Source organism: Grus americana, chromosome 1, assembly GCF_028858705.1.
Source record: "Grus americana isolate bGruAme1 chromosome 1, bGruAme1.mat, whole genome shotgun sequence".
NCBI lineage: Eukaryota > Metazoa > Chordata > Aves > Gruiformes > Gruidae > Grus > Grus americana.
This window is the reverse complement of record NC_072852.1, coordinates 89,931,235-89,992,182: the sequence shown is the minus strand read 5'-3', so window position 1 is coordinate 89,992,182 and position 60,948 is coordinate 89,931,235. Positions and strand designations below refer to the sequence as shown.

General features: G+C 46.4%; 1 protein-coding gene across 5 annotated transcripts; it reads left to right on the top strand.

Moving 5' to 3' along the window:
- The first annotated feature begins 6,930 nt into the window (after positions 1-6,930).
- Positions 6,931-35,968, top strand: MAB21L3 (mab-21 like 3). Of its 5 annotated transcripts, XM_054812738.1 has the most exons (9): positions 6,931-7,206; positions 11,582-11,669; positions 16,325-17,753; positions 22,913-23,053; positions 25,151-25,222; positions 27,801-28,092; positions 30,913-31,094; positions 31,880-32,074; positions 34,780-35,968. In XM_054812738.1, exons 3-9 carry the CDS (start codon positions 17,706-17,708, stop codon positions 35,011-35,013), a joined length of 1,164 nt encoding a protein of 387 aa, XP_054668713.1. In that variant the 5' UTR covers positions 6,931-7,206; positions 11,582-11,669; positions 16,325-17,705; the 3' UTR covers positions 35,014-35,968. The 5 variants fall into 5 exon arrangements, 4 of the variants coding, with proteins under 4 accessions (XP_054668713.1, XP_054668715.1, XP_054668714.1 ...); XR_008575411.1 differs by lacking the exons at positions 6,931-7,206; positions 11,582-11,669; positions 25,151-25,222; positions 34,780-35,968 and adding exons at positions 32,388-32,493; positions 33,353-33,370 and having other exon boundaries at positions 15,914-17,753; XM_054812740.1 differs by lacking the exons at positions 6,931-7,206; positions 11,582-11,669; positions 25,151-25,222 and adding an exon at positions 32,415-32,493 and having other exon boundaries at positions 15,914-17,753; positions 34,780-34,945.
- Positions 35,969-60,948: the final 24,980 nt, after the last annotated feature.

Sequence of the window (60,948 nt, the reverse complement as noted above, 5' to 3'; positions counted from 1 at the left end):
TATTAAATGCACAGTCTGAGACTGTGCAATAATGTCTAGAGTTTAAATCCCTATTACAACTAAAATTCATTGCAAGTTAGCCCTATCATGGCTGCTTGTTTGCCAGTAAATAGGCAGGTGCCTAAAGGTTTGTGCAGGAAGAGCTGGCTGCCCCCGGAAGAATGGTTTAAAAGAAATAATCTGCTTTCTCTAGTGTGTATGCAGAATGAAGTGGGACCATGGGGTGTCAGGGTACTCTCATATACAGCAGGTTTATAGAATGGAATACGTTTAAATAAGTACTTGCCCACCCTCATTTAGAAAATGTTTGTAGAGGAAACAGGTCTTTAGCATGCATGTTGCTGCTTCCCACCGACACATCTGAGGTGCTCATATTATACCTACTTTATCAGGAGGCAGGCAAAAAGTACAGCAGTAAGAAAACCTTTGCCAATATTGAAAGTTACCTCTCATGGAACATCTTTAAGTAAATATATCTGGCATATCTGTGTTCAAACAAAATGTTTTTAATGATGGAAACTTGATTGGGAGACAGCCGTTTCTGATGTTAGTTTGTAAGAAAAAAAAATCAGTGTTGTGAACTAATGAGAATTGTTATAGAGCAGACAACTGCTGGGTGATTTGTGATAAAAGAATTTATTGTGGTACTGTGATTTCAACTATGTCTCTAAAAGACTAGTTTTGGGGAGTGACAAGGATCAAAAATTCTAACCCAAATTTTATTTTGTTCTTGTTAAAATTTGAGTAAGTCATGTAGAAATTTGAAGTATATTTTTCATATGGATACTTTTATTGCACTACCTTTCCTTACCGAATCTAATAATACTTTGATTTTTTTTAAGCTACCTCTTTATGTTGAGCTTTTTTGTCAATTTTGTATTTAATTAATTTTTAGTAAACTACAAAATATTTCCTTTATTTATGTGGGAACACATGACTTAAAGACCACAAGTCCTCCTTCTGTTTAAAGTTTTTCTTAAAGGTCTTTTAAATTAAATTGAAAGACTTAAGCTTTTGAAGGAGCAGAATAATTACACACTTAGAACATACATTCTCCTGTGTGTACTGTTTGCTTTTAGAAGGGCCAGAAAGGCCTTAATTTTATACTAAACTCAGTTGAGGACATGACTTTTCAGGGGCAATAAAAAGTTTTGAGTTGGGGAATTTTTTAATAAATTTAATTTATTACCAATTAAAGAGCTTTTAGTTACTGCTTTTGGTATTGGAAGGAAAAACAAAACAAAACAAAAACCCAAAACACCAAAACTTAAGGAAAACACTGCTGGTTTTGTCCAGACACCACTTTTCCCTCTCTCCCCCCATGCCATTCCCCACCCCGCAGTGGTCTCCAATTCCTTGGCTGCATGTTATGCTCAGTCCCTTCAGCAAGACAACAGGCAGCACAGGAGATTGGGATCAGTCTGTTGTGCTTGTTTCTTCTGTTCTCATGTGGGTTTCTTCACCAGCCACAGTCCCTTAAGAGTTGTTGTTCCTTCTGAGTCTACTCTCAGCCTCTGCTCAGGCTATGATTTTCCTTTGGCGTTTCTCCTGCTCAGCTGTCTCTCCTCTCCGCTCCTCTTGCGCTGGCATGCTCTTATCTTTTTTTTTTTCCCCCTCCTACTGCTATAGCACTGTAATCTCTCTTTCTTGGCATTTACTGCCCGTTCTTAAACATGCTTTTGCAGAAGTGCCAGAAACTCCTCTGACAGTGTTGGAGTGTAGTAGGTCAGTGCCCACTGTGCCCAAGAGGCAATGGACACTAACTGAAACACCAGAGGATCTATCCAAACATAGGGAAGCACTCTTTTACTGTGAGGGTCACTGAGTAGCAGCACAGGTTGCCTGGAGAGGTTGTGGAGTCTCCATGTGTGGAGATATTCAACAGCTATCTGACATAGTCCTAGGCAGCCTGCTTTAGTAGGTGGCACCTCAGCCATTCTGTGATTTCTGTACTGGCTGGGACCAGCACAGGGCAGTCCCTGGCCTCTTCCCACACAAGATACCCTGCAGCCCCCTCACTACCGAAACGCTGACAGTTATGCTCAATACATGACCGTACAGGGTTTTCTTGCAAATCAAGTCCTTAACAGTTTGGGCTGACAGATTTTGAGATTGGTAGTTGGTACTGTATTCCCTTTCTGTGTTACTGTTGTCTTAGGTCAAGTAAGTGAAACTCATAAGGATATAATCAGACATATATAGCCAAGTGCTGTGTCTGGTTATGTTTGCATCCCTGCTAATTTTAGAAGACAGAACTTAGGTCTCCACTTGACCAGAGGAGCAGCCAAAGGGGTAAATGACTTTCTGCTCAACCCTTTGTCATCATGAAAACAAATCTTTGTATAGTCTCTGTATCCTGTAGAGTTGGGATTGTTTCCTCATGCCGGTTTAATTTGAACCAACAATCAAAAGTCCTTGCCAGTTGAGAGTTGAGTAACATGAAAGTGGGAATAAGGGGGAACAGATTCACTACTTCAAACAAAAATCAAATTGTATATAGTTGGTGTGTGTATTTTTAAATATTTAAAATTTGGATTACTTGACTACTGAGTGTTATGAGCCTTTCCACATTAAAATGAGGACCGATACATTTCAGAAGTACTTTCTCTCCTTTAAGTGTATTAGTGTGCTGTCACTGACTTGGAGTTGTACTGCTGAAAAGTCTGGGTTTAGAATACTTGATCTGGGTTTAGAATACTTGATCTGAGAAGTCACAGCTGAAGACAACATAAGCTTTTCCACAATAGACCTTTTATGGCAGTATATTCATATGTTCTGTGAACAGCTGTTGGATCCATCTTTTTAAGATGTTCTTTGCCATAGGTGAAGGGCCATAACAAATGTTGAAATATTTGGAATAATTGCACTTACCTATTCTGTTTTTTTTAATGTATTTCCTATGCATACTGCCTTACCTGTATGCACTGTACTTCACTGGAGGTATGAAAGGTAAATATCAGGTTCTTAATTTATAAAATGAGTTTTTAAAATAATTCTGTAATACTACACATTTTCCAGTGGTATCTATCTTCTAAGATAGAGAGGGCGATGGTGGTAAGCCCAGGTGAATTTAGCCAAAAGTTAATACTGGTGGTCTTTACATTCTCACTTAATTTCTGAATGATTTTGATAATTTGAAATACATTTTTTCTTTTAAGATTTTTGTAGAAGTTAACCTACCTTGGTAAGCCAACTTCTAAGTGATTTGTCACAGCTCTGATACTGCCTGACTCATACAGTTCATATAATGTCTTTGTAACTTATTTTGTGCCTTTTCTTCCCCTGACACAAAATCTCTCAATAAAAACAAGCTCTTTTGCAACACTGCAAAACCTGTTTTATTGTACTGATTTTTACTTGCCTGACCCTTTTGTTTTGTTTTCTGGAGGGGGCTGAAGCTCTCATAATAGAATAGATATTTATAACAGACTCTACAGAAGAAAATTGACAAGGTGGAAAGCAGGTCACTTTGGAACGGCAGTGCTACAAAGCGCCTGGGAAACTGGAACTGTCAGTACTAATCAATATATTCCACCATATCTATCACAAATCATTTCTAACAAAAACCGGCACCAGTGGAATGTGAGAATCAATTTACTACTGGCTTCAGTTGTGCTGATTGATGCTGAGAGACTGGAAACACTTTGGGGGGTTTAGCATAGCAAAATGTCTGTGGTGGTGTTACTAACATTTTTACTGGGGGAGTGCCCATGAACACTAGTTGGCACTTAACACCCCTTCTTTAAAGTGCTGTGCAAATGCACAAAAACATAGTGTCTGTTCTCAGGGCTTCTGCCTAAACTCTTCACAGGGAGTGGCAGAATTTGAATATTTGTCTTCATTACCTGGAAATGAGGTGATAAATAGCTTGACTGCATTTCCTGTCCCCTGTCCATTGACAAAAGAAAATATTGTCTGAATCTAAAAAAAAAAAGTGACTGGGGGAAATAAGGATCAGTGCTCTGTTTTAAATTGCTGGGTACCAGGGCTTTCATATCTCTGTATCTGCTTCCAAAAAAAAAAAAATTCTCCTTGAATAGCTAGTCCCTTGCACAGATGCCAAAGCACTTTAAAATACAAATAGATGAAGTGTACAAACTAAAGACAACAGGTGGTCTGCATGATAGATAATATTCCAGACCTTGTGTTATATTGCATTTTACTCATCCTCAACATGGAGCTAAGAACAATAATCCAGCCAGGCTGTACTTCCTGGGCACGGACCACTGCAAAACTCTTCCTTTGCTCTTGTATTGCTTACTGCAAAAGAAAAATGCAACCATCTTAAGTATCTTTTCTGACTAATTTGTCATATGCTTTCTAGAGTCTCTCAAAGCTTTAAACAAGGTTTTTTGAAATCTTTTGAACTCCCAAGTGTTTTCATCATCAACCTTTCTACAATTAGTAATTAGAATATATGAAGCATACACTAGCATCCAAAATCACCTGTATTGTTCATCCCTTGTTCTAAAGTGACCAGACAAAGGCTGGTTTTTGTTCTTGTTTTTTTCCAATTCTTGTGAGCCTTACTCTTATTTCTGGTATTTGAGGTACTTAGGGTTTTACTTTGTTTTAACTTTTGCTGCTGTTTCACTGTGGAGGTGATGATTGAAGGCCCAGTTTTTCAGATGTGTCTAGTTCCACCGATAGCTATTCAAATTTGTTGTTCCTTCCTCTCTACTATGTTTCAAGTACATACTGCAGGGAACTACTGGCCTAAAAGACTTGGTTGTCATCTACATGAGGATAAGGAGTGCTTCTGTGAGCAGGCACTGGGTATGGCAGTATGATTTGCCATATCCAAAGGCTGATTTATATTGATACACCTTTCTTTTGAAACAGCATTAACTTGGGCTGCTCTTAAATACAGCCTTGCTTGCCTATGCTTTGGGAACTGGCTGTATCTTGCTGTATCTGGAGCCTGTTTGGCTACCAAACCATTGCATTGTACTCTTTGTTGAGCCGAAATAAGGAAACGCAGGGTGAGAGACCAAGAATGGAGGAAGGGGCCACAAATTACATATGGGAAGGACTGTGGTTCACATGGCTGTGAGATGATTATTATTTATTATTGTCAGTGTAGCTCTAACCTTTGCTTTGTTGTGATGTTTCTGCTGTCAGTAATTTTTCACACTGACAAGAGGAAGACACCTCTGGAAGTCATGAAATGGGAGTGCCATCCCTTGAAAGCAGGAACATTTTAAGAAATGTGCTTGTTCCTTGCCAATAACAGCCAGTACTGGTGTTAAGATGACTGTCGTAAGCATTGCCTACCACCTGCCAAGCAGCTATCAGGCAAAATTACTTGGTTCTTTCAAACCACACCAGGCTCAAATTTAACTAAAATTACCTTCTACTAGACTCATAGACTTTTTCCAAGCAGTGTGCTTCTGAGTGAGACTCAGCTCTACCTTTTGCAGCATTGTCATCTTGCATTTTGTTGTTTGCACAGAGACAAGACAAATACTTGTGGTCAAATTCTCTCTGTCTTGGTGAATAAAGGTCTCTAATCCTGATCTATTACTTAAGAGCACCTTCAATGAATGATCCTTGCTGCAGGGAGGAGGGGCGAAACCTCAAATTCTTATTGATCAAACTTGCTAACAGCAGGTAATATAATGTCATACTTGGAAAAGTGGTTTGTGGATGACTTATTCTTGCCGTTTCTTTTTCTAGTAAAGATGACAAAGATGCAACTGATCGTTTACTTCCCTCTTGGGGAGGGAAGAGGTAATATGCGCTAGAAAAATTGTAGCATTCCTTTGATCTCATTTTCCCTTCCACACTTCTGCTACTGAAACATAGCTAAGATATGATAATCCTGCAATCTGTTCTGCAGCTATAAGCGGGCAATTTTTTCCATTTCTCTGCAATTTGTATAATCCATGCAGTAGTAGCCTGGCAAAATTACAATAGGGAATGCCATGAATAATGAAGGGAAGGCTGAGTGATCCATGCACATAGGATTGTTTGGAAGTTTGCAACTTCAGAAACAATTTAAACTCTAGTTCAGTTTTATTTTGATTCAGCTATGGTTTGAGCCATGGACCAGATCCCAAAGCTGGAGTGCTTTGATGTGGAGGGTGGTGTGTGGGGTTTTTTGGGGGTGTTTGGTGGGTCTTTTTTTTTTTTTTTTGATTGTTGTTAGCTCTTAAGTGCTGCATCTTGCAGTATGAGACTCCTGGTCCCTAACCTGTCTTCCATCGGCTCTGCTTACCAGCTATGCCAGGTAAAGGTGTCACCTTTGCTAACGTCATGATGGAGCTGTCCTGTGGGCGTGTCTGACATAAGCGGAAAGGCAAGCACAAGCAGCATGCAGGTGCTTTGTGCAAGTAAAATGTACAGATAAAGGAAGTTGTTCAGTGTAGGGTAATTCCTCTCGTCCGCTGCTTCTTCCAAGTGCTCCTGTAAAGCTTTGTCACCTCCCAAAGTTATTAGCAGCACTTGGATTTGGTAGGAAACCTCTACCTCATTTCGGAGGGTGGGTGCACCAAAGTAGTAGAGACTACCTCTGCACAAGTCCTAGCAATTGTCTGACAGCTTCTCCCTCTCCCCCACATATGAGGTGCTATCTTCCCAGTGCTGGGCTCAAGTAAATGTAGAAGCTGTTAGAGGAACTATTCTGTCTACAGTTACATCAACAAGCCAAATGCGGGTCACGACAGAGCTCCCTTGTCTGACAGGAGGGCAGCAGGGTTCTACCTTTCAGCATGCCTGTACTGCCCTTTGTGAAGATCTGCCCTGCCAGCTTGAGTCTGCATCACTCCATATTTTTTTTTTTTTTAATGGCGCTGGTTTCCTGCTCTGCAGTCACCCTTGTTTTTCTGTAATAGTGAAAGTGTCTACTTGTACTACACATTCCCCCCCTCTGATTTTTAAACCTGCATCGAGGCACCTCACCAGTTGTGTTACATATACTGACCCATGGATACATATGCAGTGGCTACCAAATACCCGCCCTGTTGTATATTGGTTATTAAATAGCAGTGGGAATCTTGCGCTTGTCTGGACTATATTCTGTTTGGGTCAAGGTCTCTTTCTGGCTTGCTTGATATTCACTTTGAAATGTTTGATTAAAACCTTTTTGAAGGAAGGTGGAGAAAAAACCTCTCAAGGCTCTGCAAGCCCTGCCAAAGCGTACACTACCGACGTGGTGGTTAGGACAGAACCTTTGAGTACTACAGCTGAAATTGGCACTAGTTCTGGGTAAGTCACTTTTTATCACCAAAGTTTGTTGCTTTCTTGAACCCTCCACCCCCACTCCTATCTATAAAATGGAGCCAGTGTGATTTTGCCAGATCAGGCGTTATGTTCAATTAGTGTTTATAATGATGATGCTGGATGGGGTGCGTGTCTGTTGAAGTTGGTGTGAAGATGTCATAGAGAAATTGAGAATTCCTAGGAAATTAATTTTAATGCTTTGATCCTTGCACAGTACATAAGGAAGGTGAACTTTTGGGATGATGTGGCTTTCAGAAAGAGTATACACAAGGGTAGAAGAAAGCAGTGCTTGGGCGCTGGCCTTTTCTCAGGGATATTGGGTTGTTTGAATTGAGGGTCTATTATCTTCTTTAAAATTTGGAATTACAGCTATGGCCATTTGGTCTTTTTCTCTGCTAGTTTTTGGTTTGTTAGAGAGCAGTGAATGGAGTAGAAGCTCACTCAGATGAGGTCTTTGTTGACCCTGATAGCAGGAACTGGACTGAATGACCCTGCACTCCTATGAATGCTGTTCTGCTTCCTTTCCCCTTCTGACCCAAACTCAGCATGGTGGTACACTAGCCTGCCAAGCAATAACTTCTGCATATTCCCAGTGCTTTTATTCCAGGATTGTTTCTCCTCCCCCACTCCTGCTTTCAGTGCCCTGAATCTGCATTTAACTAGTTCTACCCTGTCTCCTATCACTGCCTGGAGCAGATGCAGCACAAATGATTGACCCTCTCCCTTTGGCAATTTGACTTTGACTGCACAAAACAGCCAATAAAATGGAAAGGGCTGGGCAGCTGATTACGGGGATCAGCTTGAAACTATGTAGTTTTATGGTCTAAGATAGAGGAGGAAGTGTTTGCTTGAAGAATGCAATTGCATTCCTCCTTTCTCCTGCTGCCTGCTCTTGATGATGACAAGTTTTTACAAAATTGCTGACCAAAAGAATAGCATATGTATTTGCCAGACACAGCTTGGGCTGGAGACTGTTAGCTCGTTTTCCAGTGACTGAAGCTGGAGTGTTTAGCAACACAGGTCCTGATCTGATCTGTCTAGAAATTCTCTGAAAAGACTTGACTGAAGCCTCTGTTGAGATTTGCTCTCATACAAGGCTGGTTCTCACTATAGTGACTGAATCTCTTGATCTGCTTTGTGGTACATATATCGTACTTCTAATAAAGAGCATCTCTTTCCTTGCTTCTGCTGGTGCTCTCATTCTTGTCTGTATTGTAATTACTCCCTCATGGCCACTGTTTCCCTCAGGCCCTCGCACTATAGAGTCACTTAATGATTGTTTCCTCCCCTCCCTTCTTCCCACCCAAAACATGCAGTTGCCTGGCTCTTTCCCAGTGCTTTTCTCAAGCCACTCCTAAAGGTATACTCACAAATTCTTCCTTTATCCCGTTTGCTTCTTCAGCTTCAGCTTTCCATTCTCTCCTCAATGCCATGTTAGCCTTGGAACACAACACGGTGTCCAAGCTGACATAGCCTGGGGATCACCTGTAGTTGGAAATATGATATGTATTACCTGTGTATATGACATGACAAGAGCTGGGAAGTTTGGTTAGACAACTTTTACAGTATATTGTCCATACTGCTAACCAAGAGTGTACAGAACCACAGCTGCTTTAATGTTGTTCAAGCTCTTGCTGAATTCTTCACTTTGTTTTTTGTGTTTTGTTGTTGGGTTTTTTTTTTTAATCTCACTCCCCTCCCATACAAATATATCTCCCAGCATTCAGAAATAGCTCCCAAGAACCAGGCTCTTTGGGTCTGGAGACCCTTCTCAACTGCTTGCTGAAGCTGACCTGTTTGTTCTGCAATAATTATGTTTTCATCAATAGGAAGCAATAGATCTCAAGGATATGTAGCTGTCATTGGTCTGTGAGATATGAGACCTAGTTTCTTGTTCTGGCTCCAATGAACACTTGTACATTTTTTACTAGTCAGTCACTGGATGAAGCACATAAACAGGGATGCCAGCGTGAATCTTCTCTCTCCCAAGTGAGTTTGTGTTGGAGTGACTATTCTCACTTAGCACTGGTGATTTATTCAATTTGCTTCAAACTGCCATGGACTCAAGCAATAAGTTCTGAATCGGGTCAATTTGGACACAACAGCGAAGTATAAAAATAATACAAGCTAACATTGTTTGTGCTCTGGAGGGCAGCCACGGAAAAATGCCAGCTCCTGGAGATGCTGTGTTCCAGTCTGATTCAGCCGCTCATATAGACAGAGCATCATTGCAAGTGCGCTTCTTGGTTTTGGCTCTTGTAAATCTCGGCTGTGGACTATCTGTCCCAGAGTTATCATGCCTCTAGATTTAAAGTCCTTTTCTTGACAGCTGAAAATAATCAGTCTACCAAGAGCCAAGCAAACCTATGCTGACATCAAAAATGAGGCAGCTTTTTCTCACCTGCCAAGACTTCCAGTGCTAAATGTTTTTCCAGCTACACTGTGCTCTGCCAAACATCATGTTTTCTCCAGATGCTGTTCTTCTAAGCATGTGTTTAAATCAGTGAGAGCTTCTTGGTATTGAGTATTTCCTTTTTGGCATTCAGGCCATTTACCTAGCCATATAAATAAAAGTGCTGGAAGGCTCCTGTTTTTATGAATGTTAGCCACAGATAGTTTTTCAAGGTGGTGGGACATCCTGATTGAAACAATAGATCAGTGGTTGTAGTTTAGTGATGGATAAAACATAGTGATAGAGGAAAAATATCCTTTGCAGATGCTTGGAAATGGTCTAATGAAATATTTTATGTTTAAATCATGATGCACTAAACTTGTACTATTTCAGTGAACTTCCAGAGGACGATACATGGATTTAGAACTCAGAATGCCAGTTTTCCTTGCCCAACATCTCAGTCAACTCTCCTGAGAGCCTCAGAGCTGATGCAGCCAGGGCTCCCAAGCTCTTACCATTATGAACTTGGAAATTTCCAGACTCTCTGAACAGCTCATCACACTGTGTGCCAGTGATCTTGGCAACACTAGAAGTCCTGCTACATGTCTTATGTTTGCTACCAAGTGGCTTGTTTCTTAACAACAGCTGCAACACTGACTGGACTCCTGCAAATTTGCTAGTTGAGGCTGGTCAGTGGTGGGCAGCAGCGTCATAATCTCAGCATTTTTCAGAATTTACTGCATCCTCAGCTAGTAATCCTGGAGTGATCACTTTCTTTGGAAATTCTACACTGCAGCCTGAAAAGATTCAGGTTGTAAATAATTTTGGATTTCAAAACTCTTCCCAGGTTGACAGAAATAATTTCTAGCAAAAGCTATCTGCCTTTATCTGATGTGGCCGGTCTGGCCACGAATGGGAAAAAGATACCAGGCTTGATAAACCACTGGACCTGATCCAATGCTATGCTTAGTTTGGAAAGGATATAAACCTTTAACTTACTTGATATGAAGCGCAGGCCCAAGGCTAATGTGAGAACGTGTGGCAGTGAGAACAAGCAGCACAGGCATTTGGAGCATTTTTGAGCTTGCCAAGTATTGATCGGTGAGGGGTGGGAATGAGTTGGAGAAGCATTTCAATTTTGCATCCATATGTGATTCTGATGCTGTCACAGTGAATTAGCAGCGCTTTCTTTTCCCTGTAGTCCATCCTAGGCCTTTGTCATTGAAGCATCCTCTTTGCCTGTATCTACTTGTTAAAAGACAAAGTGAAAAAAAATCCTGAGTAAATTCACAGAACTTGTGCCCCAAAAAGGCCTGATTATCTTATGCTATTATCCTCTGAATGGATACTCTGAACACTACTGAACCATCACTGCTAAAGACTGTTACAGCATAAATGTTATAGGGGATTCAAGCTACAATTACTCATTTTGTACAGTCACTTAATCCACTAATGGGGAGAAATGGGGCAACAGTTTAAGAAGGCAAGAGAACTGTCAGAGATTATTAAATCTACTGGGATGATTTGTTTTGGTAGTCTCTCTTGACCCAAGTACATGCTTCAGCTAATGCAACAGACTTAATGCCTCTGGTAATTAGAGCAAGAAGTGATGGGTCATCATTAGCAACTGCAAATAAAGGGTTGTATTTCATCTGGAAGGCAGCATCTTCAACTGGGCTTATTTTTTGCCACTGCAGATCATCTGTGAGTCGCAAGTGGTACATTGCACTGACTCATTTGTGTGATTTAGTAGAGCCTTTTTAATACATGCTTACTGTTCCGTATAAGTAGTTTTTCTAAATAGTTGCCAAACAGAAAATGCCACGATATTGGACTTCCCTACACAGTTAATATCGCTGCTCTTATTTGCATGATGTTGGTGATTTTTTTTATTGTTGTACAGTTCACAGTTCAGATGAATTTTGATTGTAGACTTGAAATATATTTGTCATATCTATGAAACTGAAGAGTGAAGAAAGAAAAGCGAGGCAAGCATGGAAAGCATCAGTAGCTGACTGCTTCAGAAGATACAAGAGCCAATCTAACACCATTCAAGGTATATATTCACAGAATACTTTTATGTGGGTTTCCCAGATCTGCAGTCATATGCAGTTCTGGATATTGTGAAAGGCATGAATGAAGATGATATATAATAGATTCAGTAATTTTGGAGATACTAGGAAATCCCTAAATCCTCTTAGAAGAATACTGATAAGCAAATGAAGACAGAGGCACAAAGGAAATTAGCCACAAACTGAACTTGTATTGGGTTTGCATGGCAAGGTTTTGGTAGCGGGGTGGTCACAATGTTGGCTTCTGTGAGAAGCTGCTAGAAGCTCCCCCTGTGTCTGATAGAGCCAATGCCAGCCGGCTCCAAGACGGACCCGCCACTGGCCAAGGCCAAGCCAGTCAGCGCCTCTGTGATAACATATTTAAGAAGGGGAAAAAACAGTTAGAGAGAGCTTTTGCAGCTGGAGAGAGGAGTGAGAAGAAGTAAGAAACTCTGCAGACACCAAGGTCAGTGAAGAAGGAGGGGGAGGAGGTGCTCCAGACACCAGAGCAGAGATCCCCCTGCAGCCTGTGGTGAAGACCATGGTGAAGCAGGCTGTCCCCCTGCAGCCCATGGAGGAGGGATGAGGGGGTGTAGAGATTCCACCTGCAGCCCATGGAGGACCCCATGCTGGAGCAGGTGGAGGCACCTGAAGGAGGCTGTGACCCCGTGGGAAGCCCACGCTGGAGCAAGCTCCTGGCAGGACCTGTGGACCCGTGGAGAGAGGAGCCCACGCCAGGGCAGGTTTGCTGGCAGGACTTGTGACCCCATGGGGGACCCACGCTGGAGCAATCTGCTCCTGAAGGTCTGCACCCCATGGAAGAGACCAGGCTGGAGCAGTTCATTAAGAACTGTAGCCCGTGGGAAGGATTCACGTTGGAGCAGTTTGTGAAGGACAGTCTCCCGTGAGAGGGACTCCATGCTGGAGCAGGGGAACGATGAGAGGAGTCCTCCCGCTGAGGATGAAGAAGCGCCAGAAACACCGTGTGCTGAACTGACCGTAACCCCCATTCCCCGTCCCCCTGTGCCGCTGAGGGGGGAGGAGGTTGAAGCCGGGAGTGAAGTTGAGCCCAGGAAGATGGGAGGGGTGGGAGGAGGTGTTTTAAGATTTGATTTTAGTTCTCATTCCTCTGCTCTGTTTTGTTTAGTAATAAATTAGATGAATTTCCTCTCTAAGTTCAGTCTGTTTTGCTTGTGATGATAATTAGTGAGTGATCTCTCCCTGTCCTTATCTCGACCCGTAAGCTTTTTGTTATACTTTTTCTCCCCTGTCTAGTGAAGGAGGGGAGTGACAGAGCGGCTCTGGTGGGCACCTGGCCCCCAGCCAGGGTCAACCCACCACAGAACTCCATTAGAAGGTGCTATGAGGTGGGCACTGAAATAAAACAAATGAGGGGATGTAAAAGAGGTAAAGCATTTCAGAGGAGCTTATGCAGATCAGCAGGCGGGGAACTATGACTTGAGAAGACCAAGATATCGAGCATGGTTTGAAAATGCTTGAGAACAGCAATGGATGCTCATCAAACAGAATTTGGGGGACTGTCTGTGGTCAGCCAGCTATATCAGAGATCCTGATAACCTCCTGAGGGACACACAAGAGGGAAGGAAGGTTGCAGGGCCCTCAGCAAGAACTGTCTGAGGGTGAGTTGCCCTCTCAGAAATATGCCCAGACCCCAGTGGAGGCTTAAGTGTCTTTCAAAATTCAAGAGAAAAGAAAGGGATTCAGAGGTGTCAGAAAGGTAGCCATTCTCAGTGCGGATGGGAATCTCCTTAGAAACAAGTATACTTGGGGAATTTAATTTGTTAAATTAACAAAGCTCAGAAGCTCTTTACAGGGCTCAGATCCATGATATCTGATGGATTGTGAGCTAACTAGAACTGAAGAAGCCTTTTCTGTTTGCATCTTCATGTCATTGCCTGGCTTCAGTACGGTGCTTTGTATCTCCATGAAGCAGTTGTGTGTTTTTCCCACCCGTTCAGTCCGTGGCTGGCTCAGCTGTCAGGCTGACACTTGGGAGAGCTGGATGGGAACACATGGCCCTGGCCAATACTCTGTGAAGAGACATTTCTGTGTCAGTCCATGGCCTCCCCTGCACAGGGACTGTGAGCTGTGCAGCAGCAAACAAGTCTCTTTCAAGGAACAAAATATGCCTGGTCCTGGAGAAAGGAGGAGCGTCTAAGTGACAAGGAGGGTGTTCTTTCCTTCTGTGCTTCTCAGAGTAAGGAACAAGAAATAGCTTTTCTTCACTCCCTCTTGTTGATGTGCATGGGACATTAAGTTGTTGTAGGTTCAGAGGAAAAGTTTTATTAGGAGATTGTTTATGAGCCTTTGGAGTTTGGGTCTGTCTCAAGTTTTATCCATTTATAATCTTATTTTCCTATACAAGCACTGTCAGGATAGATGCTTCCTGAGAAGGACCAACCTGGAGCATGTGTTTGCTTCCACAGTTTTGGTGGTTAATTGGAGAGAAAAAAAAAAAAAGGGCAAAAAAAAAAAAAAGCAGCAAGCTGGAAATCCTGAGCTTTGAATGGGGTGAGCTGCAAAAGCCATGACTACTGGCTGAACACAGATGAAGGTTTCACTGCAACAAGACCACATCTCAGCACCCTAGAGGAGCCTGGATTCTTCCCACTTTGGGTCTATGTCCTCTTTTATCTCTGCAGATGTTTCTCTGCACTCCCCTTTCTCTGTCCTTCTTCCCTTTTGGTAGAAGTTTTTCCAACAGCAATATTATCTCCTCACACATGGCCATTTGCCTCTACTTTTCTCCCATGTTTTGTGCTATCTGGTTCTCATGAGTCCTCGTGAGGTCTGTTTTCCTCAGTGAGGTCAAGACTGGCTGCTGTCTCCCATGCCACTGTGCTGCTCTTCCCTTTATAGAAGGGCTTATTGCCACTCTGACCTGTACTGTATTTTGCTGTTGGTGGAAGGGCCTTTATCGGTTGCAGTATTTTCTGTCAATCAAACAGTACTCTTCTCATCCTATAAGTGCCATAATAAAATCCACAGGCATTCAGTGTAAGTCGTCCATCTGCTATTATCTCCTGCATCCAGTTCTTGTAACTGCTCTTCTCCTTCTTTCTTTGTTTGGATTCATTGAAGTCCAAGGAAATTATGAAGCAGCAAATTCTTACAGCTGGAGCAAGGAGTTTTCGGAGTTGAGAAAAACCTGTGTTTGTTACATTTGATACTGGATTTCTTGTTGATTTTTCCTCAGCCATCTCCCCTTGTACCTCCTTAACAGTGATGGTAAGGGAAAGTTATTTATTCTCTTCAGATGGCAGGAGCAGGCAGGAAGTGTTGCTCAGATCCTTGGGCTTCAGCCTAAACTTGGGCTTGAACTTAAATATGCTTGAATATAAACCAAAAAGGTAGTCCTTGTCCAAGACTTTATGCTGCCTTCCCTCACTATGAAGAGGGGGAGCTGGGGACATGCAGACCCTCTTGGAGAAGTTATAAACACAAGGCGTGTTGTTATATACAAGAAAAATAACAAAACCCATGATCTTCATCTGCCTGCCAGCACCTGTGACTCTGGACAGCTGTCATGAGGAGACACTTTATAGGTGCAAGAAAGTGAGACCCATACCCCCAGTATCAATACAGGCTGGGTGATGAAGGGAAGCCCTGTGGAGAAGGACTTGGGGATGATGGTGGACAAGAAGCTCAACGTGACCCAGCAATGTACGCTCATAGCCCAGAAAGCCAACCATATCCTGGGCTGCATCAAAAGAAGCGTGACCAGCAGGTCGAGGGAGGTGATCCTGCCCCTCTACTCCGCTCTGGTGAGACCCCACCTGGAGTACTGCGTCCAGCTCTGGGGGCCCCAGTACAGGAGAGACATGGAGCTGTTGGAGCGAGTCCAGAGGAGGCCATGAAGCTGATCAGAGGGCTGTAGCACCTCTCCTATGAGGACAGGCTGAGAGAGTTGGGATTGTTCAGCCTGGAGAAAAGGCGGCTCTGGGGAGATCTAATTGCAGCCTTCCAGTACCTGAAGGGGCCTACAGGAAAGATGGTGAGAGACTGTTTATCAGGGAGTGTAGTGACAGGACAAGGGGTAATGGGTTTAAACTAAAAGAGGGTAGATTTAGACTAGATAGAAGGAAGAAATTTTTTACAATGAGGGTGGTGAGACACTGTTAACATGTTGCCCAGAGAGGTGGTAAATGCCCCATCCCAGGAAACATTCAAGGTCAGATTGGATGGGGCTCTGAGCAACCTGATCTGGTTGAAGATGTCCCTGCTCATTGCAGGGGAGGTTGGACTAGATCACCTTTAAAGGCCCCTTCCAACCCAAACTACTCTATGATTCTATGATCTCCTCTTCCTTCCTAATACACATCTGAGATTCTGGGTATTAAAGTAATGGGTATGGTGGTGTTAAGGATCATTGCGGGGGGTTTGGACTTGTTTGCTGTGCACATCTGAAGTTCTGGGTATTAAAGTAATGCATGGTAGTATTAAGGAAGTTGTCTTCTGTATGTACAGCTAGCTGCCTGAGGGAGCACATGGGTTTTAGGGACATGTTGTTTAGGGACAATAGAATCTGACCATTTAAAAGGCTCATTCTCCTCCCTTGCACACTCTGCTTGGACTTCAGTCCATCCAACCTGCCCCTACAAGTCCTTCCTAACCTATTGTTCCACACACCTTCTTTCAGATCCTGCCTTTTGTCTGGCTTCTCCAGCAGAGCTTACATACACTGCTAGCCCCCAGGTAAGTCCTGAAGTGAGCAAGGATGAGGTATTGTTCCCTAAAAATTGGGGGGAACCATCATCTTTTTCAGTGCCCAACTCCCATGGAAGCTGGTTTGGGAAGTAAATGCCTACATGTCTTTGTGAAGGAGTCCCTGAGTCCCACAGGAAAAAGATGAAGGCAGATGCCTCGGAGGCACAGAGAAAGGTTTGATTTGTAGATTCTGGGAATCAGATGTCCTGCAGGTATTGATACTCCATTAATGTACTTAGTATTTGACTGTTAATAAGGAACATCATGAAAGATAACTAGCAACAACAGTGCCTGCCCTGAGGTAGCACCCAGTGCCTACCCAACTGCTGCCTTTTCCCAGTTGCTGTAGAGGTAATAAATCAATTAAGGGATATCAAAGCTCAGTTTCCAGGAGGAAATAATGATTTTACTCAAAAGTGGAGTGTGCCTTCCTTAATAAGGGACACTTAGCAGCATGGGATCTCATCTCTATACTCCATCAATCCTTTCCATGTGCTGATGTACCTTTTTTTCTAAAAGCCACCAACCCTCACTGGATCGATGAGGCCCAATCAATTATTTTTCCCTCTGAATTATCTATATATGGTTGTTAGCTGAGCTGCTGGCAGAAAACGAGAGACAACTTTCTGTCTGTTTACTGTAAAGAAAGCAAAGCAAACTACAGGAGGGGACAGGCTGCAGTATATTTACTGTCAATACAGCCAGAGAGAGAGAGAGGAGATATGAGGAGAGGGGAGCAGAGGCTGCAACCAAATGAATGATCTGCATGTAAAAATACCCATGCAGTTTGAGACAGAAAGTGGGTGGACTGAAGTCAAGAAGGGATAGCTGAGAGTGTTTAACAAATGGTTCAGTGAAGGGCTAGTGAGGCAGGGAAGTACTTGTGGCATAATAATGCTGTGCACGAGCATACTGAATCTGCAGTGCAATCTAAAAGGCACTTCCACATCTGCCCTGAAACAGAACAGCAGCTGGGATATTTTTGTGTGTGCCTGCATGCAAGACACACCATTTAAAAGTAAAGTAATAAGATGAATAATAATGATTGAAGTTAGAAAATAATAATTGGAGCTAGTTTTCTGAAGCAGCTGGATGTCACCTTTGTAACTCAGGGAGGAAAACAATTTTTAAAAATAGGTGTACCTCCTTGCTTCTTCCTCCTCTTCTTCATCCACAGAGGAATTAGGTAATTTGAGCTTCACAGGGCAGGAAGGCTCTGAGCAGCTCGCTCTGAGTGTCCCTCAGCTTCCAGAGGCAGGTGAACGAGTGAAGAGTGAATTCACACTTTAGACAGCAGTGAAGACCATCTTGCCATGAAACCGTTCACAGATGAAGATGTAGAAATCTACATCCAGAGCAAGGTAAGCCTTTATCTGTCCAGATTTTCTGTCTCCCACACTAGGTGTTGATTCTGAAGGGTGCCAAACTTGACAGTTAGTTGCTTGCCTGCTGTCTTCATTTCTGAGACAAGACTGGGTGAAGTTTCAGGAGAACTGTATTTCTAATGAGATTTCTAGGTTTCTGCTGCAGAATGTTATCAGAGATCTCAGCTGGTAGCCTACTTTTTCAAAGTGCTTGTCCTCTTCTTCAGATGCCCTCAATTTTTGCTCCCGATCTGGAATTCCAGATGTGAGACTAGCTGTAATTGCCAGCATTTAGTCTCAAGAAAGGTCCTTGCCTCTCTCCTTGTCCAGTGGTCTTGGCTTGACAGAAACAGGACCGAAACCACACCATGGGCTGCCTCTAAGAAAGATGCATGTAGGAACTAGAGACACAGGTATTGTTAGAATTCACCCATCAGTTGGTCATGTCAGCTAAGGATACTTCTCTATGTACCAGGATTAAAGTAACATGCCTTATTAGCAAATGCAGGCTGGAACCACATTTTTTATTTTATGAGATATTCCGACACTCAGGTTTTTTTTCCCATTATGAAATTAAGTAAAACAGAATAAAATCATCAATGAAACAATACTGTTTAATAAAAGTAACTCTAAGTGACCCATAAGACTTTTTAAAGCTGACATGTTTCATCACAGTACTTAGCTATTTCCTATTTTATAGTCTGCTTTCCTCAACAAAATGCAAGACACCAAAGTGAAAAACCATTTCAAAATGGAAAACTGTAAAGCTCTCTTTTTCTGTAAAGGATGAAATATTCTAGTACCATGAAAGGACTGGTAAGAAAGATTTGTTTTCTCTATGGAAATATTTTGGTGACAAGTAGGTGTATTTCTGTGAGAACTTTCATTTTTCAGCCATGCAGTGTTGTGCACTGGAAAATCATTCCATCAGAATCAGTTCAGTGAGCTATAATAGTGAACGCTTCTCGGAAAATTTATAAAGCCGAACTACAAAGGAGGGAACAGAAGATGCTCATATGACTGCCGTAAGTACAGGGAACAGAAGAAACTGATAAGTGAGGCTCATAGTTGCCAATATTTTAGGTTCCACTGAAAGTCTGTTTTCTAGCAGCCCTCTAGCTCTGATGGATTCCTAGTTTCTGCCTGCTCCTGAGTCTCCTGTCCAAGTGAGGCTGCCTAACCTTCAGGCAGCCACAGTTCTGCTGGTAAAATGCTGCCTGTTTTTGAAAATAGGCCATCTGGTGCAATGAATCTCTATGATACCAAAGATTTCTTACTTAAACCACTCAGCAAAGGAAAAACTCAAGTGCATAGGGAGTGGATGTGACTGGGTAAATAAGAACAAATCCAAGTGTTCTTAACAGTCTCCAGTAAATCTCAGTCCTGTTTTCTTCCTCCATAATAAAACCTTAATTGACCTTGTTGTTCTGGTTTTGTGCCTTTGTTTTGGCATGATTTCCAAAGTTAAGACCTGGTAAAGGGAATGCTAGTAGGTGGTAGAAGTGGCTGTCCAACAAAAAGCTTATTCTGTCTCTTCTCACAATGTGTTCATGCTGCTGCTAAAGACGTCTTAGATAAATGCCTTCACTCTTCAGAAGTTGCATTCACTCACTCATGTTCCATCTTTCAATTTTTATGCTTTCTCTTCTGTAGGAAGGTTGTATCTTCCAATAGCATGATTAGGGAGCTAATTGTGGTTAGCAACAGTTAGCACCATCTGTCACATGCCCTTTGCTTTTTTATCCCTGCCCCAGTGATGAGGAGTACATGCAGAAACAGATATTTAGTGGTACCTCCCTTAATCGTTTTTTTGAGATCTCTTAAAGATTTCATGGCAACTGCTCGTAGTCCTTTTTAGTCCATTGTATGGTCCATGGTGTTGAAGTGAATCTATTTGTCACCTCTCAGAGCTTGGGGACACATTTCAACATGCTTGAGTGTTTTGTCTGACAATTCAACATTTCCCATAAAGGTGTCCAAAAGGACTTTCAATGAAGTGCTTGTCAGTAGTACTTTCTAAAAGGGATTAGAGTGTTGTTTAGATGCTGAAGAACATGCTATGCAAGCAGGACACAGGAGGTTTAGAATAGAATCACAGAATGGTTTAGGTTGGAAAGGACCTTAAAGCCCATCTAGTTCCAACCCCCCTGCCATGGGCAGGGACACCCTCCACTAGACCAGGTTGCCCAAAGCCTCATCCAGCCTGGCCTTGAGCACTTCCAGGGAGGGGGCATCCACAGCTTCTCTGGGCAATACGTTCCAGTGCCTCACCACCCTCATAGTGAAGAATTTCTTCCATATGCTTTTGCTTTGGTCTTTCATAACAACAACAGACTGTAGCAATTATGTTTGACTGTGGCAATTATCCCTGATCATTCACTTTAGCCCAGCTGTGAATGATCTAACAGTCTTGTTTCATACCTGCAAATAGCCCAACTGGGGTTTTAGTTCTAGCTTCAGGTGGGTTTTCTTTTCCTAATCTAGGTCTTTCAAACCTCCCATATGTTTCTGTATTTTTTTTATTGCCTGCAAACAATGAGATTTAGTAGAATATGGTGAGGAAAAAGCAAAACTTAGAAAAAATTAAAGCAAAATTTGCAACCAAATGAGAGAAAGCATTAGGATGCAAAAAAGGACAGTAAACAGTATTCATATCTAACTGTGTGTAGGTAATTCTAGATGAATAAATAATGAAGAATATGTTCATGAACTTCATTAACAGTGGGTGAATCTCCTCACTTTCGTAAATGTGTAAGGATCTTTGGGAAATATTTAAATATGTCCTTTACTAACATGGTTCCTTCATGTTCCTCCTGTTGAATCTCTTTCGATTTTGACCATCTGTCCTGGTTTTGGCTGAGACAGAGTTAATTTTCTTTCTAGTAGTTGGTATAGTGCTGTGTTTTGGATTTAGTATGAGAATAATGTCGATAACACACTGATGTGTTTAGTTGTTGCTAAGTAGTTGTAGTGTTTACACTAAGTCAAGGACTTTTCAGCTTTTCATGCCCTGCCATGTGCACAAGAAGCTGGGAGAGCACAGCCAGGACAGCTGACTCTGGCCAAAGGGATATTCCCTACCATATAATGTCATGCTCCGTATTTAGTTGGGAAGCTAGCCAGGAGGTGGACTCGCTGCTCGGAAACAGACTGGGCATCAGGGTTTGCTTTTTTCCTTCCACATGTGGTGAGCAATTGCATTTGTGCATCACTTGTTTTTATATATATGTATTATTATTATCATCATCTTCCTTTGTTATCCTATTAAACTGTCTTTATCTCAACCCACAAGGTTGGGGTTTTTTCCCTTCTCCTCCCCGTCCCCTTACAGGGAGGAGGGGTGAGCAAGCAGCTGCATGGTGCTTAGTTACCAGCTGAAGTTAAACCGTGACACCATCCCCTTATGCTCCATTCATTTTTAGTCGGACGTGAAGGTGCAGGTTCATCTTTTATTTTTCTGAGTTATCCATCCTTCACTTCAGTCTTTCCAAGACTCAGACCTTCCATTGAAATAATTTTCAAAAAATAATTATGCACTACTGCTTGGATTGAAGAACTATCCATCAAGTCACACAAACACCTAGTCCCAGTGGGACCAGCTGTGGAAAGATACTTTCTCACCATCTAGGAGTGGACTCACATGTGTACTTCAGGTATGAAGACAGTATGGATACTTTCAACATATGATGTAGGCATCTAAATGCTGTCACATACGCCTGCAACCTGACTAATGTACAGAGTATCTGTAATTCTTGAAATCTCATCAACTCTTGGAATGAACCGTACCCTGGCTCTGAGAATGGCTAGTACATGCAGGGGAATAACTGGGTTTTCTGCATCAAATGGATAAAGAATGAGACTGTAGCTGGTTGATAACAAATTTATCCATGTAATGAACTCTTTCCCTTCCATCCAATGGTATTGGCGTCAATTAATGCTCAGCAGTCCTGAGTGTTGGCCTTCAGTGTTTACCAGCTGGTGCTTACCAGCTCTCTCTCATGGTATGTTGGTTGTAACACTCAGGGAACAATAAGTTTTATTCCCAGTTGTGGTGGGTTGAGCCTGGCTGGGGGCCAGGTGCCCACCAGAGCCGCTCTCTCACTCCCCTCATCCTTAAACAGGGGAGAAAAGGCATAACGAAATGCTTGCAGGTCGAGATAAGGACAGGGAGAGATCACTCACTAATTATCGGCACGAGCAAAACAGAGTAGAGGAATGAGAAAATAAAATCAACTCTTAAAACACTTCCCCCCACCCCTCCCATCTTCCCGGGCTCAACTTCACTCCCGGCTTCAACCTTCCCCCCCTCAGCGGCACAGGGGGACGGGGAATGGGGGTTACGGTCAGTTCATCTCACGGTGTTTCTGCCGCTTCTTCATCCTCAGGGGGAGGACTCCTCTCATCGTTCCCCTGCTCCAGCATGGAGTCCCTCTCACGGGGTGCAGACCTTCAGGAGCAAACTGCTCCAGCGTGGGGTCCCCACGGGGTCACAAGTCCTGCCAGCAAACCTGCCCTGGCGTGGGCTCCCCTCTTCACGGGTCCACCGGTCCGGCCAGGAACTTGCTCCAGCGTGGGCTTCCCACGGGCCGCAGCCTCCTTCAGGTGCCTCCACCTGCTCCAGCGTGGGGTCCTCCACGGGCTGCAGGTGGAATCGCTACACCCCCTCATCCTTCCTCCATGGGCTGCAGGGGGACAGCCTGCTTCACCATGGCCTTCACCATGGGCTGCAGGGGGATCTCTGCTCCGGTGCCTGGAGCTCCTCCTCCCCCTCCATCTGCACTGACCTTGGTGTCTGCAGAGTTTCTTACATCTTCTCACTTCTCTCTCCGGCTGCAAAAGCTCGCTCTCTAAGTGTTTTTCTTCTTCTTAAATATGTTATCACAGAGGCGCTGATTGGCTTGGCCTTGGCCAGCGGCGGGCCCGTCTTGGAGCCGGCTGGCATTGGCTCTGTCAGACACAGGGGGAGCTTCTAGCAGCTTCTCACAGAAGCCACCCCTGTAGCCCCCCCGCTACCAAAACCCTGCCACGCAAACCCAACACACCAGTGCAGCACAAGGGCAAATGTTTCAGGATGCTTTAAGTTGATTGTCTGTTTCCTGCTGGAGACAAAGACCACAGTTACCTGTAATATGAAGTGTCTTTCTTGGAACTGACAGGTGGAACAGCGACATTACCTGGTTTCCAAAGCAGTGGAGGAGGTGCAGAAAATCATCCAGCAACTGACCGCAGAAATCAGCTATAAGGCCACGCGATTCCAGGCTATCTCTAACTCTGGGATTCACAATGAGAATATTAAGGTATGATTAAGAGCTCTAATATCCTCTCTGGCAGCTTGTAGACAATCAGTAAGTGATTTCTGCATTGTGTAAGTGTTTGTATGGACAGGTACCTCACCCAAAACGCCACAGACAATGCGTTGACACTTCACTGTGGAAGTTCTAGTGACAGACTGGGTCATAGGGACTTACTCGTGGTCATCTTACAACTAGAGGAGTGTCAGAGAGGGCTGGGTAAATCAGGCAGAGCCTCTTTTTACTACTTACTGCTTTTACAACGAGCATCTATTGCCAGAGCTGTCAATCTGCAAGCAGAAGTCAAAGCTCTTTGGGAGACAGAAAGAAAAATTTGTACAGCATTAGCATAGGAAGAAAAAAATGCTTATGCCTTCATGAGCTATGACTCATATTTTTCACAGGTGGAAAACATGTCAACTTGCTAAAAAAAAAAAAGAAAAAAAATTCAAAAATCCTTCTTCTGTTATGAACAGTAGAAAGCTCCTTCAGAAAAATATGGTTTTTCTTGGTCATGGACTGGAACTTCTTTTTTACTGGGAAGAAATATGCTTATTAGTGGGAGAAGTTAAATGTCTCCCCATTTTAGACACCAAATACCAAAATAATAATGTCCTGTCCCAGCTGTGACAGAAGAAGACTGGTTATTTCCCGTGACTGCCTAACATAAGAATAACAAGTGTAAGGATATAAGAAACAATCATAGCAACGCCAACTTCAGATGAAAAAGATCATTTTCATCTGACCTAGTTTACATACTCTAGCTACGTCAACCCTTATACTAAAATGCAGCCAGTTTTGGATTAAAACACATCAAACACGTAAAAGCATGAGGCAACTTTTGCAGCTGTCCAGGATTGAAAGGATTAACTCTGTGTGTATCAAGCGGCTGGAAGGGTATGGAGGTGGAGGCAGAATATAATCATCCAGTCTGAAATGTGGCTATTGCTCTGAGGACAAACACATTCAGATTTAGATCTTTTCTGGAATTTTGTGTATCCCAGGGTATGTGGCCTTGCCAGTAGGAATGACCACAGTGACGTATAACGGTGCCACATCCTGGTCCACTGTTCCTTAGTGCCATAGTCTGCCATCCACATCTCGTGCTGGAACAAACCTGCTTGACTAATGAAATCTGACAAGATGAGGGTCAGGGAAAAATTGCTGTTCTGGAGAACAAAGCAGAACAAAACCAAGGCAATCTATTCTGAACAGGCATGTGGTATTACAGTAGGCTGATCTGAACAACCCTTGCTTAAAAGGAATCACCAAAATTTGTTTTCTTAAAAAGTAGCAGATTTGTAATTCATAGTTAACTGAACCCAGTGCTATAAATCTGTGATAGTCACACTAGGAGGGCCTGAGTAACTGTCCTGTAGTATGGGGCAGCAAAGAATGGGTTAATAAGAAATAATTTTGACTTGGACTGTTCTGCTTCCAAAAAATAGAATCACTGCTGGCATAACTCAACATAGAGGAGACATATCAAGGGAAAGCAAATGTATTAACTGTTCTGTTTAATTTTGCAACATTTTTTTTCCTGTCAAATTTACAGGAACTTTTCAGAACTTTCAATGTCTGATTAAGAGGACTTAATTTAACATGGTAAGGAGTCTAGATTTGTTGAGAAGCTATAAGCCTCCTTCCAAATACACAAGGCTGGGTGGGGAATACAGAAGAAAAGTCTTTAGATATTCAATGTTTTTCTGTAACCCAGGGGACAAAAAGTCAAAATCTTTAATAAAAAATTTGAAATAAACCTCAGATGGACAAAATGGAGTATTTTATTTTTAAAACTTTAAAGTGTCGGTTTTAGTTGTGGCCGACCATTTTTGCAGCTGTCACCTGTGCAGGGCTGATGCAAAGGCTGTGGATGCTTCAGTAAGGTGTAATGAGCAGGTTAGCGTGCAGAGTAATTACTGGTACAGCACTGCCCAACGGCATTGCCAAGCGTTTAACTCTGTAATCATGGTGGGGTGGGGGGGGTTTCCTTTAACAAATAGGCTCGAAGGAAGCTTGCAACTTTGCTCTCTGAATGAATGACCTGGCACATGCTTTCTCTCTGTTCTGTGTACTTCTTGTTTTCCTTTCTGCTTCTCTCAGGATCAGCCAGCTTTACTGGCCAAGTGGTCAGCTATGCTTCGGGGGAAGCGCCCATTCCACCCATCCATCCAGGTACAAAGCCTTCCTGCCACCTGGTGCCTGCCGGTCCGCATGCCTGCTTCCTCCTCTCCCACCCTCTTCTCCAGACTTCACCCACCTAGCCAATCCTCCCATGACTATTTCATCCTCTCTGCAAGAGACTTGTTTTTTGGTTGGGTTTGGTTTTGTTTTTTTTTTGTTTTTTTTTTTTTTTGCTCAAAGCATAAATATTTGATTTCTAACCTAACGCTTCTGCCTCCGTGGGATATCCTGGTCAGAATCGCAAGAATGAGCCTGTATTTAATTTGCCCAGCATACTGCAGGCAGGTTTTCAATACAGCAGGATTATCCATAAGTTACACACCCCAGAATGTGAGGGTCTTGTTCAAGCCTGTGACTTGCTGGGGGCCGTGGTCTGCATGTGGCGTGCAAGATCATCGTGTGACAGAGCATAGGTGTGGGACTGTGATTTGTTTAGGCCAAGAGGATGCAATCTGCCCAGCTTTACAGTGCTATCTCCAGCCTTGTGATTTCTGGTGTTTCCAGGTGGAGGGGCCTTGTGACTTGTATTTGAAGGTACTCGCATAACACCTGCAGCTCTTCTCTTTATAATCTGTTGGGTGCCAGTGCCTACGAGTTAGCATCTGGGTGTGGGAAAGAATGGTTGTTTATCTGCAAATGTGTTTGAGGCAGTGAGATGAGCAGTAACTGCATGACAGCCATTGTATTTTTTCCTTATGGAGCCCAGCACTTCGTTCCTGAGCTGCTCACAGGATCTCTCAGCCCCACCAAACCTGACTTGTGCGGGTCACCTTGGTCTGCAATGTCATCCTTCCAATATCCTCCTGCTTTTAGGTGGTTTATATTTGACAAAAGAAGGGCTTTCTGGTGTTTCCTTTGCCATTTCCGTGCTTCTTGCTGGCCATCTTTTCTATTTCAAATCTCTTGCCAGGGATTAGAGAAGACCGGCTGCTCCCTGTGGGAGAGGGAGCTGGGAGATGAGCATGACAACGTGGCAGCACCTGCCCCATGGTCCCCAAGTGAGGCAGACCTAGGGAGGGCAGCTGAGGTCAGCCCAGAGTCTGGATCGTCAGGCAAGTTTGTGCTGATAAGGCAGGTCTGAGGTCAAGCCAGGAGCACTCATCAGTGTCAGGATCAGGCCCAATAACAGTAACCAGGGTCAGATGCAGTCTATTGATTGCTAGCAAGTCCATAGTGGCCAAGTAGATCTGAGGTAGGACAGCAAGGTCTATGGCCAGGTGCAGGCATAGCTGTCACACGGCTGGAGACCAGCACTATGACATAGCCCAGCGGTGAGCTGAAATGGGGGTCCCTGGCCCATGGGCAGAAGGTGTGGGTAGAAGCCCTCAAAGCCTATTAGTGCCCTCAGGACCCTGGCACCTCTGCAATAATATTTTAAATCACCTGAGCTACCAGGAAGGCCACCGGAATGTTTTGGATTATTACAGGAGAGTGACAAGGGTGTTTCATTCACCTCGAGGTAACCACCTTGCAACAGCTGTCACTTCACATCCTGCTGGTGCGGCAGCTTCACCTTATTAATGCCAATGTCAGTTAGGCTTGGTGGCAAGTGGAGTCGAAAAGCTTCTGAGTCAACATGGCAAAAGTCTGAAGGAGTTTGAATGCTCTCTCTCAATACTTGGAGCCACAATCACCACATGCTTCCAAACTAGTGTTTGGAGATATCCGGCTATGCCCTGGGCCAGCAGGAGGTTTCACGGTATTTGTGTCACTTTTTTCACCCTTTGCAAATACTGGTTCTGCACTGATTTTATTGGAAAATGGTCATTCCCAAAGTGAGGCCAATTACCGTCTTGTAAACAAGCCTGCTTGTGGCTTTGTTATCCATTGGTTACTGTTTCCATCCTTACACTCTTTCTGGCTTCCGCTCAGCGGGAGACGCAGTTTCGTACAGTATGGCTGGCCAAGACCTGAGTCAATTTCTGAGAGTGCCAGTGCCTGTGTAGGCTTAGGCATGACACTTGCATCACATATCTCTTAAAGGACAGTCATGCAGAGTGAAACACTTGTAAAATGAATGGGCCATAGCCTTATTTTACTAATGTCTGTAGTGGACTTTGAAAGAGATCGGAAAAGTGCACTTTTTGCCATAGTGATTACTACTATTGAGCTCTAGGCTTACCTCTAGTAACTGTCCTGACGTAATAACTTGCATTATTTTGTTTCCCTTTGATGGATCTCAAAATGTGCTCTCTGATGCTTTCCCGCTCCTTGGAAACTGCTAGTTATTACAGCTCATGCAATTGCAGGCTAGCAATAACAAGGAACGGGGGAAACTATGGCAGGTGCGGTGGCAAATTGGTCAGTGCACTTTTGTCTCCTATGGGCCATGGCTGTCACATCAGACTCATTCTAACACAATTTTCTCTTAGTCTGTGTACCTCCAAAATAACCCTCAGACAGGCATGGAACAGGTCCTGGCTGTATTCAATTGCTCCCATCATACCATGGCTTTTCCTTCTCTCCAAAGCCCACAGTTTTACCTATTACTTCCTTAACCCTCTTTTCCTTGCTTCAGGCTCATGGATCTGCCCTTGTGTCTTCTCTGAATCTCTCTGCACTCTCCTAGGTCTTAGCACCCAGCCAATTCCTCATCACAGTCCCTCTGCGTGGCCTGACCGGGTACAGGGAATGCCAGGTGCGGCACTGGCGTTATTACACCATGCATGGAGCCAAGCTCCTCTCCTCCGTGCGGGACCCTGAGGAATTGCATCAATGGCTGGAGGTGGAGCAGTTCTCAAAAAGCCTTCAGCAGTGGCATGAAACGGATGTCAACATTGAAGGTGATCTGGTTCCGGCCAAAGTCCTTATCGTCTTCCGGGAGCTGGTGGAGAAGTCGATTATCTCCTGTAACCTCTCCAGTGAGTTTAGTGGGGACAGGTATAAGGGGAACTGGCTGTATTCTACAGCTGACAGAGGGAAACTGTCGCACACACAAAGTGTTTGTTTGGCTCACATGATCAGAAGTTAAAAAACAACAAACCCCTTCAAAATCAGGGAGCCTTTAGCCCATTGCAGTGATGCATGTGGACCTGCGTTGACGATAGAATTAAGTAGTCTTTGGGCTCTTCATACCCAAGATGATGCTCCTTTCTTAGGAATTTGTCTAGTGTCTTCAGCAACACCACCCTCACAGTTCAACCAAGAGGTAACTCAGATTTTCAGAACATTTAGGGATTTGTTTGGGAAAAATCTTTTTCTATCACAGCACCTGCAATATATCTAGACTATCAAGGAAGATAGTATAGGAAAATTTGCTACAGGGTAGCTGCATAAGTCAGGGAAGAAAGTGCTTGAAGATGTGTATAGGGCAGATAATGCTCTGAGGAAACCCCAGCTGCCCATAGCTTTCCAGCATGGGGTGGGGGGAACTAAGTAGAAGGACTTCTACTTAAGCAAAGTCTGTTGGACAAGAGCTCTTTTCCCCGGTGTCCAGGCTGCTCCAGTCCTGTTCAGCAGAACCAGACTCAGGAAGTTTGCTGGTCCCTCTGCGAGCAATCCAAAGTGTCTGCTTATTTCCTGTGGCTATTTATACTGGAAGCGCTGATCGCTGACGTAACACAATCAGTGGTGCATGCAACATGCCTTCATAGCTGTAACAACTGTAGCAAGATGCTGTCTGAACAGTGATCCCCATGCTTAATTCTTAGCATCCTAGAGGCGTGTTATAGACTTCAGCTACTGAACGCTTGGCTTGGTCCTAGCTAAATAGTCTATGTCCATTTTTTCGCATTAAGATACTGTGACATGATCGAATGCAGACTGTGGTGCCTCTTCTCATAGCAAGTTTCCAGGATGACTTTACTCTTCGGCAGCCTGATATGGGTCTTCTGTATTCTGGAGAAACAGGAGCCATTTCCACTCATCTGATTGCATTCTGAATTTTAGTCACAGGAGAAAACATGTTAAAGTCAACCTCACTAGATCATTGCATTCTTCCAGGAAATATTTGTTATCATAGAAATGGAAAGGTTGATGGGCTGAAATTTCACCATTGAAGCTCACAGAAAAGGCCAGATGGAATGGGCTTGCATCTGAGGGTTTACTTATGTGAAAGTCATTGTGAAAACCTGCCATTGTGTCTAGCAGCAGTACATCAAGTTGTTGAGCCAGGAGAGGTATTTCCAAGGGACCCAGGAAGTGATGTTTGGGCTGATGCCTTTTTGTAAGGTCAGCCGGGAGGAGACTGACACAGAGGAGATGAGCTAAGATGAAGTCAGGAGGACATTTTTGTTAATTTCTGAGAAGAACGAACTTCCTTCATCCCACAGTACAACTAAAGTTGCAGAAAAATTTCCCTGATTTCATTGCTTCCCTATTTTTTAATTCTTTTAGCACCAGCAAAACCAGAGTTTTTGACATGTCTCACTTTTCATTAGTGGAAAAATAGGTAGCACAATTGTGATGCTTTTGGAAATGCTGTGAATATATTTACATGCTGACACAGCGGTTGCTCTAATGCTTTTCAGCTGCTAGGGATCCCTGCTGAGGGCTTGGGAGCAGTACAGTTCCTGTTTTGGTGCCAGGCTTGGCTCAGCAGGGAACTAACAGGCAGATTTTATAACTCAGGGTTATAAAGTTCTGGTTGGGATGGACTCCACTATTTGCAAGGTAATTCACCCCTGCACTTCCTGGAGGAGATGCTAAATTACCATTGGGAGTAGGCAGATATTTCCTCTGTGAGAGTCGATGATGTTCATCACTGTCCCTTCAAGTCAGTGTGTGGGGTCCTTGTGGAATTGCTCCTTAGCCCACGCCAATCAAAATGAGGTGGGTTAGCACACTACTATTTAACCTGCTTATGGTAATCTGCTCTGTCTTTTATTTCAGTGGGTTAGAGCATGATCACGCAATTGACTCAGCTGGCAAAGTTGAAGGGACAGTGATCCTGCCAGAGTGACAGGGAAAGCTGGAGACAGAAACTTCTTCCATGAATGCAGCTGGGCCAACAGGAAACATCTCACTAAGTTCATTAGTTGCAGCTTTCATTCCTTTCTGCTCTCTTAGAGCATGTTGTTCCTGGAGATGAGCCACTCTTCTTTCACTGAGGAAACTTCTTTCTTCCAAATCACCACAGAACTAATTCTTTTTGACACTCAGCAGTCCCAGTGTGGCAAGCAGTTAGCCCTTTTTGTATGACTGCTCTGCACAACAGGCCATAAATTCTGGCATTGTCCTCTGTGCAAGTGCATCTCCAGAAACAGAACTTACAGATACACCACGAAACATTCTGAATGACTGGCAAGGGGAAGTCATTTGGTCTGATCACAGGTTCTCTGAAGGAATAAGGAGATCTTTAGATATGAAGTGTTCATCATCTGGTCCCCTCTAATCTGCAGTGATCTCCTTTTTCTGTACCATTAGAAACGTTAGGTTGCACCAGTTGTCCATCAGTATTTTTAAGAAGCTGGTCCTAGGATTTAAGAGGACCTACAGAGGAAAACAAAAGCAAGGTAATCGAGTATAAAAATTGAGACCTTAGTTGTTCCTTCATCTTCTTCCTGTCCTCATTCCCCAGGGTAGGTTAAGACAGTAAGTTTTTTCTTGTATCTTGCTTATGGCACTGAAGAGAAAGTGTTAGGCCACAACAATAGAACTCGACGGCCCTAGACAGCTCTTTGCTTGGCTTGTGGAAAAGGACCTTCTCCTCTTTATTATCTTCTTTTGCTGTTCCTTCACAGGTAAAGTGACAGTGCTGGAGAGCTTCAGCTCAGTGGTCCGGGTGGCCGTGGAGACGTCAGAATCCCAGGTCGAGGTGGAGCTGGTCCCTGCTGTGGAGATTCCAACCTGCTGGCCTGAGAAAGCCCGGTGGCCTCGTTGCCTTAAGCGTTGGCCTTCCCAGGAAAAAGTGCAGTGCATCAAGGTGAACAGTGTAAAAAGCACTATTAACTCTGCCAGAATTTACCTTACAGGTGTCTCTCAGTGCTGACAGCGGTTTGCCAGCTGAAGGACTGCATGGCAGGCAACAGCATGGTTGGAAGGTGTATTCTCTAGAGAAGCAATATCTCAAAGTATTCTGTCAGATTTTATTGGGATTTTTTTTCTGCCCTTATGGTGGTGAATTCTATGGAAGAAAAACAGAGTTAACTGTTTATTGCATGAGTGTCTTGCACACAGCTCTGCCTGAGTAGCTCGGTGGTGACGTGCATCATTCTTGCTGTTCTGCTCTGTCTCATGCAAGCCTTCTGCAAATGGGCTGCTACCTTGCAGTTTTCCCTCTGGCCTAATCCCGTCTTTCCCTACAAAGCTCATGGCTCGAATCTGGCACTCCAGCTCAGCCCCAGCTGCCATGTTCCTGCAGGTCCAGTTACACCTTCCAGTGCTGCTCCTCTCATGCACGACCTGATGCTCCACAGCAAAGTGCCTGCAGAGCTGTGCCTCTGCTTTAGTAGCACTGTGGTGTTGCACCTGGTGGCTCTAGAGATGGATCTCCTGGGAGTAACTGATGTCAGCAATGAGGAAACAAAACAAATCACACAGTCATTTGACTAGGAATTAGGACGGGAGCATGACACGTGTTTGCTGCCTCTGCTAACCCTGTTTAGAATATACTTTGAGAGATGTCACACATCCTTTTTGTAACATCTCTCTGTGTTGCTCAGAGAAGTTTTCCTCCAATCTGGTGTCACACTTCCCCTTTGTCCACAGTCACTTGGTTTTGACCTTTTGGCCCGCTCCAATTATCACTGGCAGCTCTGCTTCTCCCGTGCTGAGCACATACTCATGGAAGGACTTGATGAAGATGGTGGTTGTCGCATGAAGTGCTTCAGGGTCATGAGGCAGATGAAGGAAGATGTCTGGTGTACTGGAAATAAGCCTGTCATCACAGCTTATCACCTTCAGGTAGGCATCACCATGATACCAAGACACAGTCCCAGTATCTGTTGCAGGGGTTTCCATCCAGTAATGTCAAAATATCATGGTGTAAATAACTGTAGCACCTATGTTAACTTGTAAGGTAAATGTCAAAACTGTAGTACCATTTCATTGCTTTACAGTGGCAAGAAGTTCAGTAAATATATATTCCAAACTTCAACAAGAAACTAAAGCCTATAGGAACATTATGATTGTAGCAATTTAAATAATGTTAGAATTGGGGCCCCCTGCTCTGTTTTGACTTCACGTAGGCATTGTATTACTGTCTTTAATTGCACAGTTACCTCCTGCTTTTTGACTATCCCAGCCATCCATATCCATCTGTCTATCTGGAGGAAAATTGTGCATTTGTCTTTGTGGATGTGCACCAAACAAAATTCTCTTAGGTGAGTGGTATTTCATGAATGAGGTGCAAACTGACGGTTCTGGTGGTGTTTCACCTGGGGTGGGAAGAAAGAGGTAAAGTGGTGGTAGCATCCTCCCTGCACATACTTCAGGGTTCAGTAGTTACTGATCTTTTGGTGTCCAAAACCAGATGCAAGGCCTCGATTGCTCCTAAAGAAAAGATTGTGACCATCAAATGCTATTATAGTCATGGGACTAATCTAAGTCAAGATAGAGTCAAAAAAGCGTTGACGAGGCTGGTTATAGCTTAGCAGAATGCAAAACTTCACGGTGCCTGTAAGAACAACCTGGTGGAAAAACTCTCAAAGGTAGGAGAAAGTGGAACACCGTTTAACCGTTAGTAACGATCTCTTTTTCTGGCTCAAGGAGAAGAGGTGCAGGAAGTGCTTTGCATGGACTCTTGATCAAGATAAAAAGCTCTTTAGAAGCTCTTCAGTTCTTTACTGTAACTGCACTTCAGGCTTTTACCGTAAGAGAGGATTGGTTTACCAGACAGAAGGAATGCTTTGACATTACTTACATTTGAAAAAAAAAAAAAAAGAGAGAAAAAAAGAAAAAAAGAGAAAAAAAAGAGAAAACGAGAAAATAAAAGAGGGGAAAAAAAAAGAGGGAAAAAAAAGAGAGAGAGAAATGGTCAGTTGAGAAACCAGCAGCTGATCAGATGCTTAGCGTTTGGGTTTTTTACATTATTAGGTTTCCACTGTCTGAGGTATCTAACAATTATGATTAAACAAGACTCCTCATGAAAAAAAGCCCTCTATGACAGAGGAAATCCTTCCCCAGAAGTTGTGAAAGCCTTAAAGGACCAAGTAAGCACACTCGTTATGCTTACCTCCATAGGAATGAAGTTCAAGATCGGGAAGTCTGAAAAGATCTAGGTACATTTTGAAAGCCAACTCTATGCCTCCGGTAGAGAGCTGGCAGTTAGGGATGGTTCAGTAAATACCGGGGATAGATCACCTCTTTGGCACCTGACTGGAAGAGCAACGCTATTTTCCTTGCCTCCAGAAACTTCATTGCAACTGCTGCCCATGGATCTTGCTGAGGTAATTTTAGTGTGACGAAAGGTAACTGCTCTGCAATTCTCCAAGGAGTAGCTCTCGCAGAGTTACATCTTGAATTCCTCACTATGTCTTTTGTTCCCTGGCAACAATAAAAAAAAAGTCCTTGTGGTTATTGCAGCTGTGAACAAAAATTGTTCACATTTGAAAAGCTATCTGAGAAGAAATTCCTCAGCACTACAACTATTGCAATGCCTGCTGGAGGAAAAAAACAAACCAGGCAATCCAGAATAGTGTGGCTTATTTTGACAAAATTCTGCCGCTAAAGAAACAGAGGAGTTGTGGGCTGTAATTTGGCCACATATCACAGTGTCTGTGGGTCTCTTTTTAGGTTGCTGAATCTGCAAAATAAAATTGAGATTCAAAGGACACTAAGGAGCTTAGCAGAATTATCGAACCAAGAGAGGTGACTTTGTACTTTTAAAACTGATTTCAGGTTGCCTGAGGCAGTCAGTGTGGTTTTTGGTAGAATAAGTGTAAGGACCTCCAGAAAATTCTTCTCAGTCGTAGGAAAGTATGTAAAAATGCAACGTGGGCAGCATAAAAATAATACTATAAGAACAATAATCATATGCATTTCATTATTTTAACTATGGATTTCTCAAATGTAAACATAAAATAAACTTGGGGAAATAGAACAAAGTGCATGCTGTTAGCATCATGTGTCAGAAAAACACAGGCTGCACTTGACCAGAAAGCATGCCCTGCACCTGCAATAGTTGCTTGGAAAATCTGTTCAGGATGCAGATTCGTGTGCATCTTCAGTACAAATACAGCTGAAGCAATCAATTATGTTAATTCTTCTCTCCCTCCTTGTACCTACTGGCTTCTACACTTGTATAACAGGCCGTTTTCTACAGCTGAAAATGCCTGGCATTTCGACAGAGGCTCCTGCAGGAGGATGGAGAATAGGCTAAGATTATTTTAGCAAGACCATTTTCCTTGGGCTTCTGCTGCAGTCAATGGAGTGGGGCTCCTCTGGGGAGAGATCCTAACCAGGCATGTCAGAGTTGCTCTGCCTGATCCCCGGAGGAGACTTTAGTTGCGATCCTTCCATCGCAGAAACGTTAACACGGGGAGATAGCGGTGCGAGTCTCTGATTTCCAAGGCTGTCAGCCACTTACCAGCACTAAAACTGCCTTAGTAAGCTGTGCGAGCCCTCGACAGAACCTCTAACACCTCTTCTCTCCCATCTGCTTCTTGCAGACAGTGCTATTCTGGACGTGTGAAAAATACCCACGCACCAAGGATTGGCGCTGCTTCCCTGAAGCCTTTCTAAGGCTGGTGCAGAAGCTGCACAAGTGCGTAAGCCAGCACTTCCTCAAGCATTACTTTGTCAAGAACACCAATCTGCTCAAATATGCCAACACCAGTGACCTGGACTTGGTGGCCAGCAAGCTCGCAGTCTTCTTGGAGAACCCCGTCTTCTGCCTGGACTGAGGCAGGAAAAGGCCTCCTCACCCCAACCCTGATCCCCTGACTCCTCTCCCCACCTGTGGTTGTTCTTCGTGTCCTTCCAGTAGATGTTGCAGCTGGCTTTGTAAGACACTTGGCGCATGCAGCGCGAAAGAGAAGCGTCAAGCTGGCAGCAGTGGGCGGTGAAAACTGATGGCAGGTATCGCTTGATGCCCAGCTGATCTAATTTGCTTTCAGCAGTGACAGCCTGCCTGGAAGCTACAGCCGGTGAAACCCAACTTTCCGTGTCAGTCGGAACAGGCAACTGCCTTGTTCTCTGTCTCTAGTCTTGTGGCACCTAAGCAGAAAGACGGTGCAGCGAAGTCTCGCCCTGCTGCCTATCTGCTGTGTAACCTAGCACACGTATTGTTGCTGCCTCTCCTTTTCTCACAAGGACAGCGGGGTTAATTCCCTATTTACCTCACAGGCCAGCTCTGCAGAAGAGCGGAGGAACATTTCTGAAGTGTACTGAAGCTGGAAGCTTTCTCAGAGGCACTTTGATGCCTCCATCTCCAATTAAATGGGATCCTGCCCCAGTACAAAGATAACTATGCTGCTAGCGTTGAATAGCTCCAGGGAAGCAAGAGGAGGAACAGTGGTTTTTGCCTCCTCCTCCTTTTTCTCTCCTCCATTTCCATTTTTCTTCCAGTTGCTTCAAATGTGTTTTCTTCATGTTCGCCTTTGCCAGTTGTGTTAGTGCCATACAACCAGGGGGCTTTGCCAGAGCAGATTTCACTCCCACCCCTGGCTCCATCCAGCAGGCTGGAGGAGGAGCAGGTCTTTCCTTAGTTGTTAGCACCCGTGTATTTTTGGGTGGTGTACAGAAGGAGAATATTCTTCAAAGGCTGTTAGCTCCAAAACCCTCAGTGCTTTTAATATTATGGATGTTTAAAAAGAAAATCACTTTTAGTGTTTCAAAAGAACAGAGTTCAAGAATGAGTTTAAAGAATGTTGGGTTTAATGCTATTAAATCACTAAAACTAAACCAAAGTGTGGGGTTTTTGGTTGGTTTTTTGTTGTTGTTGTTGTTGTTTTTTTACACCTGGCAGGAAAGTATCTCCTTTGCCAAAGGAGGTGGCAGAAATAGGATTTGCAGCCCATACTCGAGGGAGCTGCTGCAGTGGATGGGCTGCAAGATGACAATCCGTGGCAGAACATCTCCCCCTTGTGTCAAACTGTGGTCTAACCACGTATCTCTAGCACAGCTTCTGCCTTCTAGCTTGATTTTGTATGCGGGAGCACGTTCATGAGTCCACGGGGCTTGGTGGGATTCACCCCAGAGTGCTGAAGGAGCTGGCAGATGTTATGGCAGGGCCACTCTCGATCATCTACCAAAGGTCTGGGGAGCCTGGGGAGGTCCCTGCTGACTGGAAGCTAGCCAGTGTTAGTCCCATCTACAAGAAGGGTGTGAGGGAAGAACCCTGGGAACTACAGACCTGTTAGCGTAACCTCAGTTCCTGGTAAAATTATGGATTAGATTATACGGGGTACCATTGGAAGGCATTTAAAGAACAATGCAATCATCAGGCACAGTCACCATGGGTTCACAAAGGGAAAATCCCGTTTAACTAATTTGATATCCTTCCATGATAAGGTCACCCGCCTAGTGGGTGAAGGGAAGGTGGTGGATGTAGTTTTTCTGGATTTTGATACTATCCTTCATGGCATCCTTCTGGACAGGTTGTCCAGCTGTAGGATGAGTGGGTTCATGGAGTGCTGGGTGAAGAACTGGCTGAAGCGCAGAGCTCAAAGGGCTGTGGTGAATGGGGCTACATCTGGCTGGTGACCATCACCAGTGGTGTCCCTCAGGGTTCAATTCTAGGGCCAGTCCTGTTCAATACATTTATCAACGATCTGGATGCAGGAGCTGAAGGCACCATTACCAACTTTGCTGACCATACCAAGCTGGGAGGTGCTGTTGACTCCCTTGAAGGACAAGAGGCCTTGCAGAGGGATCTAGATAGATTGGAGCACTGGGCTATGATTAATGGGATGAAATTTAACAAGTCCAAATGCCGGATTCTGCACCCGGGACGGAGTAATGCCAGGCACAAGTATAAATCGGGAGAGGAGCAGCTGAAGAGCAGCCCTGCAGAAAGGGATCTGGGGGTGCTGGCTGACAGCAGTGTGCCCTGGCAGCCAGGAGGGCAAACCCCATCCTGGGGGTGCATCAAACACAGCGTAACCAGCCGGTCAAAGAGTGATTATCCTGCTGTGTTCAGCGTTGGTGCGGCCTCACTTGGAGTACCGTGTGCAGTTCTGGGCCCCATGGTTTAAGAAGGATGTGAAGGTCCTTGAATGCATCCAGAAAACAGCAGCAAAGCTGGTTCAAGGGCTGGAAGGCATGTCCTGTGAGGAGCGGCTGAGGGCTTTGGGCTTGTCTAGTTTGGAGAGAAGGAGGCTGAGGGGCGACCTTGGTGCTCTCTGCAGCTTCCTGAGGAGGGGAAGTGGAGAGGGAGGTGCTGAGCTCTTCTCCCTGGAATCCAGTGACAGGGCACAAGGGACTGGTTCAAAGCTGCGCCAGGGGAGGTTCAGACTGGACATTAGGAACCATTTCTTTACCGAGAGGGTGTTCAAACACCGGGACAGGCTTCCTAGAGAGGTGGTCAATGTCCCAAGGCTGTCAGTGCTGAAGAGGCAACAATGCCCTTAATAACATGCTTTAACTTGGTCAGCCCTGAAGTGGTCGGGCAGTTGGACTAGATGATCGTCGTAGGTCCCCTCCAACTGAAATTGTTCTGTTCTACTCCTTATTCTTCACCCAAGTATAGGAGGAGGCTTTCTTCTACAGTTAATTCTTTAGCAGAGAAGATATGGGTCAGGCAGGATCCCAACTGCGTGGTCATTCTTGTACTGGTTTCCTGCATCAGATCTCACTGTGTGCAGACCTGTCCCTACCATGAAACCAGCACCCTCTTTGCTCAGGACCTGGAAATACCCTCCAAGTCGCCTTTCCACATGGGTAACCGCATTGTGTTTTGAACAGGTAACTTCTTTTGCTAAACCTGTGTTCTCCAGGCTCATTTCTAAATGGGGCACAAGTGGCAGTTTCGTGATGACACACCCCCTCTATTGAAACGTGGCTTGCCTGTTTCTGGTGAGGAGAGCTGTTTCGGTAAAAAGCAGAGAGATGCCAATCTGCCAAGCAGAATCAGGCAGCTGCGACAAGTAACGTCTCCCGTTTCGTCTTGGTTTTTGTCTTATAGTTGAACAGCTAGCTTCTGAAGTTGGAGGAGGGCAAGAGGAGTTTGAAAGGACAGTGAAAAATGTTCAGGGCTCTTAATCACAAGTTTTATATTGTAGGGCCTTGATGCATGATTCATTTGGGATTTAGTTGTGTCTGTTGAAGACTTTATCTCCCTTTGTAGCCAGAGGGAAAAGTGGTTTTGTGGTGATATCTTAACTTAGCTGCAGCTGTGTATCAGCGCCCTCGGTTGCTGCGGTTCACAGCCTGCTGTGAAGTGAAATGGTGGGCACGCACAGCGCGCTGCAGAGCCCTGAGCGGAAGGTACTGCTGCTCTGCCAGGGCAGCAGCCTCTCACAGCCAGGAATGAATCAGCAAAGCTAGTAAGTAAGCACATAATGATGGACCCCAGCTCTGAGCCAAGTCTGATCATTTTTTTCTCTCTCTTCTTGTTGATACACAGGCAAAGGCATCAGCTAGCATATGCTGCCACAGGGACTTTCATCGTGACCATATAAAACAAAAGATCTGCCCTGGATCAGTTGCTACTGACTACAAAGGCACAGAATGATCCCCAGCTTTTTCTCCAGAACAGCAAGACACGACACAACTGGCCACTAGCAAAGGGTGAGGGAAAAAGTTTTGGAGGAAGAACTAATATGTTTTGGAGTAGTTGAATACAAGAAATAATTCCCTCTCAGAGATAAGTTGGGGGTATACTGTATTCTATCTTGTATCATCTAGTGCAGGTCTGGTTGGGTGATTAAAAAAACCTTGCCAAATTTACTTGTTGCATTTCTTATCACAGTAAACTCTCTGCAAATAGCTTTTCACTTATATATCCAGCCTGATTGCAAAATCATGCCCTTATCCCAAGGTTTTCCTCAAAGAAAGGATATCACATTGTATTTTGGCTACAGAAAAAGTTTTATGTTTCATATTTTTAATTTTGCTTTTAAAAAAGTGAGCATCTTGACAAATACAGACTTTCTTGAAGTACATAAAATTTAAGCAAAAGCTCTGGCTTTGTTCAGAGCATCTGGAAGGAATATGATGATCATTCGTTCTCCCTCTCTTTTTAGCTGCTTTCATGAGTATTTGCTGACTGCCAAAGGCACTATCAGGAAAAGAAGGAGAATTCTTGACTTTCGTAATTTCTTTATAGTTGGCTGTGATTTTTGCTTACCTCTCAGTTTTGCTTTCTCTCCTCAACTGAATTACTGTCTTTCAAACAAGAAGGGGCAAACAGTGGCCAAAAGGGAACTGTCATGCATGCATATGAAGCACAGCGCTCAAGAACAACAGACATTGCCAAACCATTCGCATAAGCAAAAGGAGGAGAAATTCAAATGCATATTTGTGATGAGACGTGGGGTGCAATGAGTGTTCACAGAAATCCTCTGTTCAGGGGACATGAAACAGCAACTATAAGAGAATTTCAGCTGGCTCACGGCTGAGCTCTCGGCCACCGTTGCCTTTGCACAAGGTGATGGCACTTGAGGCTACGGGGCATTCTTAACCCTCACCGCAGACACCATTGCTCCATCTATCAAAAACTTCAATTTGAAATGTGCTGCGCTGTTAGCATATAAAACCTTACAAAATTTGTGACGTTTTAGTCCTTTTACGCTCTCTGCCTTTTAAGTCACTAGAGGGCAATGTCTCTCTCAAACATGCACACCGATCCAGGCTCTCACTTGCTCTTAAAATCAGCATCTTGTTAGTAATCATTGAACTGAGACAAATGAACTCGATTAATTTAATACTAAATTCTATTGCCAAGAAGGAGAGAAGGAAAGAGACCACGGGAGAGCTTTCTAATAAATAGCAAGACTCAGGTAAAAAGTCTCTCAACTCCGGGAACCACTCCAAGAGCCAGAATATGGATTTCTTGCTTTCTTGCTGCTTTATTGCAGCAAAAGATGGGCTTGCAGTAATTCCCAACAGGCTTGGTTTGGGGAGAGCACCGACAAGCAAAGTGCAGGCAGGGTTCTGGGAAGGAGTGAACTTGCGGGAATAGCCACCACCCTGCTCCATCAGAGCACGTGTCCTTCCCTCTCTCCGTGGGGCTGGGCCCGCTGAGAAGGCAACATGACCGTGACTCCCACGTGCACCTACCTCCTAGGCACCTCTGCCTCCCTCTTTTTCTCCTTCTGCTTCCCTCCCCGACAAGAGATTTTTTTTCTAAACAGGGTTTCTGATGCCATCCATTTGGCTCTGGTGGGAATGGTAATTTCTGAGTGCACATCGTCTCTCCTTTATGTCACAGGACGCAGGTGTACGCAGAGGCCATTACAAACCATCTACCCCCCCCGCCCTTATGCTCCATCTTTAGTTTGGAGTGATGCCCAGCAATGAAGTTAGAGCACCTTGGAAACTATATATACCTCTGAGCAAAACTGGGACATGGACAGTGACAGATAACAGGCTAATTCTGCCTTCACACTAAATATTTTTTTTCCCTTCCAATGCTAGGATTGCTGGTTTTGAGGATACACTTCTTTTTTATTATTATTTCCATCCCCCCTGCCCCAGACTCTCATCTGAGGCCCTTGCAATGTCACGTAAGACAGTGACACGGTACCAATGCCCAAAACACGGTAAGAGATCTCGCTCATCCTGTCAGGCCAACCTTTGCCATTGCCATAGGTGGTGTGTGGTGCCCTTGACCTTTTTAGTGGTCTGACTTCTCTGGCTGGAGGAAGATGTGCAGTCTCAAATAAAATTAAACAGTTCCAGGTAGCAAATGTATTTTAGCCTATTCTGACCCAAGCTGTTGCAGCACAAAGAAATGGAGGATGCTTTTCTCATGACACAGGTATTTGTTAGTTCTGCTCCAAGCAACACCTTTGGTCTGAGAGAAAGGACAGGATCAGCGGCTGGCTTTGAAAGCATCTCCTGGAAGGGTGATGAGGAATGCACAGACGCTACCAGAGACCAGGCCTGTGGAGAGTGCAGAATGTGTTTTGCACAGGAAAGATTCTCTAATTTACCCTTATCATCCTCACAAATAGAAATTACAAGGAAATGCATCAAGGAAAGAATTAATCAGATTGAAAGGCTCTGTAGTAATTAGAAAAAAAAGAATGGCATCTTCTCAGGCTCCCCTGGGTGGTGGTAATTAGCAGCTGCACAACCGTGTGCAAGTTTTCTGGATTAAAAAGCTAAATATGTTCTTGTTTCCTTTCTTAGGGAAGCCACTCTTGGAATCGGTCAGGTACACAGACCAACATCTCAAAGAAATATGCATCAAGCCTCCTCCGCTTTACGTGCCAGGGTGGTCCAGAGCCTGATCCCAAGCCCACGTGCATCTGGCCCATGGCTTTTTTGCTGTTGCCTTGGAAGAGATGGGTACCCTTTGTTATCCAGCAACCCAAACAGCCAAACCCCTTCTGCCACAACCACGGGCAGCCTTAGACCCATCTGCTTCTGCACCGCATCCCAGCAGCAAAGGCCAGGTCATAGCTCCTTCTGGTGCCGATATTGTCACCGACACAGCTGGGGGACCTGAGGGGCAAGTTGCATGGGCTGTAACTCAAGGGGACTAGGTAACGCTTTCCAGGGAAGGAGTTTTATTAACTCAAGAGAGCTTATGAAAATCCGGTTCCAAGCTAGTAATGAACCAAAAAGAAAACACAGCTCAGGGGAAATAAAAAAAAAAAATCCCCTGCAAAAAGAATTTTTAAAGAAATTAACATCAAGTGGTGAATTCCTGTGATCGCCTTTTAAAAGGGTAAGGACACAGGGCTGGGAGTGATCTCATCAGCCACCAAATCCATCCGCTGCTCTTTCTGGTCCTTTCCCCTAAATGAACAGATTGCTGTTTCAAAGGTAGTTAGATACTTTGCCCCTGGCTCCTCGGGCAGGCAGACCATTTCAGATCCACACTGATCATTAGGAGCTTTCTTTGAACTTTCAGCCCAAATGTGTTCACAGCCAGCTTTGTCTGGTTTTGTACCAGTATAGACTCAAGCTGCTGTTCTCCCTCTGCAGGGTTTGCTGTCCATGCAACCATCACAAGGCTGATCATAAGCTCCCTTGGCTTTAGCTGACCATGACTACATATGCCAAACTCTTTGGTCTCTTTTTCTCTGATAAAAACCTCTGTTCTAGTCCTGCTCTGCATCTTTTCCAAGCGTAATGCATCTCAGCATGGATAACCAGGGTGGTTTGCAGCGTTCCAGATGAGGTCTTGTCAGTGCCTCCTGTAACGGCACGTCAGATAGATAGTACTAATCCATGCAGCACATCCCCTGTGTGGAAAAGGAAAGCATACCCAAGGATCAAGTTCCCTTAAAAAATAACTGCATCTTCAAAGGAGGAGCGACTATCGTCAATGATTTCCTTTGCTAAACCAGGTTAGGCTGGTTGAAAGACTTGCCATGGTCTGGTTGTCTTGGAAGTGAACTGAATTCCGAAGGCTGTGAGCCAACAGATTCATCAGCTCGGTGAGACCCGAGCTCAGGCCAGAATCAATGAGTCTGTTTCAGCCTGTTCCTCTCTGCCCTCCCCAGTCGACAGCCGGCTCTGGGCTGCCTTTCTCCCCTGCTTCTTCCCCTCGAGTCAGTGATAGACACCGTCCCTCCTTGTAACACAAATCTGCCTTTTTACCACTCAGCTGAAGAGTTTGGCTGTTTTCTAGCTGTATCGTTAAAATACCATAGACTGGAGAGGCAACAGATCAGTGACCAGAGCTAATAGCAGCAAAAAGGATTAAATGAACAATAGGTCTTGAGCGTAATTTATGAATGCCATTAGCCGCTGAGAGGGAATTACGTTATGGCTGCAGTTCTGAGGGGGAAGGGTGGGTCTTATCTGGGCAGGAAGAAAAAAAAAAAGTGTCTGATTGCATTTGGATTAACAAACAAAGATATTGATTCACCATGTGATACATCTCAGGCTGTTATGTTTAGATCAGATGTAATAACATCTGAACAAAGACAAACTGTATTTTCTTGATCTTGTGTTCAGACCCCCATGGCCAGCAAACATTGTGTTTGTCTCTCAGGGCTGCTGGTCACACAACATCCTACACCCTGCCTGGTAAAGCATAGCTCTCCACCAAAACTTGCAGAAAGGCAGGTTTTCTTCTTTTCTCAAACAGGCATGACATTAGTTGCACGAGCATTTCCGTGCAGCCTGTGTACCACGTCCCAGAGATGGGACTGAGCAAGCAATGCCTTTGTTTGCAGTATCTCCTCCGCCTTTCGTTTGATGGCCAACACGGTATCTCATTAAACTGCTTAGCTTGGCAGCTGGGGCCATTTGTTATAGTGTGATATGAAGGATCGTAATCAGATTAAACCTCAGCATCATATTGTGGAGGGAGAGATTAGGCTGGAGAATAAAGAGAAAGTTTAATTTTGTGTGACAGTGCAGAGTTGCCTCTACTTGGGGCGGCGAGGGGGGAGTAGAAAGCAATTGCAGAGGCTCGAGCTGTGGAGGATGTGTTTTGTTGGCTCCGTGCTCAGTTTTGAGCAGCAGAGTTTTAGCACCCACTTTGAAATACAGGGTAGTTCTGCAGCCACCAGCCCCTCGCAGGGTTGGTTCAGTCTGCTTTGCTTCCCAAATGAGGACTTGAATTGTGGGCTTGCAGTTGGGGAAGGAAAACCCAAGGGGTGTAAATGATGCCAGAAGCCAAAGCCGCGTGTGCGCCGAAGCACGGTACTTCTGGGAGGGCGATGCCCTTGGCACTAGCCACTTAATTCTTATTATCTCTGTGCTGGAGGCCCAGGTCCTTGAGCTGAGCTGCTGTTCACCGGCTCCTTCCTGCTCCAGTGCAGTTAGCATCCTACGAGTCCTCCAGCAGTCTGGGGGCAGGAGGCACCCTCCAAAAGTCAGCAGGAGCCCCACAGTCTGAATATACAGCTAGGAGGTCTTCTGTGAGCTCCTCTGAGCAGATGTGGCTACTAGTAAAAGTAGCAATAAGAGAAGCATTGGCAGGTTGGGAAAGCAATGTGCAGATGAATTTCTGGCATCTCTGGCATCAGAGAAAAATGTGATCGTGTGTCAGAGCAGCTTCGGTCTCTGTCCCGAGTTCATTTAACAGGCAGGTCTCATGGAGAGACCCCAGCTACCACTAACTTCGGAAACAAACTCAGACCTCTGCAGCTCTCTCCATGGGCACTGCAATGGGCAGCAGGGAGTTTTTTAAATGTTGGCTGCCACAGTGCAGCTTGGGAATCTCTGTCCTGTATTTTCCCCTTAGGCAGCAGATGGTTAAAGCCAATGAGGGAGCAAAATCCGTAGAGAGAACTGCTTTGGCTCGGGGGAGCTCCAGGTTCAGAGGAGGTGCATGCGCTCATGTAATCACAAGCACGTCGTGTTGTCACCAGTGAAACCAGTGGGAATGTATAAATATACCCACTTTCAAAAATGGTGGCTAGGCTGAGTCCTATCCCAAATGAAGTCAAAAAGTGGAGGTAAAAATGGGTATATAAATTTTTTAAACTGTACCTAAGACAATTGTAAGCTCTGTTCCCACACTCCTGCTGTTACTTGTCCTGGAGATACACTTAATGAATAATATATTCTCTCATCAGCTTGATCTTTTGCTCCGCTATTGTACCCCCTTCCTTCTCCTTTGTCTGCTCTCCATTCCCTAGTGACTAAGTACTTTAGGGCAGGAGCCTGGCATAGAAAGATCTTCAGTTTCATTGTGCTTCCTGAAATTTAACACAATGCAAACCCCTAGCAAAACCTCAGAGTAATGAAGGAGATCCTGATCTAAACAGCTGGAAAGCCGCCAGAGCCTTTCCAGCCACCCAAGACAACTTCTGGGGTGACAAGGAGGCACTTGGAGGGGGAGCAGATGGATGAGAAGCTCGCACCCTGCTCTGCATGATTGCTGCAGCCACGCAGATCGCTAACCACGTCCCCTGGTTTGGGATGATGAAGTGCCAGAGCGCAGGGGATGGCGGTGCCAGATGCTCAGTATATGGCTTCGGGGAGCTCACATCCAACATTAACCACCAAAAAAAAAGACGGCAACAGACTGTCTTTCCCTCCTGGTGCCTGACAGAAACTGAGAAAGGGCACTCGCACAATGGGAATGCATAAATCTAGCCGTGACACTCTTTAACCTTGCAGCAAGATGGGGGGGGATGCTCGCTACTCCCCTCGGGCCAGCTGGAGTCCTGGGCTGCCCCCAGGACCTTCACGCAGCATGTTGACTTTGGGCAAGCTCCTGGCCCCATGAGGAGGTGGGGAGGCTGCTGGAGGCAGAGCCCTTTGGCAGCGCTTGAAGGCCTTTCTGCTCAGCCCATAGCAATGGTGGGAGCAGAGCAGGGGTAGAAATCCTGCTCCGGCTGGCCGAGCCCACCTTGGGCGCAGCGGTGGTCTGAGCCAGTGCTGCACAGCGATGAAAGCAGCTACGTGCCCTCAGGAGCTCCTCCCTCTGTGGCACCACACGGTCCCAAAAGCATCCCTGATGATGAAAGAGGTTGCTCTCAGCAAAGGTAACTCAGGTCTTGCTAAAGGTTTTAATAAGTAATGATGATCTTATGCAATATGGATACGATATACATTATACAGTGGAAGTACCAATCCAGCCAGACCTAGGCTGTGTTTTCCTGCAGCACTCTCTATAGATAAAAGGACAACACGTATTAAGGGCAGAGCCCACGCTCTCCGCCCGAGCTCCCAGCTGGAACCGAGGGCGGCTGCCCCTGTAAGCACCTTGCAAAACACGCTGCCAAGAGGAGGAGACTGACCCCATCACATGTTGTCCTCCTGTTGCCCTGGTGACTTTGTCAGATAAGGTAGCCTGTGCCCAGGCACTGTCTGTTCTTGCATTAAAGGCTCTTAAAGGCAGCGATCCTGCTAAAGCCCCCCCACGCAGAGAGGCTCTGGTCTTTATTACACCTCTTGGAGCTCCTGTAACACAAGAACTTAGTTGACAATGGCTTAAATTGGGTTCCACCAGGCACTGTCCCCTGAGAAAGGGGAATCTGAGGCACAGCAGTGAGACATCAGAGGTGGTAAAGTCAAACCCCATGACACACACAGACTTGGGGCCTATGAAAAGGAGACAGTAACACCTAAAAATATGGGTACCAACCTTCTGGCAAATAAAGTACTTCAAGGGTTGTTAAAAAAAAACCCCAAGAGCAAAGACCTGAGATGATCCCTGCTCTTCCTACTGCACGTGCAAGAGCCACCTGGTGAGCTGGATTGATGGAGGTTGGGATGTGAAGGAGGTCGGGAGGCGAGGGCTGTTGGGATGAGAAGAGAGTCGGGATGTGAGGGCTGTTGGGACGTGGAGGTGGCAGCGACCTCATCAGGCAGCCTGGGCAAAGCCATTAATGTGATTGCAGCACGGAGAAGCTGTAGCAACTGGTTGCTTTCACTCGCTAGGATTTAATGAGAGCAGAGTTTTTCCACGCAAAGTGGAGGACCACATTCCTGTTTGTGTTACAGTATTTAACTTTCCTCTTTTACTTAGGAAACCACAGCAAAGGCCACTCTTGGTGTTATCAAATTGAATCTCTCTGAACCTTCAGCCTACAATCAAAACAAGAAAACAGAAAACAATGCTTCAACAAACAGTCACTGTTTACAGCCAAAATATATGTAATTTATGAAAAACATGCTAGCATCCAAACCCAGTGTCTGCTCACTGAGCTCTGCATAACACGTGGTTAGTGAACAGAAGGGCACTGGGGTCCGGGTGTGTTTTTCTGAACAGGAAATATCTCAAAGAACAAATGTATTTGGGCAATACTCAGTTGTTACAATACAACCTAAAGCAGTCTAGGAGAGCCTTAATACACATTTCTGTTTTACCCTGTGTCACAGACACTGCAGGCGTAGCTCTTTGAGAGACTGGTCCAGTCCCCACAAACTTGCTGTGCTAAGCCTACGCTGAAATTTTGCACAAAACTCAGAGGCGTGAACAGGCACATCCCTTTCTTGGTTTATAGAGAGACTGATCCGGTCTGTGACTTATAATAAAGGAAAACTATAATATGTGCCAAATTTGGGGGCTTAATAGACAGAAACACCAACATCAGCCCAGCAAGAGTCTTGTAATGCTGACAGCAGAGTTATGTGGGAACAATATAATAGTTCTTACCTACATACACTGGACAACAGCTCAATCTCAATACTCACTCTATAAAGGGTTGCAATTCAAACTTAGCTTATATTGATTTTTTTTCAGTGCTCTGCTCTTACAAGCTAGAAAAGCCCTCTAACAAAACCCTGGTCAGATAAAATGCAGGTGCTGGAGGCTTATTTGAAACACTTGTGATGTAAAGCACATGGTGGTGCTTTGAAAGAAGATGACCGTTAAAATCACCTGGTCTCCCTCTTTTTCTTCTTTCCATTTCCCTTCAATTTGTCACTACAACATCCTCAAAAGCATCCTCAGGCCCTTTCTTTTCCTTGGCCTGGGTAAGACATGAATGCATTATGAGCATCTGCCCATCTCTGAGAGCCTGCAAAGACTGGGTAAGACTTGAACTGGATTTAGCAGGACTTTTATGGTGGGAGAGCTGTAGTTTCTCCTTCCAAGTGTGGCCATTTGGCACGGGTAGCTCTGTGCGTCATTTTGGGAGGTGGGGGAAAGAGGTGTGACTGTGGCGTTGCATGTTATAGATTTCTCTTCACCTTTATTGCTGCATAGGGCAAAAGGATGGCCAATGGCTTGTCCAAGGTGATGCAGCAGAAGGGTTGGAGAGGCAGACCTGGAACTGGTCCTTGGGCCTGACTGCTTAGTGTGTGCTGAACTGAGAAAGTCATCTGTGACTGCACGGCTGCTCCTGTACGCAGAAAAGCTGCTGCTGCTCTTACTGATACTGTGTTGTTTTTCTCTCTGTTGTTATTTGATATTTTTAATGGTATGGTTTCCTTTCTGTCTGTTTGTTTGTTTAAATCCTTCTTGGTGATTATAGAGCCATCTCTTGTCAAATTGCGGTGCTCTGCAACGTTTCTTGTGCCTCAGATGTAAATAGCTTTCATTAGTTTCTGGCTGTAAATGCAAGATTGTCATGAGAACAGCATTACATATACTACTGCCCTGGCCGCTGTTTAAAAGCTGCTCCTGCAACCGGGCAGGAGTGACTGGAAAGACTGTATTTCTCAAACCGACCAGAACTGGCTGTGTTTGCAGTAACTCTGCTTCTCTCCCCTGGGCAGGAAGCTATCTAAGTATCTGGACCACTGGTGTTATCTGTCCAGAAACTCAGTGGCAGTGTGTGAACAGATGCTATCCCACTTTCCTGCTGCAGGGAGACAGTGCTGCTTTGCTGCCTGGCTAAGAGCCCTGCAGTGGGCTGCCTGTGTCTCAGCTCCACGAAAACACCGGGGGCCTAATGTTATATTTAGGGACAGTTTCTGCACTGCAGCTGCATCTCCAGGTGGAGGGGGACCTCCCTGTGTTTTTCACCCCCGTCAGGGGCAGGACATAGCTCTGGCCCTGCTGCCGGCAGCTGGGTGCTCTGGTGTCTGTCAGGGTGACAGTGGGTTTGCAGCTCCTGCAGTCTGAGCTCTGCCAGCAGCCTTCCAGGAAGAACCCTCCCTGTTCTCCTCTGCTCCCTGAGCCTGTAGGGTCTGGTGTGTACAAGCTGGGGAGGGGGCTGGTACGTTATCCCTCGGATGCCCTACAGCCTGCGTGAGCCCTCCAGAGTGCCGCAGTGCAATTCCCCCTCCTCTTCCCCTTGGATTGCTGTGAGAAGGGGCTGGTGGGGCTCCAGTTTGCCTCGGTTTTGTTCTCCCTTGTGCCCCATGTCCCTTTGGGGTTAGGGAACAAAGTACTGCCAAGGGTCCTACTCCGTTCACCTCTGCAGGCAGCCCCTGGCTCCCCGAACTGTGCATCCTTGGTCCTTGTGCAAACTCTTCCTTTGGCTGCAGAGCCTCACTGTGTTGCCGGAGAAAGGCGGGGACAGAGGAGAAGCGCGATAACCGGTGAAGCTTTCTGGCACTAAAGTGGCTTTAATACCGAAAAGGCTTTCTGGAAGACAGGAGAGGTGTAAGGGGCACACCGGGAGGGCTGGGGGCTCTCGCAGCGGGGAGGTCTGCAAGGATGCTCTAAGGGATGCAGAGGGAGTCCCCCCCGCACCCCGGGGCAGCCCACACGGGTCACCCGGGGGCCTCGGTTTGCGGGGAGAGCGGCGGCCGCTGGGGTGCACTGCAGCCCCGCCATCCGCCCCTCCGCGCAGGGGCTGCCGCCGGCACCTGCCGTGGGGCCGCGATTCCGGGCGGCGAGGACCCGCGGCATCTTCCGTCCCTCCCCGGCTCCCGCATCAGGCAGCCATCGGGATGGCCGAGGGCTGCTTCAAAATAGCAATCCATGCACATGTAAACCTCCTTCTTTCCCCGCACAACCTGATGTGGAGAATGTGGTCCTCTGGAAAGCATACCACTGGGAATAAACCCCACTTGTGGGGAGTGGCAGAAGGCCCTGGGGCAGGTAGAGCTGATTCTGTGTCAGGCTACCTGTGTTTTAAGCAGAGGGCTTCTAGATTTCAGGGTAATCCAGCACGAGAGCCATCCCTGCCAGGGCTGCCCAAAGTAAAACCTGCCCTCCCTGGACAGAAGGCACAGCTGAGTGTGTGTGTCTGCACCCTTGGCTTGAATTTACCCTTGCAGTCAGGTAACGCAGAGCATTGCTTCAGACTTGGGCAGCCCCACAAAACACCTCCTGAAAAGCTTCTCGTGTATTTTAATTTCATCCAGAGGTGCCTGGGTTTTTTCCTCACCTGCTCTGATCCAAGCCTAAATGTTCCTCTGTGTTAGCTCTGTCAGCATGAACGAGCAGGCTCTCCCTGAGTGGCAAATGCTCCCGTTGCCCCATGCCCCTCCTCAGCCCCAGCTTGGGCCAAGAACGTCATGTACCTGCTGGTGGGTGGTGTATGTCAGCGCCTCCACTGCACTGTTACGTTCCTCAAGCCAATACCAAAAGCTGTCCTTTCTCTCCTTTTTTTTTTTTTTCCTTTTAAATGAGTGTGCTAGATTTATTGGGCAATGGAAACTTTCCATTCCAAATGACTCAAGTTATGCTGGAAACTGAAATATTTAAATATTTCTCAGCAGCCTTTTATACAGCTCCCTCCTGTTCCTTCTCTCCGGAAGAGCTTTTAAACCTCAGATGAACTGGTTCCCAAGAACGTAGTGCAGGCTCCAGGTTGCTGAACGTTGCAGCCCCCCTTGCTGGGAGCAAGGCACCCTCAGCCAGCACGGGGTCCAGATGCAGCCAGGCACTTCAGATGCAATTGTTAGTTCCCAACGCCAGACTTTCGGCTTGCTAGCACTGCGATGGTGGCGTGTGCCTCCTTAACAGCAGCGCTGTGTGCTGGTAATCAGATCCATTGGGTCCAAATTCCTTCCTACCCGCCCAGATACCAGCTCACGGAGGCAGCTGGTGCTGTGCCAGCCCGCAGGAAAGTCCATGCGTGAGGGGGGAACCTGCATTACTCAGCACAGTGCTTTTACCCTCCTGCTCCGATTTGGGGTGCCACTGGGCTCCCCTGATCTCATATAGCAGCCTGACAAATTTGGGGTGATGCTGTGGGAAAACTGTAGGCAGTACCTTGGTATCTGCTTTAAGCCTCATCCATCTTAAAGAGCTTGTCTATAAATGGAGTTATTTCAGAGTAGGGGAAAAGCACTTGCTCTTTACTCCACACATGGTGTTATTAGGCAGAGTAATTAACATGCAAATACTACTTGCATCCAAATTAAATGCTGAGCAAAGGCATGCTCTGTGTCAGCAAGTCAGCCCAACCCTGGGTGATGTGACTTTTGAAGGCAGTGCTCCCCAGGACGGGAAGCCAGGGCACAAAGAGTAGCGGTCTCCTTGTATGACTCCCCACTAACACTCAGCGCAGCTTGGCTCAGCCCTGGGGACAGTGCCTGGGCTGCTGCTCCCCTGTAGTGTGCCTCATCAGCAATCCCCAAAACCTGCAGCGATCCCCAGGGAGCAGCCAGGAAGGGGTGACCCCATCAGGGATACCTCTCCTCCTGCACCCCCTTACAGCACAGCAGCCAGCCCTGCCCGGTGAGCAAGGTGATGGGGTGTGGGGAATATGATGCTGGGGGGACCTGGCCTTTATAGGTGCCCCTTGCTCAAAGGAGTCACAGTAAAAAGCGTGCTCCCCTGCTGCGGCTGGCTGCTGGTGGGGAGACGGACACCTCTCATGAACGTGCTGGTGGGACCCCAGTACACGCATCTCCTGTCCCATGAGGCAGGCATGTCCCCATGTCACAGCCTGGTGCTTCCAGCTGCAGGCACAGGGATCACAGAGGATGAGCGTGGCCCCGCTGCAGCCAGCGGGGTGAGGACAGTCTGTGCAGCTGAGCCAGCTGCAGAGAACCCAAAGCGTTTACCCTTGTGCTTGTATGACCAAATGACTCGCGTCATCCTGGTTTTTCCAAAGAATAACAGGCGTTGATGAGTGAGGGTGAGGCTGAGTCATTGTGGCTGAAGCGAGTGTATGCAAAGTGCAAGGGGCCATCTCGGATGTGTCCGCAGCAGGAGCACTGCCGTAGTCAAATTCGTATGGCCACGGGCTGGGTGGGACCAGGAGCAGGGGCCGGAGCCGCGCCGCAGCAGCAACAGCATCAGATCAGCGTGCTGCCTGTTGCAGCACAGCTGGAGACTTGGCTCTGAACGAGAGGTTAAAATAATCCCTCCCTGTCCTTCGGGGGGGGGGGGGTTGGATTTCCACTATGAGAAACATCATCTTGGATGGGAGATTTCTGACTGAAGTGCTGCTTTGCTGCGGTTCTGCAGGGTGAAGGAGAGAGCAAGTTGTGCCTTCCCAGCTCTAGCACCACGCATGCTATTTGCTGTCCTCCCCTCAGCCTGCATCCAAGCCGCCTTTTACATCCCACAGGGGTTTTGTCCGTGTTACCTACAGGGAAACGTTTAAATCTGGGTAGTTCTTGACAGTGATAACTGTTCAAAAAAGAAAAAACAAAAACTCCAAACTAAACCCCTTTTCAACTTGTACTGTTTTGTACATCAAAACTGTATCAACAATTATTTGTAAATAATTTCTATGGTTTTCATATTAAATACTACTTCTCAAAGCCCTAAAGAGAAGATGAGAGATCTTGCTCTTCATCTTAAATGTGTTTGAAATGTCAAGATTCCTGTGCAGGTGGCTGCACTGGGCAGCACTGATAAGCACTCACAGTAGTTACTCCAGAGCTTGGAGCCATGTAATGATGAAAAACACTACATTTTTATTTAAAAGTAATAAAATATCTTTCCAGACCTGAGGGGGGGTAGAGGGAGTGTGAAAAATGAGCCTACAAGCCTCACGTTTCTCAAGCTACGCAGCAGATAAACCCCCTACAGATTCCTTTAAAACAAAAAAAAAACCTTGGCATTTTTTTAGCCATCTTCATGACACTTGAAAGCCTCACATGATTTTTTTTTTTTAATTACTTATTTTTTTTCCTCTCCTGAAAGCTGAGGAGCTGGCAATAAAAAGGCAACCATTAATTCACCCATCAAGTGGTTCTGAAAATACAACCTGTGGCAATGTAGCTGAGATGAATGGTGGTGCCAGGCTGGCTGTGTACATAGCCAGGGAGGAGCCTTCTATATTTAAAAGGCTAATATGGTGGTTAGAGCAGAAAATAAGACAAGTGAGTCCATTAATTAGGAATAGAAAGCCTCAGTCTCTGCAGCTCTGGTACACATCACACTTTCCTGCAGCCCTTGGCTTCCTCTCCACCCTGGTTATTTCATCTTTCTTGTTCGTCTTATATTTGATTATGAGGTCTTGAAGCAAAGGCTTTCTTGTCCCGGTGCAGCAGGGCAGTCAGCTGTAACATCCTTTCCTACTCTTCAGATCCCTGAAAGCGTTACTCAGTGATCCCCATAATAAATGGCAAAAGCTCTCACAGCCGCTCAATGTGAGGCGAGATGCCTTTGACCTCGGGGTGCCATTTAATAGGAAAGGATCACCTGGTGCCACTGTCAGCAACCGGAAGATGATGTTTCTCTGAAATATCAACTTCCAAAATTTTCCTGTATCCAGAGTCATAGAGATGTTCTGCTTGAGCAGCCTTGAAAAAGCCAAAATATTTGACCTTCAAGATTTCAAAATCAATGAGTTTTGTAACTTGTGGCTCCCTGTGGAACTAAAGGAGTCATACCAAAATTTGGGAGAGCAAGTGCTGCTGTGTTGTTTTTGGCCTGGTATTCGAAGCAGGAAGTGCCCGAGGTCTCAGAAAGCCAGTTTCCACAAATCCAGCCTAATTTTGGCAAATTTAGGAGGCTTGGAAACAACAGCCAGCTCTTACATGACCTTAATCACGTGGAAGCAGGAGAGTGGGAAGATGTCTGGTTCCAGGGTATTTGAGGGTTTCCTCATTGCTGACAAACAGCCCGAGTTTTGCAGAACAAACGCTGCACACATCTGTCCCAGCCAGCCTCAGGCTCCGTGTGCGGTACCTGCTCGGACCTCTGCTGCGTGCGAGTCTCACGAGCGGCGTGCAAGGTGATGGCGTTCTCCCATGCCTCCGTGTCGGGCGTCGCTGTGTCTTACCTAGTGTGCTTTTTCTTTGTGGGCTAGAAAGGCCCATTTCCCTGCTCTGGTGGGACAGGGGAAGGGTGTCTTGGGCTCATCCAGCAAAAGCAAAGGCCCGTTTGTGGATATTCTTGGAGAAGGGGGTGGGAGTGGGTATCTCCCCATCGCACAGTCATTGTAATGCTCCCAAAGGCTGCACTAGACTACCAAAACCAGTAATTGCCTGGGGTGGTGATGATCTGTACCACACTTGCTCTGGCTGCTTTGTGTTGCTTCGCAGCTGAGAAACCATCCTGCGGCAATCAGGTGGTTTGCCATCAGAGGTCCATTACACTGAATACCAGCCATCCATAAAGCTCTGTGTTCCACCTACAGCCTTAAGATATCTCTTCTCCTTAATAATTCAGTGTCTCTAGATACGCACAGTAAAGATTTGCTTCTTTCAGCAAGGACTTTGCCTCCCATGCGGCAAGCACAGGTCTCAGCGTGGTAATGCTGCCCTTTCCCTCCGGGATGGGCTTGCCTCAGCAGATACCGGGGGCAGAAATGCAGCTTTCCCCTTGGCACTGGAGAGCTGCTGTCCTCACCTGAACCTCCTTGAAGAAGCCAGTTTTTAACAAAGCTGTAGCCCTCCAGATATGCTCTCCTGCTGTGATTACTGGTGGAATCTAATATAGGGAATCCTGGGGCTTCCCAACAGCAGCCGATGTGGGGCTGATGGGGTGGCCCCACACCCCTGGCAGCTTCCTATGGCTGATGGTGCTGAGCTAATTTGTCATCCGTGGTTCTCTCTGTCCCATGACTGCTCCCGGCTGTGCCAGCGCCCGGAGTGAAAGAGCCTGTTTTTTCCCACGAAGGGTATAGTCTTGCCAGGTATATCATGTCCTCATTAAGGGAGGGCTGCTTATCTCCTTAACCTGTGGCGGAGACTGCAACGTGCCCTTGGTTATGTGTCCATCCAACTGTACAAAGCAGCCGTGGCTGGAGTCTGGATGCGGGGAGCATGGGGGTGCACACACGCGCGCGCACACGCACACACACACACGTGCTCCTTCCCTGTGGCTGGCCGTGGGCTGGGTGCCCTGCATCCCTCCCGCACCAGGCTTCTGCCCTGAAACACAGACATCTGAGGAAATTTAATTAGATAGTGAGAAACAAGCGGAAGGCATGGGGAGTTAAATGGTTGGTTAAGGGAGAGAAAAGCAGTGAGGTTTTTTGGTTTTTTTTTTTTTTTTTAGCCTTCCTCTGTGGACAGTGAAGATGCTCCCTCTCACTGCTGCGCCTGAGAACACTTGCAGCTGCAGGCATCCACCTCTTGAACTTTAGCCTTGGCCACACTGATTTTTTTTTTTTAATGTCTCTTAAATTAATTGCTAGTTATTTGTGAGGAAAGGCCAGAAATAAGCCGAAAATCCAAGTTCCCCACCAGCTGATGTGGCCGATGTGAGCAGGAGCCCAGGACCGGGCTCCTTGCCACCAGCGGGAGGGGAGGCTTCGCTGCTTTTACAGAATCCGCATGAGCATCAGGAGTGCTGCAGGAGCGGGGAACAAACCACACTTAAATTAGAATACCAGCCGAAAGAAAAAGGCCAAACCCTGCTGCCCTCTGTGCCGGTGGGCCTTGCAGGCTGGTCTGCAGGCAGGGACCCTGTGGGGAGGGCGGGATGTAGCAGCCAAGGACACCGACGTGCATCTGGAGGTACCCGAGCAGAGGAGCTGGCTGCTCGGGGATGAGCTGGCCCCAGCTGCAGGGGACAAGGGACACCAGGAAAGCCACGCGGGGGGGTGGGGGGGGCGGCTGGCATGCACCATGTCTGGGTCCAGCACCAGAAGGTCTGAGCAGTGCCTGGGAGCACAGCCCCTCTGCCGGGCATCACAGCAGTCTCGCCAGCCCTCCTGTCTGCCCGGTGTGTGGCCACATTTGTGACTTCTGCTGCAGTAGTTTTCCATCGAGGAACGTATGCAAGGCTGGGTATTTTCCAGAAAGTGAGACAGAAACATTGACATCTTCCAGGACCCCCCTAGTCATCAGCTGGTACAGCTGACTCATTTTTATCTCGTTGTGAGGCTGTGCCTGCCTCTATGCCTCTTCCTCTCTTCCCGCCCCTGCATCTCACCCCAGCACAGCCACTGCCTTGCCTCCCTGCACACGCCAACGCCGCCGGCACTGCCAGCACCCCAAGGTGGCTCTCGCCATTTGTGTGGCATGTGCCATGCAGGAGGTGAGAGCCAGTCTGCTCCATCCCTCCTCCAAGCTACATCTCCAGAAACCTTGACAGCCCTTCCTCTCCCAGGATTTCTTGTCTGGCTTCTCTGCACCCTCTAATTTGGACCAGGGTCCCCTGCACTCTCCAAGCTGCCCACAGCTCCCCTGCCCTTTGCTAGCGCTTTTGGATGCTTAGTTCTGTTGTGCCTTCACTGCAGCATCCTCCCCCCTGCCCTACCATGCCTGCGGGCAAGGCAAGGAAGCCCCCCACTGCGGGTGGCAATTCAGCTGGCACATGATGTGATGGCCAGCATCATCGCGCGGGGGACAAAGTTTTAACCAAAGCTCTGCAGAGGTACTCATAAGCTTGGTCGTGCAGTCCCGGCCACCCTTTCTCTGTGAGGGAGGGATGCAATATTACTCCTATTTTAAATGGCCTTAATTGCTCACCCCGCATTTTTCTGAAATTGGAGTATTTTTGCCTTGCATCTGCCTTTTCCAACAGCTGCTTTCCTTGCAGCCCTCCCCTTTCAGCTGAGCTCTGCTGCACATCTGTGCCCCCCACCCTCGACCCCCATTTGCCCCAGAGAGGCGGCAGCCTTGGGACACCCTTGCCCTTTCTTGTCTGGGAGGGTGAAGGAGAGCTACAGAGCTTCTCCAGCTTGGTGTGGCTTGCAGCTCCACGAGCACCCAGTCATTATCTTAATGAGCAGCCTTATCTCAGGATCTTTTCCGTGAGAGCAGTACATAGGCAGCAAGAAGGTGGGCAGTCCCCTAGGCCTTTTCCAATAGCCCTTTCGCTCCCCTTCTCGTTCCCCTTCCTCCTCCCCATCCCTCCATCTGAGCTCTCGGGCTGGCGCGATTCCAGCTGACTTGGGCGCAGGCGGCTTGGATGCGCTTGTCTGTCCTGTTTACTGCGATAAAAAGAGCCGGTGGAGGGAGATGTACAAACGTAAGCAGAGATGCAAGCAGGCGCTGGAAGGCGGACGCGGGGAGAGGCACACGAGCATAACCGAGCAGAAAAATACAGATGCACGTAGATATGCACGTAGCCGCTAGGCAACCTGAGCGATTATTAAGAGCAAGACGCGCTGGGGCTGAGAGAGACGTGCAAACGTGGGTGCACGTGCAGGCAGGCACACGGGGACGGGATATCTGCAAACGCCTAGGAAGAGACAGACAGACATAGCCAGGCTGAGCGACACCAGGCAGGTAAAGAGGGACAAGGACAGGAAGAGTCGCGGAGGCACGTGGTGAGGGAGAGCGGGCGGCAGCTGCTGTGCAGGGCGTGCGCGCAGGCGTGTGCCACGGCCCTTTTTCCCAAGGGAAAGGGGCGAGCGAGCGGCTAGACGAGCCCGGCCTCCTCCCTCCTCGCTGGCTGGATCCAGACCGTAGACAGCAGCTGCTTTCAGCTCCGGGACCCACCCGGAGCAGTCGCGTTCATTTATAGGCAGTTTCCTGCCCTTGGCTGCCTTACAAAACCTTGCAGCGAAAATTATACTGAAAGAAGTTTTTTGAATGTTGAACGCTGACCTGCACAAGCCCAAACCCGACGGCCCAGAAATGTGGGCTCGTTCATGCCTACTTGCATAATGAGGAGAGAAAGTAAAATCCTTACTCGGTCGGGAAAATTTGAGGCTGTCTCTTGGCTGGAGTACTTGCTTGGCAAGTCATAGACTTGACCCGACTAATCCTTTTCCTCTTGGCTCCTTGATCTCCCCGACCCATCTCCCCCAAGGAGGAGAAGGATGAAGTCCCAATCTCCAACAAGAAGGTTTATGGAGCCCCATCATAACGGGAGCTCCAGACCAAGCGATAGCTGCGAACAGGGCTGCCCAGAGCTCACCTCGGCACACCTCCTTCTCCTCCTCCTCCTCCTCTTGCTGCTCTGGCTCGGCAGATGGGAAACCAAATCCCCATCGCTCGCTCTGGGCCACCAGAGTCTGCTCGTGGTCACTTCCTGGAGACACTGGCTTTATTCCTTGGACCAGTGGATGGCTTTTGGCACAGGAGCCAAATCAGTGAATGGAAACATCCTCCCTGCAAGCTGCAGTGATATCCTGCTATTGTTGGCACCCCTTGGCAGGTTTGTTCAGCTGCTTTGTACCAGTTGACATCTCCGGGCTTTCATCAGTGCGTCGGTATCACCATAAGGTACATGGGCTTCCTGACCTAGTGCCCAAGGAAAGCCCTCTTCTCCTGTTTACGGTCAGGATGCGAAAGTAAAGGAAGTTGAAACGCTATTCAGGAATCCACTCCAGGCTTTAATCACTACTGTCACTGCTAGAAGACGTGGGGAATGTTGAAAAATAATCACCGTGCTGTGTAATAGGATGCAGATGTTCAGGTTGTGATCTATCCAGACGCTGTGACCTCCTGGCTACTGGAAGACAAGCCCTATCAAAACTCTGGAGCTGAAAAAAATTGCTCCCATAAGCCTCCAAGAAATCGGGAAGAGCTTTGTGTGTGATTAGTGGTTAGATTAGATGCACAGTGGCTCCGGCCAGGACCTTGGTTGGGGCAGGACAGATCTCCCTGTCAACAGCACCCAAGAGCCGCAGTGGCCTCTCCTTGTGGTGGCATTGCTGCCTGGGGGGACAGGAGTGAATCACTGCCTGGTGTTGGGGTTCACCCCTGATCTCAGCCGTAAACATGCACTGATGCTATTTAGGGGATATGGGGGAATCTGTTTGCGTGCTTCTGGGGTGTCCCCGGTCGCAAACAAAGGGGTGTAGGTGACATTCCTGCAGCGGCAGCTCCTTTCTCCCCCACGCAGCCCAGCTCCGGGCACAGCATAGGGCAGCCCGGGTTAGCCGTGGCTGGAGCTGTTTTGGAAAGGTCCCTGGCAAGACAAGAAAATTAAAATTACGAGAGTCTCGTAAGCTGTGGGGTGTTAAGGTACCTACATGCACATGTGTACGTACACACAGGCTGTACTGGTTTTGGTTGTGATAGAGTTAATTTTCTTCACAGTAGCTAGTATGGGGCTAGGTTTTGGATCTGTGCTGAGAACAGCATTGATAATATAGAGATGTTTTCGTTACTGCTGAGCAGTGCTTACACAGAGCCAAGGCCTTTTCTGCTCCTCACACCACCCCACCAGTGAGGGGGCTGGGGGTGCACAAGAAGCTGGGAGGGGACACAGCCAGGACAGCTGACCCCAACTGACCAAAGGGATATTCCATACCATATGATGTCATGCTCCGTATATAACTGGGGAAGCTGGCCAGGAGGCAGGATCGTGGCTCGGAAACAGACTGGGCATCAGGGGAGTGTTTTCCCTCCACAGGTGGTGAGCAATTGCATTTGTGCATCACATAATAATAATAATAATCATCTTCCTTTGTTATCCTATTAAACTGTCTTTATCTCAACCCACAAGGGTTTTTTTCCATTATTCTCCCCATCCAGCTGTGGAGGAGTGAGTGAGCAGCTGTGTGGTGCTTAGTTACTGGCTGGGGTTAAACCACGACATAGGCATAAACCCACATATCCCCGTGGAGGGGAGTGGGTTCCTTTTCATGTGTGGCAGCTGTGTTTGTCCCGTCCTGCTCTTTCCCACGCTGGAGCTGGCTGTATGGGAGTCACCAGGGCAGCTTTTGGAAGAGCAGAGGAGGAAACTGCCGCCTTCTACAGACCATCGTGGTCCTGCCATGCCCCTGGGAGGCAAAATTGTGCGGACCTCCTTCAGCTGCCACCGCGAGCCTTCCTGCGGCCACGAGAGAGCTGGGGTGGGGAGGAGAGGTCCGGACAGTGCCACTGAAGCCAGCTGTGCCATCCATCCCGGCCCCCTCCTCCACTCTCCTCCAACCCTCGGCCGTCCCAGCAGCACCTACGCTGGCCATTTCGGCTGGGGACAGCTGAGCCGCTGCGGGCAGGCAGAGCAGTACTGCTCTATGAGGAGGAAGAGGAGGCAGAGGTGGGGGATCAGGGCTCCTTTCTGCATCTGCCTGCGGTACCTGAGCCTTGCTGAAGCTCCCGGCACTGACTGATGCACCAGCCAAAAATACCAGCTAAGCAGCACAGACACTCTCCCCTCCGTACACGCATTGTCGGCACAGACAGCTATGGCAAATCCAAAAATAGCAAAGTTAGATAAATACAGAGAAAAGAGTTTACAAATTTCTGAGAGGGTGACAAACAGCAGTGCTCGCTAAGGGGGGAAGCTTTTTATAACCAGAAGTCTTTTTCTTTCTGCAGATTCTCTCCCCACACAGAATGAAAGATTAATTTACTTTTAAAGCAAAATGACCTGAAACGTGAAGACTGTTAACTGACAGAAAGTGGTACTGGGGGTTGCACTGCAGCAAAGAGAAAATTTGTGGCAAATACGTGCCTGCAAGACAGAGAACAGCCTGAGCCTCAACTTTTTCACAGCTCCATCACTTTCTGCTTGCTGAAAGTCTGAGTGAGTAGCTATTTAGGAAGCATATAGGAGAAGAAATATGTAATCGAACTGGAGCAGGGAACTGAGATGCCTGCTTTTTCTCCCAGCTCTGCTGAAACCTTCCTGTGTGAGCAGAGTAAATCGCATTTCTTCGACATACCTGCATGGATACAGATCATGGTACCAACTTCGGTGGAGTCAGTGAGGCACGTTCACTTGCCCTTAAAAGTCAGCAGCACCTGGAAAACCTTCACACGCTGCAAACAGACTATTTTTAAATCAGTGTTTTTGGTTATATCTGATCCTCGTGCTGTACTTGATGAGGATGAGCGCAAAATGCACAGCTGTATGTCGCCTGCTGGGGATGCACCATCCGCTGCCGTGCTCCCAGAAGGCGCAGGGGTGCACCTGAGGTTGGAGCGAGGGGGGAGAGGGGCTAGACCCCATCCCCTCTTTGCTCACAAATAGGTGCTGGGTGCTGGCAAACACCCCATCGGAGAAGCCGGAACTCCTTCCCGAGCTCCTGTGCTTTGGGTGGCGGGGCTGCTGGGGTGGCCAGCTGCTGCACCGTGTACAGGGCTGCCTCGGGGATGCTCGCCTTGGCTGAGCCACGGCTCGGCTTTCAAACCAGACCCGGTGCACTGGGTGTACCGGAGACCCT

Excerpts from the sequence above, each read along its gene's own strand:
- MAB21L3 (XM_054812738.1), top strand. The coding sequence starts at position 17,706 with ATGAAACCGTTCACAGATGAAGATGTAGAAATCTACATCCAGAGCAAG. Across the intron at positions 17,754-22,912 it reads AAATCTACATCCAGAGCAAG|GTGGAACAGCGACATTACCT; the intron begins GTAAGCCTTTAT and ends TGGAACTGACAG. Across the intron at positions 25,223-27,800 it reads CATTCCACCCATCCATCCAG|GTCTTAGCACCCAGCCAATT; the intron begins GTACAAAGCCTT and ends GCACTCTCCTAG.